The sequence below is a fragment of the Megalops cyprinoides genome, chromosome 5 (assembly GCF_013368585.1).
Source record: "Megalops cyprinoides isolate fMegCyp1 chromosome 5, fMegCyp1.pri, whole genome shotgun sequence".
In the NCBI taxonomy this organism is placed as follows: Eukaryota; Metazoa; Chordata; class Actinopteri; order Elopiformes; family Megalopidae; genus Megalops; species Megalops cyprinoides.
Window position 1 is genome coordinate 16,239,268 of NC_050587.1, and position 72,089 is coordinate 16,311,356.

The 72,089-nt window shown below is 38.4% G+C and overlaps 2 protein-coding genes across 2 annotated transcripts; one reads left to right on the top strand and one right to left on the bottom strand.

Annotated features, from left to right (window-relative positions):
* Window positions 1–2,093: 2,093 nt before the first annotated feature.
* zmp:0000001301 (acyl-CoA-binding domain-containing protein 5) lies at window positions 2,094–18,115 on the bottom strand. The gene is made up of 19 exons (XM_036528766.1): window positions 18,059–18,115; window positions 17,800–17,870; window positions 17,521–17,602; window positions 17,086–17,119; window positions 16,817–16,895; window positions 15,095–15,183; window positions 14,341–14,487; window positions 13,984–14,035; window positions 12,509–12,609; window positions 12,169–12,254; window positions 10,331–10,412; window positions 8,582–8,667; window positions 8,073–8,160; window positions 7,290–7,338; window positions 6,699–6,786; window positions 6,281–6,381; window positions 5,596–5,680; window positions 4,045–4,149; window positions 2,094–2,241 (listed from the first exon to the last, which is right to left on the bottom strand). Exons 2-19 carry the CDS (start codon window positions 17,859–17,861, stop codon window positions 2,137–2,139), a joined length of 1,521 nt encoding a protein of 506 aa, XP_036384659.1. The 5' UTR covers window positions 17,862–17,870; window positions 18,059–18,115; the 3' UTR covers window positions 2,094–2,136.
* Window positions 18,116–19,602: 1,487 nt separating this feature from the next.
* Window positions 19,603–37,124, top strand: mfsd14ba (major facilitator superfamily domain containing 14Ba). The gene is made up of 12 exons (XM_036528611.1): window positions 19,603–19,935; window positions 24,891–24,986; window positions 25,405–25,467; window positions 26,548–26,675; window positions 27,079–27,193; window positions 27,484–27,702; window positions 29,501–29,614; window positions 31,175–31,246; window positions 31,558–31,670; window positions 33,384–33,481; window positions 35,537–35,682; window positions 35,988–37,124. The coding sequence occupies exons 1-12, from the start codon at window positions 19,861–19,863 to the stop codon at window positions 36,201–36,203; spliced, it is 1,455 nt and encodes a 484-aa protein (XP_036384504.1). The 5' UTR covers window positions 19,603–19,860; the 3' UTR covers window positions 36,204–37,124.
* Window positions 37,125–72,089: the final 34,965 nt, after the last annotated feature.

The window sequence follows — 72,089 nt, forward strand, 5'->3', positions numbered from 1 at the left end:
TATAGTTTTGTGACCCAGTCTCAACAAAAACTGTATGCTGAGGGCTTCACAAAGCTAATATTTATGGTAGTATTGCCATTTGGAAACTGCTCGTAACCAAGGCCAATGCGCAACAGCAGCAGTAGAAGAAAGTATTATGGTATGATGAGTCCCCCTTTACTCTTTTTTCCTACATCTGGATGGTTTATGTTTGGAGAAAGCCACAGGAAGCCTTCAACCCACATTGCCTGCCTCCAGCTATAAAGCATGGTAGTGGACCTGTTATGGCACGGGCAGCTATCTTGTGGGAGGAATTATTACTATTCTGCCTGGTAGAGGTACAGCCAAAGACTACAGAGCCATTTCAGGTAACCAGGAGCACCCTGTGGTGTGAACATTGTCTTGTCAAGATGTTTCCCATATTACATAAGGGTAACATGGTCCCTGCCCTCCACCCCCTGACATACACACACACACACACACACACACACACACACACACAGCTAAACAGATTCAAGACTGGTTTCATCAACACCATGATAAAGTCCACCTTCATTGATCTATCAACACCAGGATAAAGTCCACCTTCATCGATCTATCAAAGAACTCATGCTTTTCTTCTTCAAGAATGGTCCTACATCCCAGTAGAAACAGTTCAAAACCTGTATAACAGCATTCCAAGAACGACCAAAACATTCTGAATTCTGCAAAGGACAGCCCAACTTGTTATTAGTTAGCAAATATCCACATATTTTTTAGTGTGTCTTCATGACTTCATGTATATCTTTGCCAATGGTAATGATACCTGGGATTTCTCTGATGTGCACTGGCTTGACCTTTAACCCTCCTTGACCTTTGCATAAATTATATTATTTATATTGTTAAATATTATACAGTACACATGCATAACCATTTGTTATAAACTGATTGGAAAACTACAATACATTGTTTGGAAAGAAAAAAAAAACAAAAACAAAAGAACAACAAACAACAGAAATGTAGCCTTAGGTGCTATTACACAAATACACACAGCAGCGGCAGAGGCATGGAATATGCAAGATAACATTTGTTGATCACATCATGTATGAACATGGAGCTGTATTACAATATTTGCCAAGCAGATGCCCTCATCCAGACAATTTACACATCTGACATAATATCCATTTATATAGATGACTTATTACTGAAGTAATTTGTTAACAAGTTTTAATCTCACATCTGAAGCAATTTGTAAACAGGTAGCAATGTCACCTTTTAAATCATGTTACAAATCACGGTGCAACAGGGACCATCATAAGTCAAACTGGATTATATTTTGATTTTTAAGAAATTCTTTGACCATTACCATCTATTTTAACATTTAAATTAAACTGAATAGTTAAGTAATCACGTCAGCATACATACATTGTCCAACATCCATTATCCAGCATCCATGCAACAGCCCTCTTAAAATGTGTGCAAAATCCACCACTGCTATCCATGGCTTGAACCTTATCATTGGTGAGAAGCAATATCCTGCAATGCCTTTAAGTTGAAGAAACAGTCAATTTCATTGAAAGACCCAGTTTTGTGTCAGCATAACCTGAATTATCTGATAAGCATTTTATTCTACATCTTCATTTTGAATCTTGTCCATTCTAGTTCCAGTCTAGTCCAGTCTAGTTCACAATTAGCTGAGAATGGGCTATGAGGACATTGAATGTTTTCTTTACTTTACTGATGAAACATGATAGTTGGCCAACATTGTTGACTTGCGTCCAAGTCAAACAACAGAGATGATATTCATTTTAGGGATTATACTACACTGATCAGTGCATTATACATATCAATGGAGCCATCCTGTCCAAGTCAGTTTGTTTGTGCAGAAGAATGTAATTAAAATATTGAATAAAATATTGTATAATTTGTTTATTTATCAGGGTCAAGCTATTGTGTTGTTTCTAGAATCCAGCAATGTTTTATAAGACTGTGCTGTGAATGGACAGAGTTGGTTAATCTCAGCTATGCAAAAAATGCTAACCATTCAAATATACCGGTGGACCAAAACAAACATCTGGTTTATCTAAGCTATGAGCTGACACCCCATTGAGTGTGGTAAAGCAAACTGCTCATAGAAACCCACACGTGTACAGTGACGATGAGGCCAAGACAGAGCCATCACATGCCTTTGAACTGCTGCATAATTGAGAGAAGCTGCTCATTTCGTTTCTGAAGGTTCCTCTGTTCCTCTTTGAGTCTCTCCTGTTCATGTAACACTTCTTCCTGTAGCAAATAAACAAACAGATAAATATAATATAACCAATTGCAAGTTGAGTCTTTTTCATATTCAGTTCAGAAGTAGTTTCATTTTCCCTCTGGCCACCATCAATTTTCAAGAGGCCATGACATTAATTCTATTAATGGTAGTGCTGCTGCCACATGAATGAAAATATAAATCAGGAAAACAAGACAGGTGTTCATAGGTAATGGACTACAGATTTGAACTGTAAAAACTCAATTAGCAAGTTCATATACAGGTACAGGGAAGTCTCGGGATCTGCAACTGGCAGTTAAGCAACATTGCATGACTTTGCCATGCAGTTTACTTTTGTATGAAGGTCTACAGTAAAAGATTATCACAACCCATTCCCAAACGGTTCTTTCATCGCTCCAGAGTTGTAGCACAACCTACTGCCTTGAATATGGCTGTTCGATTTTTCTACCATAACCACTATTTTCTACACTTTAAGCTCCCTAGTGCACCATCAGGGAGACGGCAAACAGACAACAGGTGCATCCTCCGTATGTTATCTGAGAAACTCACATGAGCCCAAACAAGCTGGAGGGTACCAAGAGAGGTGCACTGAGGGGACTGTGGTCAACCCACCCGCTCCTATCTCCAGTCAAACAAAACCAACCCACCCGCTCCTCTCTCCAGTCAAACAAAACCAACCCACCCGCTCCTATCTCCAGTCAAACAAAACCAACCCACCGGCTCCTCTCTCCAGTCAAACAAAACCAACCCACCGGCTCCTCTCTCCAGTCAAACAAAACCAACCCACCGGCTCCTCTCTCCAGTCAAACAAAACCAACCCACCCGCTCCTATCTCCAGTCAAACAAAACCAACCCACCGGCTCCTCTCTCCAGTCAAACAAAACCAATTCCTTCAGCTAATGTAGGTTCTGGTCATTGTTGACAAATGACACGGCTAGGCCCCAACTCTGGCCGAAGGGCTCAGGCGTAACACTTAAACTGAAGCTGACACAAGCGTCTTTTCTCTCTGAACCAGATTCCTTGGTTGGTACCGAGGTTTTGACTAGGAAATACAGTTAAAGGGAAAATCTTTCTGAACTTATATCTTTACACTGTTTATATGTCTGTTGTATGATTCAGCATGGGCTGTGACTTTTCATTTAAAAAACAATGTCATTGTATTTTACCTGGTGCTGTGCAGCACAATGAATATGGGAAAGGCACCAAACAGACAAAAAGTATCATTGTTATCATTTAAAAGAATACTGTGAGAAACAGTTCATCAGCTTAAAACCATAAAGCACTGCAGTGCTGCAGTGGAAATATTGTCCATACAGCTAATGATACATAATCTTAAGTATTGACAGCTCTGTTAACCCCTCCCAATTCTTCCTTTTTTTCACCTTCCCACTTTTACCTTGTTATGATTTAAAACTGCTGATCCTTCAAACTGCTGCACATTCAAGGAATACATTTAGCAAATTAAATCTGCACTCTGCCATAGGTCCCCTTCATCTCCTTTACATTTGAGCTTTTGGAAAGAAAAAAAAATCTAAATTTGACATGTACACCTGTACATGAACACTATACCTTCTTTCAATCGGGACAGACTCCATGTTACATTTAGCTCTGTGCCCAACAAAAATATATTTATATGTTGAGTTCAAATTTTACTCCTCTTAAAATGACATTTTAAAAATCTGGTAAGAGTGCTGTGGGTCTAGCAACTCATGGGTGGGGTGACAATTTGAAATTCAAATTTCCAGCCAATATGCGGTCTATGGTGTGCTGTTAATGGAAGTGTTGCTGCCACAGCATGCGCTGGTGCACACCCTCAGTTTGCACAGTTCCTTCCTCTCCTTGTCATTCTCCTCTGCCCGGGCTCGCAGCCAGGCCTCGTTCTGGGCCTTGTGTTTCTCCAGCATTTCCTGAAGTTCCTGCGCAACAAGAACCACAACTGTAAGCAGCTTCCTCTGAATTATTGTGAAAACCAAAATGGCCCATTAACAAAAGAAACGATAAAAAAGGAGTCCTGTGGACAGACTTGATTAGGCCTTTTGTGCTGAGCCTTGCTCCTGGTGTAATAAGTCCAGCTACATCTTTTTGCAGCAGCTTCAAGAGATGAGTTCTCATTAACTTCTGAGCATGGATGTACACACACACTCACACACACGCACACACGCATACACACACACTCGCACACACACACACACACACATATATATAGGTAAACTTACCCAGCCAAGATATTCACTCAGGCTAAACTGTTCTGGACGAAGTAGGCTCAGAAAAAGAAGTTATGATAGTTTTTCATAATAACCTCACAGAACTCGATGATGTAAAGATGTTCAATGTCGCCCATAGATGCATAAATCCAACTGATCTTATATAATGAGTGTTTGCATAGGGCTGGATTATACATTCAAGGCAACCCCACTTTGTCTTAATAGATCAATGTCCTGGTTAAAATTTGACTATATATTTTAATATGAATCAAGGGTGGGACATGCCACTAAAATGATGATGGATATTAAGCAAAACTAGGCTTTTATTGATCTTGTAGAGGGATTTGAGCTACTTCAAATAATTTATGGGCTTACAAGGTTTCAGGCACATGATGTTCTGATCTTTGAGCATTACACTATAATTCCACCTCACATACAGTCTACAAACAAATCTTTTGATCACATAAGCAGACACACTGTTGATCACTGTACTTTCTTAGCTCAGAGACACAACTTGATAGAAAACGATAAATACGAAATCAGGATAAACAATTTTATGTAGACTATAATGACTGGGGAATATAAGAGACTTTTTGGACTGATAGACAACTATACATATAAGAGTATTAAATCTGGCAAGGCTTGGGTCTGGCTGGCTTGAGTGCAGCTAAGGGAACCACCTATTTCACAGTGTTGTCCTACTGTTATCCTTAATACAAACAAGTTAAACACTGTGACATTTGAGTTTAGTGAGGCTGTAGAACCCAGCTTGATGCAAAGAGCAAAAGTTAAATTAGGCAGCGTTGGGCTGCATTATAACCCTACTGATGTGGTTTATATGGTGATCCAAGGCTAGCATATTGTGTGAATGGCCACATTGTTGATATCGTAACTTTAAGAGGCACACAGTAAGTCGCAAGAGTTTGGCTGTTTTTAATCCTTGCATTTTTGTCATATGATCATGTATAATGATCAAGATACATCAATCAGTAGAACAGCCTGTATTATACTATAATACCATATATAACTGACCTGAGCAGTAAGCAGTCAGTAAGTATAGTGCATAGACTATTCATTGAAATAAAATATATTAATAATTGCATGCACAGTAATACATGAATACAGTGGACACATGCAAGGATCAGTTGGAGCACATACCTGTTGCTGTTTTTGATGCTGAGCACTGTAGGCTTCTTTCTCATACTGAAGAGCAATAGCAGCTTGGGCAAGCTGTGACTTTTCACTGCAACAAAGTGAACAGGCCAAACAACAATCATGTAATTAGACTTTGACACTATACTTATATAAAATAATATGCATTCCATTTAAAGAAAGGTTGCTCACACACCAAAACTTAGATTCAATAACGAAGCTTATATTTAGTATGAATGATAGGATTTTATTATGATGGTACTAATTTAGGTAATAATTTACCTAAACAATTCTACAAAACACCATATGAATCGCTGCAAGGATGATATAAACATAATGTTTTAGCAATATTAGTAATATTAGTAATAGTTCACTGAAAAATTAAATGAGCCGTTAGCCACAGAAACATGACACAAATCTTATGCCTGCTGAACTGTGAGAGGTTTTGACACATCCAGCTTTTGATGACAGCAATTTAAATAATTTGATAATTGTCATCAGCAGACATACAATCACTACACATTAATTCACAGGGCACACAATAAGCCTGCTATATCTTCTTTGCCCTTCAGGCACCCAAGACAGCGTTTTGATCTTTCTGCCTTTTATTCACAACAATGTTTTAATTATTTAGGGATGCTATTGAGACCCCAAGGCCAGCATTGATTTTGTTAAAAGCAATATACTGCACCTGTCCAGCTTCTGGAATTCCACGTCCAGCATGGAGAAAGCTTTGTGGATCATATTCAAGGCTTCATTACGGACAACGCTAAAATCCCTGTGGCCAGTGGGCTAAAAATGAACAAGTGTTGTCACCAGCATTATCAACAACACATTTCACTCACTCTCTGATCTTAAGTGGCAAATATCATGATATCATATAAAAATAGCGTGCTTTCTGTTATAAGCATGAAGGCTACCAATTCTGATTCTGACTACTTTTTAAAATTTTAACCACTTTGTCACTTTGGATTCCCATAGAGTTTGCATATGCTCAAGAAACTGCGATACAGTCTAGATGGCCACTGAATAATGATTATAACTAACACAGCAGTAAACAATTATTTATATTCCTTTGGGGAAAGGGCTATTCTGACCTTTAAACTCACTTGGATATTTGGAAATGATTCCATTTTTGCAGGAAAGGGAGACTCACTCAGCTCATACTTGACATTGGGAACCTTTGTAGGTGCAAATCTTAGAAAAATATGCATACAACGGGATAAATGTAAACCGGGTAGGAACAGAGAAAAACATCTTGAATGAATCAGAGCAAAACACACAAAGTTATTAAGAAAACAACAATTTTACCACAGTAATGTTTCACAGCCATATTATTGGTGATATAACATGTAACTGTGATGACACCATAATGCAGCATACAGGAACATTTCCTGACTACAACTACATGTTACAAATTATTTATTTGTTGAGTAGGCACTCTTGGCAAGAGTTTATACATAATAATCCAATATCAAAGCTGAATTTAACAAAGCCCTCTGATACAACTGCAAGATCAGCCTGCAGATTTAAGGTTGCAACTCCACTTCCACAATCACCCATTCACACCAACCTTTTTGAAACTTAGAAACTTTTACAGTATGCATACTAATCTGACATCTTATCTATTTTGGGAGGGAAGCTGAAACTGTGCAGTGCCTCATTAAAATTGACAATATCACAGAGCGAAAGTCACTCACCCATTACTGACTCCCTGGATTCCAAATTCAGACAGGATCTCCTTCATTACTTTGACAATAGAATGAAAACATGACCTTGATCAGAATACATTTGAATAAAAAAATGTTTTTTGTTGTTTTAAAGTGGCACTTTTCATCTTTGAAATAATTTCAGCTGCTGTCAAATATTCTGTAGCGTTACCTGGAGCGATTATGGTATACTGCTCCAAAGAAATGGACCACACATATATATTCTCAATAACAACATTTGGGAGCAGTAGCTTGTGCATTACAAGAAACTTAATGCACTGCAGTTTCTAGAGTGGGTTTTTTTTCTGTCAGCTCTGTTATTTTTAGGCTTCAGGTGCTGATGTTGCTATGAGCTCTCCTGTTGCTTTAGCTCACATTATTGTTCTGCTGATGGTGATTTTTTTTTTTTGTTGCTCAATTTATACTTTAACATGGTAGCGCAACACCAAACAACACCAAAAACGAAACAAACCTACACTCTCCTTCATTTATTTCTCATTCTGGTTGCTCTAAGTGCAATTTTATTCCAACAATGTGGGGCCACAGTCAACGCAGTGGGAGGTAGCTCCTGTCAAAAAGCAAGCCAGCTCAGAATGCTTCCCCAGGACTACCTTCCAAGCTGTGCCTAGCTGGTGTGATCACTGGCATGGATGATGCTCATGCACCATTCACTGGAAGAGGCCACACAGAGCTGCACAGTACTCCATATGGGCACATGTGAAAGCACATAGTTATTTATATATATATATATATATATGAAAAGTATGTACATACCTGGCTGCCTTTCTGAGGGGTTGATCAGTTTCATCACATTCAAGTCATTGAATTCTTGATCTTCATTTTTGCCACCAAATACGTACAGCTAATAAGCAACAAATGCATAGATTTACATATACAAAGACATAGGTACTATAGTGTAAGAAATAAAGTAATGGACAATCAAAATATATAAGACTCTTTGTGAAATGAAAAGGTACTATAGAATTCTGCCTTCACACCTGCCCCAATATATACTGTGTACGTGATAGCATAGCATATTTACCTACAACATGATATTCAACAGCAGGTCTGTGAAGGTAGATAATAACAGGCCTCCTGAGATATTGATACAATCACTTAATCAATATTATGGCAACCCTCACCATTCCAGAGGCTATGAAATGTTAAATAGACACAGTATGCAGGATCTGCCATTTGTGAGAAAAGAGCAGTATAGCACTACTACCAGACATCAGAAGGCTGCACTAACCCCCCCCCCCCCCCCCCCCCCCCCCAACACGCACGTGGCTGTGGATGATGAATGCTGTGTGGCTGTGACGTGGGGCTGGAGGAATCCCTATGTACAGTGGCACCTTCCACTTCATCTTTGCTGAGAGAGAGAGAGAGAGAGAGAGAGAGAGAGAGAGATCATGTTAAGATCATCATGTTAAATAGCAGCGAAAGATAAGCACATCTGACATGCAAAATATTACTAGAATGTTTTTTTTCTTACAATTTAGACTTATGTATGTAATACCATGTAAGAATGCATGTATGTCTATGTATGTGTGCACTGCCTAACAGGAATCATCTCCATGTTAAAAGGGTACACTGAAAATAAATGACTAATTATTATTCGTCTTGGCTCAATCCTTACTGATAACTCGAATGTTTTTATGAGTCAGGCTGGGCACGTGCTGCTAAAAGATTTTGAGACTGAATTTGTTATACATGTTAATCTGAATCGAGACCGGCGGCAAATCCTGCCGAATCCTTCGATATTAGATCAAATTTCAGCCTCATCTGGTAGGAGATACTTCGGCAATATCATTGAGCAGGAAGTCCTATCAGGCTTGCAAATTACTGAGCTGTCTGCCAGAAACACAGAAATGCCACTGGCATATGAAAGCAGTCTGCAACTAACACAACGGCCACCCTCGCTGTGGCATGAACAAGCAAGCTAAGCAAATAGCAGACAGTCTCTGAATAAAACTGTTAACTTTCAGAAAAAAAAATGTTATTTACTTAGCGAGCCGTGATATTAAAGTATCAACAGGAACTGCTGGGTGTGAGGAGACGAAGACAATAATTGCCTGTTATTAATTGAAAATAAGGGGTGGAAATTAGGAAGCGTGTATGTTTTACTAAATAGGTAATTATAACGTATCACAGTGTTGTGAAAATGTTGTGATTTGGTCACAGCTCACTTTTTATGTGAGCATAAAATTTTTATGTGGCCATTTCAGAAGCTGTAATCATTAAAAAAAAAAAAACTATGAGAAAACAATACATTAAAAAAGAAGGGAAGAGGTACACTGTAGTTTACTGTAGAGTGTCCTCATGTAAAGGAATTCAGGGGGCTGATTGAGATGCTTGTGTTGAATTAATAAGAAGCATTGAAATTAGTAATCCTATGAATAATGTGTTTAATTTTAAATTAATCTAAAATAACATTTCACAGGCTACTGGGTGGCTCGGCCTACAAGGCAAGACGTTCTATGGCTTGGGCTGCAGCCCAGCTGTGTCATCAGCTAGCAATGACAAGAAACCCATAACGACGGAACAAATTGTCTTTGTTCCTTCAGGAGAGAAGTGGGTTTGTTGGCAGGGCTTCCTTGTTTCACCATTTTCAGGCACCCTGTGACTCACCAGACACCTATCAGTTGCCACTCCTGCAAACAGCACTTGCTTCGTTGTGGTGTATTGTGTGTAGTATGAAAAGTCGCTGCAGGTGTGAGTGTATTGGAGCACAGGAACTGCTTGCATAGGAAACAATCATTCAGTTATGTGCAATACACTGGACTGTCTATATTCTAGAGGGAATAAAAACAACCTACATGGGATAAGAACTAAATGAGGCTATTTTAAGGCTGGCACATTGATGACTAGATTTGATCATCTAGAGTTGAATGCCCTGAAACAAGGTAAGCCTGCAACTGCTTCATAGACAGGCATTAGTTACCATTAGGTGGAGCCCTCCACACAAGTATAATAGAATTCACTTCAGTTTGGAGAGCTTAGCAATGTTTTATTTTCAGTCCCATTTGACTTACCAATGCTTAGCTTTTGTATTTCATTCATTGAAGTCACAGTTCCATTTTTGTTGATGCATTTTCCTCCAAAGAAGTAAATATCCTGCATTGAGTGAGATCAAAAATAACCACAAAATGTTACATACTAATCATAATAAGTTCACCAGACCTTCAACATGATAAAATAATGCTTGCTACAGAAATAATCATTCAGTACAGAAATAAATTTTAGTTAGGCCAAACATTTTTCTATGTATTTTAATTTGTGTAAGATGCTTTCTAACACTACATTTATTGAAAGTTTGAAATATTATGAAGGTATATTAATAAGAATAATCACGATTAATGTTTAGCAATATATATTTTGGGCGGTTTGTATGTATTTTTCATTCAATGGACATATTCTGCGTGTATTCAGCCGATATTTAATGGGCCAAAATCTAATCTTCAGAAATATGTTGTCTGCTGTATGCCATATGGCTTTTATTTTTGAAACCGGGTTCAAAATGGCATACTACAGAATGTTTACAATAATTTCCTTTTTGATCCTGAGATTGTACACCGCAACAGCTCTGTCAGTGCATTGCAGTGCAGAAAGCTGCACTGCACTCTGTTGCTCAAATTCAATTTCAATGCAATATTATGTCAGCACTCTACAGTCAGTCAGTCCAGGTATTATCCCATTATAATGTTTTTAAATCTTATAGTCTAAGGCCTTACAGGATGAATGCCGATTGGTCAGCCGTGGAGAGCTGGAATGTGGGAAATTGTTTGCAGGATAAGAAAGCTGAGTCATAATCTCCTTATACTAACATTAGCATATGGAATAAATCCCTGTGTTCAAGGTTTTAGATTTCTATATTTGTAGAAGGAAAATATAAAAGTTGTGGGGAACATAAAAATTTACATTATAAAACTAGATTACTGTGCTCTATTCTTGCGCAGGACATGGGACTGAGACTGGAATGCATATTGTCTAAACCAGGTGTGTTCCAGGCTTACTCATTAAAAAGAAGCATTCCAGAGTATGCTCACCTCCCTTGTTTTTAGATGCTAAATATCTATACACTCAGGAAGCACATACAACTGAATGGATTACCATTTCCTATTCCTACAGCAATAAGTGCAGGAGACTTGATAAGATAATGGGAACAGGGCTTTTGATTGGGTCTGGGGTTCTAACCTTGGTGGGACACTGCTCTTTCTTTGCTGATTTGCTAAGAATCTTAAAGGGGAACACCACAGAAAATCATAACTGGATGTGCTAATCCTTACCTTTAAAACAGCTGGTATAGCTGATTTCAGGCCCAGATGAACCAAAGCACATTTCAAGTCAGATGGGCCGAACCAAAACACATTGCTAAAGTGCTTGCATCACACAGTCTCTGCATTAGTGCAGCAAAAGGTTTTCTACATTTTTGGAGATTTTGGCAAAAACAAGTATTTGTTTTCCTGGACATAGATAGCTTTTCTTCCCTACCTGGACTTGTAGACCTGTTATCAGTTTATATTCATTGTTGCAGCATTGCACATTTAGAGGCTCTTTCTGAAACCAATTGCACGTATCTGTCTCTTCCACTACAGGTTTAGGAGCATGCATTACTCAGAGGAGATCTCATAACGATCCTTCCAGGGTAACGCATGTACTCTGAGTAACATACAGACCTTAAAAATCATGCATGTGTTATGGAGTACAAGATTCATTTTGATACATGACAGAACACAAAGCAATTGTATTCAAGGTAAAAAAAAAACAACATATCATGTCAAGGTTTGCCAGCTGCAGGTAGTCAAGCCAGCTATGTGTCTGAATCCTTTGTGAGAGTAGGATGGGATTGTCTGTTTTATAATGTCTCTACCTTGTCATGATGTGGTGTGAGAGTTTGACCTTCACAGGCAAGGGGGAATTCTCCTTTCACTTCACATTTCTGCCACACGAGGGTATCTAGAGCAAAAATAAAAAAAATAATAATATCACAATTCTTGCATTTATCTTCACTCTTATGCTAATCCGTACCAGGAGAAGACATTTCCAGTGCTGAAAGAAGGACACATGTTTTGGTTCAGTCTCCACTCTCAAATGCTTTTACTTACGTATATAGTCAACCCAAGTAGTGTCAATCAGTTGCTAATAAACATTTATGTAATCTAAAACAAAAGTCATAATTTTTCTCCATTTTGCAGCAATCTCTCATTTACCTGCATTCAGCACATGGACATCCTTGTAGTAGTAGTCATATGCCGAGCAACCTCCAAACAAGTAGATCTGCTCATTGACCACAGCAAGCTTGTGGTTAAATCTGGGGAGAGGTTAACATTTCTTCATTTTATTCAATAACTGTAAAGGCATGCAGAGAGTGTCTGCATCTAAGTTCTAGAATATGCTGGCAAACTGACATCAATATTATGCATAGACTTCTGCAGAAGAATACTGAATAGTATATTCTGTAAATAGTCGAAAACTATTTGACACATATTCTGCTACATCAACAAGTCAGCTACTGAATGAAAACTTTTATAATGGTTTTACAGCAAAGTTTTTCTTCACTAAAAACAATAACACACCTGGATTCAAAGTTCTTGAATCAGAATTCTGTAACATGTCATCATCTTGTGTTTAAAAGAGTACTGCAACCTGTGATATAAGGCAATGCTCCTCTTCCTGCCAGTAGACAGGAAGGTAATGGTAGCTCCTTTTTGAATGTGTTGTGAATTTACTCTAATTCCACGAAAGAGATAACGGATACCTCCTCAGGGTTCCTGGAAGGGTGATATACAGCAGTATGCCAAGTGCAGTGAGAGTCACAATAAGAGACAGATGGCCATCAGATTAATTTTCACAGGCCCATGACAGCATGGGCTGCTGCAACTGCACCTCGGCAATACATTGCACACAATGTGCAGTGAGCAACAAATACAACTGCTGAAGCTAACCCTCTGAGAGAACTATGGCAAGACACATGAACACAATACCTTACCATCGACACATAAGGTGTCCTTTGTAATATACCTTGATATGGTTTGTCATTGTAATAACTTGCTAAAGGATGCAGAAGAAAAATGCCTGGTTGAAGGCTGAAGGTGAAGTCACAATGTGTCTGTGTGGGCTTCGTAAAATTAAATTTTCATTTAAAATTTCGATGAGTTGAGACATTGTACTTGAAATGCATTTAATGGTGAGTGTCTATAACTCAACCCCACTCAAGCTGGTGACCTAAACTTTAATTAAAAACTCAATTTAATATTCACATTGTTTCTGAAAATAAGCCTTTATCTCTCCTGCATTCCATATGTAGTAGTGCCAGTTTATATACTTAAAATAACTTAAAGGAAAATAGAAAATATTCTGAAAATGTATTTTATAAAATATTTCAACTCTCACTTTAACATGCACTGCCCAAATAACTACTATTACAGTTTTTTACATTACGTTACATTATTGGTATTTTTAAGTGCTCTTATCCAGAACACCTTACATAGGAAACATAGCTTACAATTTTTTACATGTCACCCATTTATACAGCTGGATATTTACTGTAGCAATTCTGGGTTAAATATCTTAACCAAGAGTACAACAGCAGTGCCACAGCGGGGAATTGAACGGGCAACCTTTCGGCTATGAGCCCTGCTCCTTACCATTATGCTACACTGCCACACTGCACACAAGAAATTACCGTCCAGATGGAATAGTTCCTGTGGTCCTGATTGGAGTCCAGGTCATTGACACTGGAAAAGAGTAAAGAGTGTTACTTTCACTTAAATAATGTCATATTTCATTAGACATTTAAACAGCAGATTTGGATTCCATCCTTGACAAGTCACTAACACTAGGCTTGCAAATACCAATAACAACAGTTTTGAATTACTGATGTATACCCCAAAACTTTGCAAAAAAAGAAGGTCAAAAATCTTTAAAACTTGTCGAGTCCTCTTGGGCAAAACTCATACTGCTGTTCCTTGAAGTGCTTCTGTAAATCATGAGTCATTCATAGTATCCAGCAGCACTCCTCCAGAGAGCTGACTTCTCTTACCTGTGTTGAACATTAGAAGATCATCGCTGGCAATGCCATCCAGAGTCCCTCCAAAGACATAGATGTTGTCACCCACAACTGCAGAGCTGTGCTTCAGGGTCTTCGGGGGAAACCCTCCAATGTTCAGCTTCTCCCATGTAAGAGGCACTAAATAGTGCATTAAAGTGCTGTAGTGAGCAGGCACTGTGACAATATTTCTCCCCTCAAAGTCCACGCCTCAGTGGGACTGGAATGATCCACAAACAGGATCACAATAGCCTCACTTACCAGCCATGTACAGGGACTCCTGGCTAAGACAGTCATAAATGACACATAGCTGGTAATCAAGGCTAAGCTCTTCCAGGCAACTATGCTGAAATTTTCATTATCATTACTAGTAAATGACTAAGTGATTCATAAACCTCACAAGCCATGGTTTAATACAAATATGTATTTTCCTCTAAGCTCTCTTAAAGATGAATAAGTTACAATAAAATATTGTACAATACTATACAATTACATGTCCATAACTATTCAGTAGAAATCCATTAGTAGCCAAATATTTTCAAACAAAAGCCTCATGGAAATTGTTCAGTTGTAGGAACGAAACAGACACCAAGCTGACAGCCTTTATCTGGCAGATTTATAAAAGCACAGAGCTGCTAACCAAATTTCTTGGTTTTATTTTCTCAAAGCATGACCTCTTGGGTGTCTCTTAAAACCTATCCCATTCATAAGACACTAGCATTTGCACACAACCGTAGTATTTTCTTACCAATGTGAAAGCAATAGACTCCTGGGAGGCATTCTCTGGCATCTGGAGTTGATGAACCACCAAACAAATAAATCTTGCCTTTAACCACACTGTAACAGAAAGTATATAGGTCATGTACATTTGGTCAAATACGTGTGTTAATATAATACAGATTTTCTTGCTTCTGAAACATACATTGTACATACTGTACGGTGCATGTAGAGTACAGAGCGATATTCTGTAAGGAAGCCAGATAGTCAGTTCTGATAAAACAGGGTCCGTACATTTTATTTTTCATAAGGTAAAAGCAAGTACAAAAAAATTTGCAACAAAATGTATCCATTGCCCATTTGTGTGTATGTGTATTTTGAAATTAAAATAAACAATAATGGTGACTTTATATGCATTTATTTTTAAAGTGCTGCTCATATTTGCTCCTCTCTTGTACTGTTGATGCACAGTTCAAACATAAATGATATATTATATACCAAAAGAGGCTTCCATATTGTGGGAATGTTAAAAATACCATGCACAGGATAGCCTGTTAGTTGGTGAGCTACTGTATGTGTCATGGCATTTATTCTGATTCAACTTAGCTGACTGCTTGCTGTCTAGGTGCCATAGTATTTTTAGGTAGCTGGCTTTCTAGCTAGTAAAATAACTGCGACATTTTCCAAAAAATGTCCACATGCACACAAACTTTGAACAAAATCCCCAAAGGACCATCAGTGATAACACAACTGTGCAGAGAAGCATGAAACGTTTACAGATTTAGTCACCACATATTGCTCTCCTCAAGTGCTCTTGTTCATCTCAAGTCGCCTGTGTAAGATAAATGATTATCTTATCTGTATTTCACTTTTCTCATTCTTCTTCATGACATCATTATTTGCTTTCTAAGTGTTCTTTAATGAATTAAGCCCATAAGGCTATTTTTATTTTTTATTTAATATTTCAGTTTTCATGTCATAGTTTTCATTTAATAGTCTCAAGCAAATTGATGTAAGGACATATAGACAGATCGATTCATCTCCTTTGTCAAAGCATATAATTTGATTGTAGACTTATTCATATATGCTTATTCTTTTACTTTTGTACCTTACCAAACAATAGCTGCAGTACAAGCGGTAAGCATATATGTTTATTTGCATGTGTATCCTCTTCCAAACGTCACCAGCAAAAATCATTACTTACCACTTCAATACTTAATTAGCCATTAGTTTCATTTAACCCTTCAAAACTTCAACGTTTCTGTTCACTGATAATACAAAATTCAGGCTAATCACTAAAGAATAAAAATATGTTTAATTTTAACACCTGAGTGTAGAATTTGATTGTTGTTCTCAGTCAATAGTGTTCATCAGGGTTATTGCCTGCAGGTACATGGATCCAAACAAACTGGTAAGGAGGCTTAACAGTTTTATTGCTCAGACATTACACAGCTGCCATCATTTCTGCACTGATGGAAAACGCATGTGGCTGACATGGTGGCCAGCCGTTGTATTAGAGCGTTTTTTGTTTTCACACCTTTCCACGGTGAGAGCAATAATGTTTTTGGTCCTTAGAAACTGTTTGCGTTAATACAGTGCTTTGACTTCACCTTTTTATCTCTTTATCTTTACAAAATCAGGACATTTTCCATTTAAAAAATGTATTCATCCCAAAAATGGTGGGGCTTACGTATGAATTTTACATTTGTACAATTGCTTGTAAGAACTTGCAACAGTGCTTTGTTTCATTTACCTAAGTGTATGTCCTTCTCTTGGAGGTGGTATTAGTTCATTCTGAGGCATCACTTCCCAGGTAACATCAGTATGTGTAACTACAAGCAGTAGAAGAAGGGGTTACATTGTTGTACAAATAAACAGCTTCATATTTTCACAATCTGTCACAATTATGTCTTAGAGTGCTTCAGTACATTATATCGAAGGTTGTTTGTAACCAGTGGTAAACTTGTTAAGTCTAAAGGACACCTAAAATCTAAATCGAGATCAGAAATATGGTTTTTTTACCTGTAAGCATGTAAAAATCATTCAAATATATTGGCTTATCCTCCTGAAGAAGAAGAAGAAGAAGAAGAAGAGAAAATATTTATATCTAGATTAAATGTTGCAGTTTAGATGAATTAAACATGTACTGTAGGGCACAATGTCTCATGTGTAGGGCTGTATACTCCACATTATAAAATGCTAAAATGTGCAAAGCTACAATTTTCTTGACTAATCAATGTTACATGTGCACCTATTTTAAATAATAACATAGAAAGTCATAAACTACTAGATAACCATCTTTTGGGTGATGTCCATAGTGTATGCAACTAGAGCCAAGATGAAAGCATTTTGGAGACCAAAGTTCTATTGTCTAAAAACTGGTTTGTTATGCTTTCAGCTCTGCAGGGACACTGTTCTCTGCTGAACTATAGAACAATATTGTGAAAAGGTACAAACTCTACTCACCAGGGAATTCATTGTGGACACACCTCCAAACAGGAAAACAACACTCCCTGCTACAGCAATAGCATGCCCATGTCTAGAAGAACAATTTTGTGTGATTTATACATATTAATTAAGCATGACATTGATAAACGACTTGTGGCAGAACAAATGGTTCATTTTTAGAGATGCTGACAATATCAATATGAAAGCGGTTAGTATTGTGTGTCATGCACAAAGTGGTATTTGAAAAGGCAGCCAAGACAATTCTGAGGAACATATTTTGTGATTTACCTGGGACTTGGCGGTTCTCCTTTCATCTCTTTGTCAATCCAATGTCCACTTGCTAAGGCCATTTTATATACCTAAGGAGCAAAAACAATGACATTACCTTTTTAACAACTTCTCCTGTTCAACCAGATCTAGCCCACAATCAGCATTGTTTTGATAGGATCAACTTCATACAACAATAGTGCTATGGTTAAAAGATCTGTATTCTCTACATTATTACAACAGCAAAGCATATATATGCCACATGTAGTAATACAAGTACCAAATATCAGTTCTGCTGGATTCAGTTGGTGGTATCTGTCTGTTCACATACGTGCTCTCTGTTTTCAGTTTGTAAAGTGGAGACAAACTGCACCATGGTCCTAGTGTTGCCTAGCTACGGTGATAAACAGTCATCATGCCTCAGCCAATAAAACAACGAGAACAGCTCCCACAGATACCTAGGGTAACCCCAGTACAGACAGGGGTAGTGTTACCCATTCAGGAGCAAATGTATCTCTTCACATACTCATACCTAGGAAATTATAACAAATGTTTGCAATGCTTAATATGGGAGATTCATTCACAACGGTCTTCCGTTAATAATTACTCGCCAGTGAGACCCCAAATATACAGCACTTTTTGACCTCCATGGAAAAAATAGAGCTTACACAGTTTAAGATCACATAATATTATGTTGTTGTTCATAATGTATGCTTCCTGTTATAAGCAAGCACAAAAGAGTTAAAATTTAATGCTATGTAATGTTATTTAATTATCATTTATTGTTATAATTGTTTTGGAATTAAATCATTATTTTTTGTCACTGCAAGCTCCTCAGTCCCATATAAACACACTTGCCTAAAGTTCTATTTAAAAAATGTTTTTGTGTGTAAACCTTTGCTAATGCCTATATAATACACACTTGACAACCACCAAATGCAGGGAAATGCAAGTCACAGCCCACAAAAGTTTTTTTTTGGTAGTAAATTTTGTCTCTGCCTACTGTCTTTGATGCACAACAAAACCCTCATCCAGTCTTCCCCACAATTTTAATGACATAACACTTCAGATGCACGTCATGATAAAATGTGCTGACAAGATCAGGTTTAACTAATATAAATATATTGTTATGAACAGCTTTCAGGAAGCCTACAATGTAATATGAAAGCATGGATAAATAATCATATTGTATATCCGTATGTACATCTATCTATGCTGCATAAGGCACAACAACTTGAAATTTGTGTGGCTAGATGTTAATCAATCAGCACACTGCAGATTCATAATCTTATGTTACACCCTTTTAATGTAGCATGGGGGAGTTAGGTTTGTTTAAGATCCTATATCAGACTCAATTAAGATAGAAGATAATATTAGCCAGTAGGCTACCCAGGGCCCAAACGCTGCAACGTCAGCTGGACAGGCGCGGCGGTAACGGATGTTTGCTATTGCATGTGCTGAGATAATGAACAGGAAACCGACAGGTGTGCTGCACATACGTCCTAATTTTACTAAAACTCTCGGCACAGGCAATATATCTATTACGATTATCTATCAGATATCAGATTATCCATCTATTCTCTTTTTCTTTTTTAATATATGCTAAACGGCTGAACTTATGTCCCCTAAAGTTGTACTTAACTGGTTTCTACGTCACCCTCGATTGACATGTGGTTTCCGCTACTGTGTCAAAGGCGGTGACGCGAATGACAGGGAGAGGCTCTAGGTCGGAAATCCTTAAGCACTGATTCAAGATCAGTTAACATAATCCGTTTATAGCCGCAACCATTTTATTCGATGAGCGGAAACTGATCCTGAGTTAGCGCCTAGCGCACTGGCGCTCTCTACCCAGGAAGAGAGTGCGTTGTGACGTTCAGCTGTATGCAAAACGACAGGAATTCACATTACGGAAAAGTGGCAAGACACATAGCTAGCTAGCTTGTAATCAATCTACAAAAATCTAGCTAGCTAGATTAACGAGGTGTAATTAAGGCAAAACCAAAAGGCAACCTGGAAGAAGCGGGTGTACCCAAAATATCCACGCAGCATGGATTTTATATAACTCCGGCAAGATGTGAGGAGATGACCCAGGAGAAAAAGAAAGAGACCAACCGCATTATGTTGGTCAAAAAAATAATAATGAAAGATGGGAGCACAGTAAGTGATCGCTATGCCTATGCGCGACATGCCTGGAAAAGACAGCTAATCTGTTTGCTGGCTATCTCGTTTGCTACAGTGTAGCCAATGGATGCCAAGTGGAAAAATCGCTTGACACTGTGTAACTAACTAGCGGATTATGTAGCTTGGTTAGTTGCTTGCTGGCAGGTAAACTGGACAGTTAGTTCTGCAAAATAACTGTTAATTGCTGTAGTCTACCTTCTTGTGGCGGTAGCTAACTATAACCATCCTTTGGTTACACTTACTTACTGGTGTAGTACATATAGCCTAGCTATCATAATCGCGTTTCTGATTGACGCGCCATTGTCGCTGCCCGGCAGTTTTCTTTTGGTGTTTTGTTTCAATTCCACATTAACTATGTGCACTAAAGAGAATTGAGAGGCCGGGTTGAATGTATAAGTCAAGTCTCTAAAACTGCGACTAAGGCGGTAGCTAGCTTGCTAGCAAGTCAGATGTCGGATAATTAGCTGGCTAACGTTAACCATTTTCTGTGTACACTTAGCTAGCTGGAAATCCTGCAGGATCCTCAGGAAAACGCCTAGTTAAATTAGCTAAAACTAGGTACATAAAACTGCCAAAAAACTGACAAATGATGCGCAGACACAACTACGCTAGCTTGTTGGCTAGCTATCTGGGTTGGAGTAGCAGTTTTTAGGGCTTAGTACCAAGCTAGCTAACTGGATAAGCTGTTATGTAATACTGGCTAAGTTCGCCTGTTGCCAAGCAAAGAGAGTTGGCTACCCGTCCGTGGCGGAGTGCCACCGATGCAGGTCTTAGCTAACAGTTAGCGAGCTATCAAAAGTTTCCATTACTAGCTGGCTTTCAAGAACAATGTCAAGTTTTGTCAGAGTCCTCTAATAATGCTAACTGGAGCTGCATGTTTTCATTGCAGCCAGCTAACACCTTTTTCGTAATATTGTATTACGATCAAACACCATTGTATTGTATCTAATGTTAGATAATTTTAGTCTAATGTCAGATTTGATTTAAAAACAATTAGCAATTCCATCTTGTAATTCCGATTTAAAATATAGATAAAAAGAATCCCCTTGCACAGCACGGCACAACACACCTGATGTTTTCGCGGTAACGTTACTCTATCAAAACATCCGGTTAATGCAGAGATAGTGGTTGGTTGAGATGTTAGCTGGGAGTGTCGGTCATTGTGTACATTGCTAACCACTTAGAAGTTGAAGGGAAATAATGTCTTCAAAAATAACATATAGTACGGTTTGTATGATATTCTCAAAATAGAAAATAAGTTCAGAATTGTTCTATTTAAAAATCTATTTGCATAAAATGGTTACACACCAGATAATCAAGAGCTCCTCAAAATTTGCATCATATGACTTTACATCTTTGTGGCCTGAATGCCTGGCAAATGAGTCTCTACAGGTGATGATAAAGTATGTGCAGCAAGGTATTTTCTGGCAAGTTCAGCAGGGGAAAGACATGTAGTCTGGTTGACTTTCCTGTATTGCAGTGACAATATCTGAAAGGCTTGGTATCAGAACCAACAATACCTTGTGAGATTAGTGTGGCTTGGTTGTCCATATGTGGAAAAAATAAATTGTGTGCATTTCTTTGATTAGGATGTTGTTCTCTTATAAGCATGGAAGCAGCTTCTGGATAGGCAAAAGCTTTTCAGTTATCAGCTCCCTGATGCTGTTCACTTCTTCACCCAAGCACCGCACTAGTTTAAATTCTGTTTCCTGAATGGCCGTAAACTGGAAGCGCCACATGTCCTCACACTCACCAATTGGGATTTTTCAGTGAAATGTCTGTGTGTCATCACCACCATCTCGGTGTTTCCCTGATGTTTGCCACAGCACTGTGTGGACTACAGTCATGTGCCATACCATAACTAGCCCTAACAACCTCCCTCTTGAGGTTGTCAGTAGACCATTAATTCAAGTAGTTGCCCAACAAGCTTGTTTGGTGTTGAGTGATGTGCATTCTGAAGCTGAGATTGAACTTCTGCATGGACAGGTGTGATAGGCGCTAATTAATGCTGTGCTGTGTTCCACCTGGTGGTACACTGTAGTTTAAATTACTTTCATAGGACTGGCCTGTTCTAGGACATTATGGGCAATGAGTCAGAGAGGAAAAAAGTAGGGGCTCTGTTCAGGTGTTAGTCTGAATGTTCTACTTCCTTACTGGTGTCTTCATGCATTCTGAAGGGTTTCCTGCACTTTGCACACTGACAAGCAAAATTGACACTTGAGAGCATAAGTTATGTAGGAGTAACCTTTGATCCCAGAAAATGACCCTGCTTGCTTGACCACATAAGTGGAGAGGCAGATGCCATGAGTTTGCTGCATTTGACTCTTCAGTTGTTCGTGGACACTGGCAGTATGCTGAGGGTTATATTTGTGGTTTATGTGTTTTGTATTACACAGGCATGATTCACTCAAGCTAAGAGTGATGTAAAAGTGCTCTTTACAGTAGGCGTTGGCTGGGGATCATTGTCTGTGACACTAACAATGCTTTTGGTCACCTTACTTGACCAGTGTCATTGGCATTTCACTTTACAGATTCAGGGCCAGGCATGAGGCTGCTACACACTTTAGTCCAGTCAAGATGGCTAGAGTTAACAGTTGGTTAACTTTGTTAAGATTTCAGAATGTCTCCTTTTGTTCATTTATTATTATTATTGTTGTTATTATTAATTACAATTTAATTTTTTCAAAACATGACTTATGAATTCTGACATGATGTGCTTGAAGATTTCTTTTGAAGTTGGAAGTTGCTTTAGTTAAACAGCATACCTTTATACTATAGAGCAAGACACTTAACTACTGTACCACTCAAAGTTCATCAAAGTGTCAGTGGTTGAAATCACGTGGTCACCCAAAGTAGGGTGAAGTCAGCCAAATGGATTCTTAAAATGGTCAGTTCTAATGCTCATACAGCACTGTCATACAGTAAGCGCACAATGAAGAGCACACTCACCCACAAAAAACACCAAAATCCTTCTGTTTCCTCTTTGAGTTAGGGGCTGTTAGTTCTCATTTTGTAGGATTGGAAATTTCTCTTATTGTAATGTATGCTGACACATTTTGGTTCCCTGTGCAGGATTGTGGGTAATGAAGTTTCCTGTAAAGAATTTTATGTAGCCTCTTCCTTGTTTTCATTTTCATTTATTGACTGTCCTCCTACAGAAAATCGTTTTCATGGTTCATTAGCAGCATAATGTGAAAAGTTACTTGTGCTGTAGTGTGTTGCTTTAAAATGACTGCACTAAATGTGATCATTTTATCTTTATGATGGGTTTGATGTTAATGGTTTGTAAATGTCAGTAAATTCAGTAAAGCAGTGAAGCTGTTGGAACTCGTTGTTTGAATGTTGAACTGTCATAGTAGCACTGTATGTATTTTATGACAAGAAGTGTCAGTCACTAAACATTGGTTTTAAAATTCATTTTGGTATTCAGGATATTCAGACATTACCTCAATTTATAAGCTAAGGTTGGTCACTAGTCTTTATACAGCCTGAAAGACTTACCCTCTGCTATAAATCTATTATGATACACTTTCCCTCACCCTCACAGCTGTTTTTAAGTCATACTGTTGCCTCAACTCATCCTATTCAAACAAAATTTGTATGAATGTATTCAAAATATGTGACTGTGGACTGCAGTACAGTTTCATGTTTGCTCTAACTACCCTCTGCACCTTGCTGTTCCTGTGTGTTTTGCTTATTTCACAATTTTTATCAACTGAAAGGCCAAACAAAATGCGTACAGTATGGACATATATCAGGGCTGCTGGGGAGTAGAATTCATTCCCACCTCTGCCATAGCTGGATGCTGGTGGGCCATTGTTGCCATTTTTAGCTCTGCTGACTTGATTGCGTGTAGCACGGCTGTGTATTAGGCCATACGTCAAAATAACAGGGAGAGCAACAGTGTTTCTCTTATTGTGTCTTTGGACGCTACAAGCATCCAGCTTTTGCTCATTGAAAAATACTGGAGACAGTCTGGCTTCCCTCCCAGCTCTCCTAATTCAGCATCCCTGTAATTAGCAGGGAAGAATAAACACAGTTATTAATTATTATTGTCAGATCACCAAAGGAATTTAGCTCCTCTCTGTGTTTTGTTTTCTTTGTTTTCAATGCTAACCAGTCATAGCTGTGGATGTAAGATAATGTCTGCAAAGAACAGCAAACCAAGTATGGCAGAAGGCATTAGGGCTGTATAACATTCTGAAATGCCCTGAAGACTTTCTGCATGCGCACCTGTGGTTCTGCTGTATTTTAACTGTGACAGGCCATGGGATACAGGCCTGAATAGATGGTGTAAAATTAACTGTCAGTGCCTTTACAAGATTTTTGCTTTCGTATTTAGACAGATTGCCTCTTGATAGTTATTCACTTGGTTATCATTGACCGACTTACAAGGCCACCATGGACAGACACTCATAAGGAGCTTCATGGATAAATGCCTGGCTGCAAGGTTGCAGTAGGAATGTGTGTTTGTCATTCAAATATTCATCTAGTCATGCAGGGGAGGGGAAAGAACTCTGAAGCAAAAAATGAAATAATGTTTACTTTCATTATGCAGTATCTTGTAATCATAATGGGTAACCATTTTCCTGAGCTACTGAAGTCCGCTTAGATAAAAAGGGTGTTGACCTTAGGAATGAATATTTCTCTCAGTGTGTTATTTTTAGTCAAGCCTGGACATTGAAAGAGCTTTACTGCCCTCCAGTTTTATGTTTGAACCAGTACAGACTTGATTCATTGCCTTTTGTGAAATTTTAAACCTTTATTATGGCTTCCTGTCATAACATTCTGGTGGTGGTGATGTAGTAGTTGCTGGTGGTATCCTAGCTGGTATTTTAACGCTGGATCTGTGAAACCTCATAGTGGTAAAGTGGTCAGTTCAACTCCGGACATGACTAAGTGTCCTCTCCCTCTTGTTTCCTTTTTAACAGCAGCAGGGTATTGGCAGTGCCAGCGTGACCCATGCTGTGGTGGTCATTTTTTTGGAGTTCTTTGCCTGGGGTTTGCTCACAACTCCAATGCTGACGGTAAGTCCTGTCAGGTTAGCAGTCTGTCAACCACTGGTGAAGTTCTCATCAGCAGTATCACATCTTATGTGTCATGCCAAGTCTTTTATGAGTTGTATTTTTTATGCTTTTATCTCAGAGATGAAAAATGTGATGTTTACTGCTGGGAAAAAAAAAACATGTAAAATTGCTCTGCACAGTGTCAGACATCTACAGCAGAGAGCTATCAACAGCACACGTTTTTGGACATCTGTTCAAATAGCAGAACAGTCTAATTTCTCCAACCAACCATTAATACTGAGGACAGGAAATGAAAGCTTTTAAGGAACTCAGATTATTCATGAAGATAAAGAGGGAACCTTGTGAAGAAATGGTTATGTTGTGCTTGTGGGACCTCAGCTTTTACAAAAGGTAGTAATAGATTTTCTTTTTTGTCCAGGTTCTACATGAAACGTTTCCACAACATACGTTTCTAATGAACGGTCTCATTCAGGGTGTAAAGGTAAGAAATTTTACTCATTGCATGAAAACATAAAACAAGAGGAACAAGAATCCAGGGGAGTATTGGAAATGTTTGTATTGCCATCTAGGTGTTGATATGTTTCTTAAAGCTTTCTTGCATGATCTGTTTTTAATATAAGATTTTTTATCTCTAATGTTTGTGGTCATTGAACTTACAAAGTTCACATAATGTAGAAAACAACAGTCTAAAAATGTGTTTGGCAGATATAAATTTGAATTACTATGTAAAAAGGGCTAAAAATCCCCCTTGCATTAGATTTGGCTTTCAGATTTGAGTGTGGATTTCATTCCAGAGTAGATCAATGTCTTATTTAGAATGAATCAAGATAAATGATCTTAAATGAGAACAGCCTGGATGAGTGCATTGGCTTTGCAGGCTACTCAATATTACAGGGTATTACTCTAAGGAAAGGGCTAAGGAAAATTACCACCCATGTTACACTAAAAGGAGCTAAGAACTGTTACTGACTGCAGAGAGGCACTAATAATGGCCTGTAACTTCCTCTTTCACACCACACCCACACATGCACTGTCCAGTGGTGCAATTGTATGTGCACATTTTTGGAAATCTCCTTTTTCATAGAAGTGCTTCCCACCAGCACAAAGGCACCTACTCCCACAGAGATAAATTGTGAGCGTCAGAGACTAGAGCAGTAGTCAAGGAAGGACTCCAGAGCACTGAAGTGCCATTTAACAAGTATTGTTTCACAGACCCTCATCAGAGGATGACTTTTCAGACCACTTGCAACAGGGTGATTGGCAGTCATTAAGAATAAGTTCCTGTGAGCCCCCAGAACAACTCAAAGGGGGCTGACACAAAAGAAAAAAAGATCATTTTGAAAGAAAATAATTGAATGATGCAGAAATTCAATATGGAGATCAATATGGAGTATTTATGCCTTGGCTCTGACTGAGTGAGTGGTTGCCACAGAGTTGTGGTTTTGTTTTTCCAGTATATTATGAATAGTTATTAAACCATGTTCTTATCTGCTGTCCCACACCGGTACTTCTGCATATGTGTCATCACTGATGTTTCCATCCTCTCTCTCCGCCCTTCCAGGGCCTGTTGTCCTTCATGAGCGCTCCTTTGATTGGAGCCCTCTCGGACGTGTGGGGCAGGAAGTCCTTCCTGCTTGTCACTGTGTTTTTCACCTGCGTCCCAATTCCCCTCATGAGGATAAGTCCCTGGTAAGAGATGATATTTGCCACTGTGCTCTCATTACTCCATGAATGACTCTTACTGTGGTTTACAACCCCGTTTAGATTAATTTAATTTCTACTTATATATTATATGTGCATAATCAAAATGATTTGTTTGTCTAACATTGTGGAGTTTGGCATGGCATATAATGGTTGTTGTAGCTGAAGTAAAAAATGTATGGCTTAACTTCCTCCAAATACACCCCTTTTCAAACCTGTTTATCTTTTGATATAACCGGAAATGTTTGAGCTGGATGACCATTTTTTGTGTTGTATGTTTTAAAGTGGGTTTATGCTGGCCGAGGTCCTTCTCTAGTTGTAGTCTTGGATATTTTACTGATATACCTTTAGCATGTTGAATATGTTCTCAGAGTTGTTTTTATCTCCCTAGGTGGTATTTTGCTATGATATCTGTATCTGGAATATTCTCCGTCACGTTCTCAGTAATATTTGCATATGTAGCAGATGTCACTGAGGAACACGAGAGAAGCACTGCCTATGGACTGGTAAGACAGCCTTGATTTGTCAGAGCCTCTCCCCCAGCCTACTCAAGTATTTATGAATTGCAAATTAACAGCCCCCAGAATACATCCTGCTGTCCCTCATCTTGACAGAATCTTAAGATGGAAATACAAACAACCACTAAAGTACATTTCAGTGTTCAAACATTTTGAGAACGTTCAGTAATATAACTTTGCTGATGCTATGTGCGTGTTAGCCTTAACATGTTCTGCCCATCCTGAGCTTGGTTGTATGTTGTATGGCAGCAAATTAAGCCCTTTAACTCTGCTTTCAGGTTTCTGCGACATTTGCTGCAAGCCTGGTAACGAGTCCAGCGATCGGTGCCTACCTCTCTACTACCTACGGGGATAACATGGTGGTGCTGGTGGCAACAATCATTGCCCTGATAGACATCTGCTTCATCCTCCTGGCCGTGCCTGAGTCACTGCCGGAGAAGATGAGGCTAGCATCATGGGGCGCCCCCATCTCCTGGGAGCAAGCTGATCCCTTCGCTGTGAGTGGATTTTTTTTTTTTTGTGTTTGTTTTTAACGAACTGACCATTGTAAATAGTAAATTGAGAATTTAAAAGAATGAGATCTATTCAAATTTACAGTGCCTCCCTGTGTTTTCCTGTGTTTTATTCAGATGGAAACCCTTTGTGCTGAATGAGTTCATTTAATCGACTCACTACGTGAAGAATAGTTTATTGAAGAGTGACATGGCTGATGTGGTGTTTTATTGTAACAGTATTGCTTGTAGTTGTTATGGACATTGCCAATATGGAACATTTTTTGCTTTAAATTCTTGAGGTTTTCCTGGGTTTCTGAGGAGACCTACGTGGTGAGTCTGTCATTGGGAAAGGAGATATCTATCTTGTTAAAAGATACTGTAATCAGTCATCTTAACAATACTATATATCTTATTCATCTACTGCCATTAATTGTGACTAGACTGTTCGTTTCTTTTTTCTTTTCTGCTGTAGAATAGAATAGAATAGAATAGAAAGCCTTTATTGTCATTATACAAGTACAATGAGATTTAAAGCTTCTCTATACAGTGCACACATAACTTAAACATAGAAATAAAATAGAAAAGAAAATAAAACTATAGTAGAATATAAAAACTATAAAAGTATAAAATATAAAATTACTAACAACTGTACATAAACTCTGCAAAGGTTGTGCTAAAGTGACTGAGTGGCTAGATATGCAGTTTGGAAGGAGACAACTAAAACAGCTCATACCTGTTCTCCATTTTAAAAGCTGCAAATATATTTCCATCATTTTGTATCAGTTGTTAGTCTAGTAGTTAGAGAGTGTGTGGTTCATGTCGCATGCTGATCAAGTTAAAATGAAAACTAAAGAGCAAGGATTAAATTATGAAGGTACTTTACCTTCATTTCAATGTGAGGAGCTGGGAGTACTCATTTATTTTCCTTATTTAGGGCAATATATAAATGTGTTTTAATCAAAAAATGATCTAACTGCAATTTGGTAATCTGTCATTTAGGTTATGAATGCAGGTCAAAATATTGATTGCATTTGCAAACTGGACTATCTAGATAGTGCTGAGGAAAAAAAGGCTCAAGGTTTTCCTTTTGTCTTTCCATAGGCGAACCATATTCATATGAATATTGAAAATGTTTGGACTGTGGCATATTGATGCACAGCTGTCGCACCTCATTGTAGTCCTTCAAATATAAATTTACATGAGGCAATGAATTGATTTACACAAAATAATGTTTATAGTGACAGCCTAGCACAGTGTTTCCATCTAATCCCAATCCATTGTAAGTGCAAGGCTTTCTTTTTGTGGCGTGATACATGTTCCCATCTCATTCTGTTTACTGTCTTTTAAAGTAAAGGCTTTGTTTTGAGAAGCTGCCTGTAATAGAGAGCTTCACCTCAAGCACATTGTTGTGTTAACACACGATCAGGCGTGTGCACTGCCCCCTCTGGTCATAAACATTACTGCAGAGAAAAACATCATTTATAAACTTGAAATAATGACCGAATTACAGGATCTAGGCAGCCTGTTTGGCTGTGTTCCCAGCGGGCCGTAAGAGAAATGGCCTAGGCAGGCTGCCAGGTATGGGGTGAGGCTAGGAAGAGCCTGAACAGGATCAAGATACTTCAACATCAAGGCAGCCTCTGGAACAGACATTTCAATTAAGGCCTCTTTTATGAATGGTACTGTAGGAGCTGTCAGTGGAGATTCGGCTGTTTCTTTTTTTTTTTTTGTGGGAATATGGCATAGTTTAACTAACTATGGAAGGCGCATATCAGTCTGTGCTTGTTATTCTTACCCACAGTCCCTGAGGAAAGTGGGGAAGGACTCCACAGTCTTGCTCATCTGCATCACCGTGTTCCTGTCCTATTTGCCAGAGGCAGGGCAATACTCGAGCTTCTTCCTCTACCTGCGACAGGTAGGTTTCCATCTCATCTATCGACATGCAGATGAACAGGTGATTTATTACTATAATGCTGAATGCTGGGTTTCAAAGAAAATGTTGATAACCATATTTCTCAAAAACCACTTCTGTATACAAAACTGATTAAGTCCCGGAACTATTTTTGTACTAATTCTTGCCTGTACTGCTCACAGATGTCTACTTGATATGCCATACCAATCTGAGCACTTCACTGTAGTGGTGGCCTGTGTGAAATAATTAGGGAAGGGCAAGAATTTAATTCCTAAGATAATAACTGTCCCGAACATTTAAATGTTTACAGTGATTAACATGCCACTTTTCATAGTGATGATATTTTTATTCACTGAAGTGCTAAATTAGGACGAATAATATACAGAATGTTTCAGCACACATGAACTGTAATCTGAAATGGTGGGTGAATATTTTAAGTGCTTCGTGACCTTATAACACCCATTATGCCTCTGGAGAACATTTTTACCAGCTCAACAGTGGCGGGAGATGTACCATTTACAAGTAATTTTTTGTTGGGCCTTTTTTTTTTTTGAACTGTTGTAACTTACCTACTTTGTCTTAATAATAGCGATGTTGTAAAGGTTAACTGCAACGGACAGTTCCACGTTTTCCTACATTTAACGTTCCCATCCTGACAACTACATGCAAGGTTATTTTTGTAACATGTTGCTGTACTGCTACCCATTGTGCTCCTGCACATGAGATCCAAGCATTCTGTCATTACTCATAAGCATCATTAACACAGCCTTGGGGATGAAGCCATTTCTGTTCAGTGCTGCAGAACTTAGCTAATATTCCACTGACTCAATAAAGGCAGCTGCAACTGATGCATATGCTGTTGCTTATATATTGGTCTGTTCTGATCTGAAAAGACAGTGCAATCTGTGTGCATCTGGCTACGTGGAAGTTCTGTGCATTAGGAGCCTTTTCTGGGTTATCTATACCTACAGGGAGGAATTATCAACTCAGCACTATCTGCAGGTTCTGTACCCCCTTGAATGGCCAAGATAATGTCCCCATTGCATATCGGTAGCCTTTTTTTCAACGTTCAAGTTTAAACTGATCTTGTGACTGGAACTGACACCTGTGAATGCAAAATCCTTTAGATAAATTTAATTGGAAAGCATATACACTCATTTAAAACCCAATATACTAGACTGCTTGCAGTAGTTCCAGGTCAAGCAAATGAGGCAAAACACAGCCCTAGGCCAAATCGGCAAAAATGTTTAAAATAATCCATGAACATTAAAATAAAACACAAAGTGCTAATGTGAATGTAATGCTTCTGGAAGTATGCAAAATCATTTTGAGTCATGTTGTTTGAACGGTAGCCAGTGGAAATCTGAAACTATGCGTACAGTGTGCTTTTCAGACAGCCTTTGTCCAGTTTGTGTTGCCAGCTCTTCAATAACCCCCACTGACAAACCCATCATTCAGCACAACAGCTTTAACACGAGACGTGCCCTGACAAACAAAATTCAGCCGGGGGACGAGCAGAGCGAGTAATGTGCTCTGATGTTTTTTTTTCTGTCTCTCTTTCAGGTCATTAACTTCTCATCCACAGCAATTGCGGCATTTATAGCGGTTGTGGGTGTCCTTTCTATCTTAGCACAGGTATTTATCTGTAATATTGCTCTCTATATCCTCTCCCCTACAGCTTCTAATCAAATCCTCGCAAGGCTGTGCAGCTCATTGCGCTTGCCAGATGTATGTGTTCATCAGTCATACGAGACTCTGATGTGTTTTGCTCTGTAACATTGCTCTTCCTTAAATATAATATAGACCTTTAGTGACTCCCCTGAACGAGCGCATGAAGACTGTGGTATTTAAGTATTTAGTAGACAGGAAACCATGAAGCCTGTTTTCTGACTAGTTTTGCAACAAGGTTATAGTGAGGGAGTATCTCTACCTCTCTCTCCTGACAGACGGCGTTCCTCAGCGTTTTAATGAGGTCGATTGGGAATAAGAACACAGTGCTGCTTGGGCTCGGCTTTCAGATGCTCCAGCTGGCTTGGTACGGTTTTGGATCAGAACCATGGTAAGCGCTCACCTTGGAGTCTCCTCTCCAGAGCAGATACTGTTGTGCAGCCTGAGATCTCCCGAGAAAACAAATGTCGGCCCTCATTCAGCATCGAACTACAGATGACTCAGATGTGGAAATGGCAGATTTCAACTCTGCCTCGGTATAGAATACTTTACAGTTGTTTCTTGTTACAAAAACTGTGGTATTGCTGAACTAATTTCAGTGTTTTCCTCCAGGAATTTTTATTCTGAAAAGTTTGTCATTTTTTTTTTATAGAAACATGCATTCATACATAGTTCCATATGTCCATGAGACTACATAGCACACTTCATTTCTTCCAGAAATGTGGCAGTTCTTCATTTATTTTCCATCCCTTCTTTTGAGGAGCGGGCTGTTTACATGCTCTCTTTATGTATTCTTCCTCGAGTCCAACTCTATGAAAATGCATGTGTCTGCTTGGAGTAATGAGTTCAGTCATGCTGAAAGAGGGAGTTGAAGGAATCACAGGAGGGAGTTGAGGAAGCTTCAGAGAGCATAAGGATGAGTTTAAAAAAGGCCACATTACATAACTTCTCTTACATTCAGGGACAAACTGAATCAATAAACACAAGCAGGTCTAAAGCTTAGATGTTCCTGTTGTATTTTTTCTCCATATTTTCTGATCTCACATTGAATTGTATTGTGTGGATGATAAGACGATGATATTTCATTAGGATCTGGCGAAATTTGGAAATTGATCATTGTAATTTCATTAATTCATCTTCCCCAATGAATAAAATATGAACTCTATTAATTTATTCTTTGATGTTACACATTAGGGCAGTCAGGGGTTTCAATTTTCAGCATACACATGGTAAACAGCTCTCATGGGAGGGACTGTAATGAGTGAATGTGTGCATTAGCGAGTGTCCTTCTGTAGTGAATATTTTCAGTGTAATAAAATAATAATGAGAACTAGAGCAAATTAGTTTCAGTTAATTTCAGATGACCAATTTAAGGCAGAGAGTGAGAGTGGGAGCTGTGCGCTATTCTCACTGCCGTGTGCGCTCGCGGATTCACTTAGTGAATTCCTTTTACGGGAGGGAGGACACGGACTGCACTGCCAGGGTCTGGAAGTGTGAAAGGTCACAGTTGTTTGTCAAAATGCGAATGGAGTGTACATTTGCTGTGATCTTTGCACTTGCGTAACTAACTTGCACTTTAAGTCAGCTCCCTTGAAAGAGATCAGTAATCATTAATCAAAATCCAGCCTTCCATTCTTCAGGGAATATAATCTCAAAATGGTGCAAAAATTATTATTCTTATGAGTTTCTGTGGTAGACCCAAGGTCTAAACATTCTTGTCATATTTGCTGTTTTGTCATACACAGTGTAGACAAACAAGCATGCAAGTGTGTTTTTTGCTACTGTTCAGATCTTCATGTGTCTTGGCCCTTTTTAGTTAGAAAGACGGAGCAGGTCTGGACATGGCCCTGGTCTTATTCTCTGAATAGATGAGGGTAGTCACTGGGGGAGGGGTATGGTATGGTGGCAAGGAGCAGGGCTTGGCTGCTTCCCAGGTGGGGCACTGCTGTTGCTGCCCAGAGCAAGGTGCTTAACCTGAGCTGCTTGAATGAATACCCAGCTGTATTAATGTAAACTATGCCACTCAATGCTAATTATGTTAAAATGTTATGTAATGTAAAAGGGTGGAGTAACAGGGAAATACTCTGTCGGGGGTGTCTTTCAGGATGATGTGGGCAGCGGGCGCCGTGGCAGCGATGTCCAGTATCACTTTCCCAGCGGTCAGTGCCCTGGTGTCCCGCAGCGCAGAGGCAGACCAGCAGGGTAAGACGACACCCCGTCCAGCCTGTCGGCTCTCCCCCCAGCACTACAGCACACTGCACCGACCGGTTGTCTCTTAGGACTCCACTCTTCCGCGGGTGCAGCCAGGCATTATTACACTAATGACATTTTCACAGGGCCGGGTTAGCATTAATCCCGGATTTCCCCGTGCTCGTGTAAGTGAAAACCATAGCTAAGCCCTGGATGATTTTGAGCCCAAAGTGGTCACTTGGAAAGAAGCTTAGGCCTTGGTTTCTTTGTTGCCGGGGAAACATTTTGCTCTGAGGGAGAACTTTTTGAGACGAAGCAGCTCTACTCGGCACTGGGTTATTCTTAGTCTGTCTGTGCATCATGTAAGAAAATAAAACGTGGTCATTCAAAATCATGTCATGAGCGATCATGTCCCCTTGGCCTTGGCAGTACTGGTTGGAACAAGCAATTACTGACTGTATTACAGTCAATTCTGCCACCCAGTAATAGTTTCACATGCAGAGCTAATATACAGGACATGCTTTGGTCCCTCAGTATTGACATTAGATTGAACCTCCCCTGTAATACTGTGTGTCTGCCATTTGTTCTGTAATCATGGTGGCTACATGTGCGCTTGATGGTAGCGGTTGATAGTGAGTATTGTTCTCTTGCAAGCACAGGAAGTCTTTCAGATCTTTGATAAGGTCTACTGGCCTATCAGAAAACCTTGCTAGAGCATTGCAATTGCATAGTTTCCACATTGTCCATTCATACACAGTCGTCCGGGTAGGGTCCCTTTCTCGTCTGTGCAATAATGCTGTTTCACACAGGCTTTAGACCCATTACTTCCTGGTCACAAGCCCGGTTTCTTTACTTGCCTTGTGTGAGAACGAATGTGGTGTTCAGAATATGGCAGAACACAAACTAAGGGAGTTCCAAATATCACAGTACCATCCAGCTTTATAATGAAGGGACACTAATGAGACATCTAATTAAGAAGTATTGGGAATATTTGACAACATGTTTGGCACATACGTTTGGCTATAGCAGTAAACTATGGGAAGGCATAGCACTTCGTTAATCATGATGGATGGTGGGCAGCAGAAGCGCATACTTGTAAGGAGACGAGGTAAGGATGTTACTGTTAGATTTATCTGAAAAACATTACATCACATTAATTCCTAACTTGTACAGAACTGAATGAAATAACTGAGTGGGATTATCTATATTAACTACTCCGGCAAGGATGCAAGAAATCAATCCTCTTTATGTTTGCTGAATCTTAACACCCATCTTGGAGAGTCAAGAAGGAAAACAGGGTTCCTTAAAAGTGTGTGAGCTAGGCTATGTGATGCCTTCTTGAGAATCATGGTGGAGTATCACTCCTCTTAGTATAAAGGTAACTATGCCTGGAAAAACACACATTCAGTCTTTGATGTTTTAAACAGGCTATTGGGAATGATCATTTGAAAGTCTATTGGTCAGAATAATCAAGTATTCTGGTATTTTGGTATTCTAAAATGTGGCTACAAATATAGCAGTTGTCACAGTCAACAGTCTGTAAAAAGTCAGAGAAAACAGACAGCAAACAGAGTAGGAATGTTCTGGTTTAGTGGCTTACTGATGTCACAATGCCTTAGAGCTGTGAAAGGAATCATTGTGAATAATGTTAGGCTGACCTGCGCTGGTATTAGCTGAAATCTTGGAATATTTTCTGCATGCATCATAATCTTCGTGACGCAGAATTGTCATGTAAACAGCACTGTAAGAAAGGCAGTCTGAGTTATTGTAATATATGCTCATTACTTTGTATGGTTGTGTACCTTTCAGTTTGCATACTTGTTATCACTGGGGTTTCTGGTTTGGTACATAGGGGTACACAGTAGCATAGAAAAGAATAATCTTTGATGGCAGTACCATCTAGTGGTGGCCATTTCAATTGAGCTATAGAATTTCATTGTCTTTTTGTCTCTCTTAGTAGTCTTACCGGTGAAAATGTTGCTGTTTTCAAGCGTATTTTCAATGTGTGTTATTAGGAAAACTGTGTCCAGCTGATGTGCTGAAATGTTTGTGTTTTTGTCCACGCAGGAGTGGTGCAGGGTATGATAACAGGGATACGAGGCTTGTGCAATGGGCTGGGCCCTGCACTGTTCGGGTTCATCTTCTTCCTCTTCAACGTGGAGATCGACCCAGTCCAGAGTGACAAGACTACTCCTTTACACCCCACTGATGAGGTATTTCAGAGACTTAGTTTTTGAAAGTGTCACTGGTTGTGGGCAGACAAAATGCTGATGGAGCCAGTACTCCCTGGTGAGAGCTTGCTTACAAGCCAGGTGTCCTGAGAACACGTCCAGTAATGCAGAGAATGATATGGACAGGTTGGACCTCGTTGAGGATTTGATTTCAGACACCAGTACATTCCAGTGTGATCCATTGCCACGGCAGGCAGGCTGTGGTGTCTTCTAGAGGGGGTGAGCGTCATAATGGTAGGGACACGGCTGCAAAGTGTGATCCATTAACCAGCATTTCCTGTCTGCAGAGCTCAATGATCCCAGGCCCGCCCTTCCTGTTTGGAGCCTTCTCGGTGCTCGTGGCTTTCCTCGTGGCCTTATTCATCCCCGAACACCGCAGCGTGGCCGTGAAGACCTGCAACGCCCGCAAACACAGCGGCAGCGCCGGCGCGGGCCAGAGCAACACTCCCCTGCCGGGCAGTGACGAGGACATCGAGCCCCTGCTGCAGGACAGCAGCGTGTGACGGGGGGGAGGGGTCGGGAAGGGAAACGTGCAGACCAGGGCCTGCCCCGGCCCTCAGCACAGAGGAGCCTCGGTGGAGATGGGACAAGGAGAGCGAGGAGGGGGAAAACCTAACGCCCCCACCTACCCATCTCATCTCCACTGCAAAAGAGCAAGCCCTCGCAGGGAACAAAGTATTTGTGAAAGGTGTATTTTACTTTTGCAACTAATATGAACCGTTTAGGTATGTCGTTATCAATGTGGAGCTTTGAATCCATTCTCTGTATGGTTTGGAGCAGGTCAAGGGAGACTGGGGATCTGTTGGTTGGCAGTGTTGGGCCTAGTTTGTCCTCACTGGCATTGTGTTTTAGAGATAAAGCGGTTAACATCATCTGATGTTTTCTGCTTCAAGAAGATATGGTCCTGATCAAGGTATATGGCATTCCAAGAAGCTGTCATTGATTCTGGACACCCTGGTTTTTGTTAACAATTTGTCTAATTAGACAGTGCATGGAGGTGGGATATCATAAATAGGCTGAAGATAAATTGGTCTTCAAGTTACATTTCAAAAGTTACATTCATATCCTCCATTAGCTTTGATTTAATAAGCCTTACAACAAATATTAAGTTGTATTTACATCCAACAACTTATGTAGGTCAGAAATGTAAGTGGCTGGTCACCCACATACCCTTCAAGGCCAGTCATAATTGCATCACAACTACAGGTCCACAAACTACCGCTTAGTTACTCTGTTAAAAGCATTTTCACTGAAGCATATCACAAGGAACCATTGGTTTCCTGGCTTCATGCTCTTTTCTTTACCTAGAGGGGCTGAGCAGCAGTGGAAAGCTTGAGGTGAAAGTATAGATGTTTACTAAATGGTCAATTCTATGCATCACTCTATATTTTCAGCTCAATCTGTGATACTAAGTATCCCACTACAGTTACTGTGTTTTTTGTTTGTACTATCTTATCTTGTAATATAGAATAGGATAAAAACTATATATATATATATATATTATTTAACAAGGAATTTTCTCCAAAGTATCATAAGAAATGCTATGCTAAATGGTAGAATTATCAAGGCATGCCTTTAGGAGGCAATGTGATTTTGGCATTTTGTTATTTTTATTTCTTTTGATTAATTTTTTTGATAGTCTTTTTTGGATTATGTGAGAAAAACATTTTATACTCTTAATCCAGTGATTTTAATGAATAGTATTTCTAAGGTGGAAACAACTTTGTTTAAATGGCGACCTGAAGCTTATATTTCCACCTGTCCTATCACGGCTCTTTTCCAGTTTATCACCAGCTACCTCAGCTTTGAGCGGTTTTACTTTCAGTTCCACGCTTTACTTTTGCTTTGCACTTTGTAAAGATCTCTCTCACGAAGTAACAAATATTGGTTTTCCACAAGCACTTTTTTTCCTTTCACATAGAAGTTTTCCTTCCTGGAATCGGAGCACCCAGGGAAGGAAAAAGCATGAATAAACAGCAAACAAACTGAGCTATCAGTGTCAGTTTGTTCCCTTCTTTCATCCATTATTTAAGATGCTTCGCGATACAGGTTTACTATGAGGTTTTTGTACATTTTCGGTTTAGTGAAATGTATAGTGCTTCTTGTAGTGGCTAATTGCTGTCTGTGCTGGATGTTCTTGTGAGCCTTTGCATATAGATATAAGACATTCAGACCAGATTGCTTACCCAAAATGATGTCCTCAGAGCAAGATCAGCGGTGTGTTAAGGCCGCTTGCCTAATCTGCCTGTACTAGCCACAGGATAAAAACAAAACAAAACAAAAAAAAAAAACACATTGACCATCGGGAGCTGTATTATACCAGTATTGTTCAGGCTTCAGGTCCTAGGGTGTTCAGAATGCATTGTGTCTAATGTTCTGTTATCGTGTGTTTCTTAAACATGCTCTCAGTGAAAGCCTGGCATGCCACTGTATCACAGGACTATGTCCAGACATATTGTTCTGCTTCTAAAGTTACTGTTCTTGTTGAGAATACTGCATATTGGCCTTGAGGCACTGTAAATTTTGCAACTTGTGTTACGGATACTCTAGAGTTATATGTACCCTGACGTTAGGCAAGTCACTCCCATGTTCACCAAAGGCTAGGATTGCCTATAAATACAGCATATTGAATTACTGAGTCAAGAAAACAGACATCTGACATCCCATACCCAGGTCTTGTTGTTAAGACTTTTGCAAAGATTATGCATTCACCAAAATTGATGTCAAATAATAAAATACAACTGGTTTCAGGTAACAGTTGATATTTTTATGATATTATTGTACCTAATCTGTAACTGTAGGTAGATGTTTATTTTTTCCACTGACTGTATTGGATTGTAATGTACTGTATATCTTCTGAAAAGTATTTCAAACCTAATTTGTTACACATTTCCTGAAAGCTATATTTTTGGAACAGTTCAGAAAAAAAAATCAGCCCATTTAAGATTAAGTCTTTTGAAGGTTTTTATGGGGCACTTTGCATATTTGAAGATTGCTATTGCTTTTTTTCCAGCCTCATCTTCAGATATACAATCTGTGCATGGCATTCGTTCTGAAGACCATCAGATATTGCATCTGATCATTTATTCTGCACTTGCAGATTACTTGATGCATTTGCATTCTGTACATTGCATCTTTTTGAATTTATATTCAAATGTGCCTAAAGTGTAAACATTTTAAATGCAAAAAAGCATATTGAATTGTACATGGAGCAGTTGTTACCAAAATGATTTTTATATAACACTGCAGATGATGTGTACATCTATATGTTTGTAATTGCTATCTTTTGTCTTTTAACAGTCACTCATAAATAGCTGCAATAACAATAAACATGTATATGTAACATGTAATTTGTTTAAAATGTTTTGTTACTACATTGTATGTCCACTGGGGGGCAGTGTGACATTGCACAGTAAAAACTACCCTGTCAGTTCAACTTCTGGATCTGAAGGCAGTATGTTCTCTTCAGCATTACTTAGGCAGTCTTAGTTCTGTTGTTCCAGACACAGCAGGAAAGCTGAGAGCCTCACTTTCTGTTTCAAAAATCACACAAAAGCTGCCAGACATGAGCTCAGAGACTATGATTGAGGTGGGAAAAGAAGGGACAAGAATCCTGGTTAATTACATATTAACATACCAGCTTTTTCTGCATTCACCAAGTAGCTGTCTCACTGTCTCAAAATTTTTACAGCTGTCTCACTTTCATAGTGGTTCTATATTTGTGAAAACTGTACTGTCACAACCAAACCAAAAAGAATTAAACCATAAATGGACTAGACTGGAAAAAACAGCATGCACATGATAACTCTCATGCGCTTTAAAACCTACTTTTTTGTTTCCCTCCACTTTTGCTTTTTGTAGCATTTAAAGTTATCCAGCAAAGTATGACAAAGGATACATACTGAAGCATATGCAGACATTGTCAAAGTGCTCTTGTATTGCATATTTAATTAGTATTACTCATCTAAATTCACAATCACATTCTTGCAAACAAAATTTTGGTTTACTAGTCATCTCAACAACATTGTCAGTAACAATTACTAAAGAAAATATTGAAAAGTACTCCGAGCCTACAGGTGCATGGTATTTTCAAATTCATGACCAATGTGATGATTTGGTTCTCCTGTCAAGATCTAATTTACTCTGTTTTTTGTATTATATAATTATTTGGCCAATTGGCACAATCTGACTTCAAATCTTCTTTTTGCCGGTGATGCTGAAGTGCAGATCTCTTACTCATTTCTGAGGTTGTGATGCATGACATGTTTTAGTGTATAGTTAGTGTAACTGCAGCCTTGGCTCATAAATGGAACCTAAGAGCTCACCATTCATTCTTTGGAGAGAGTGCTTAGATTATGAGCAAATCGTTCAGAAAACGACCACTTTTACATGATTTGACAGCTGAGAAAAGAGAGAGTAGTTGTATATGTTTGCATTACTACAAAATCAAAATGGCACACAATAATACAGGCAGAGACACTTGCCTTACCTATAATTTCAGTTTTTGCAAATGGCATTTTATTTATTTTTTTTGAAGCATAGATGTATTTCCTCTAATTCTTTGAAACACTGCAAAGAGACCATGTACAGGAATTTCCCACATAAATAGAAATGTAAACAAAATCACTGTTTACCTGCAATGAATTTTCTGTGCCTCTGAGTATATGTTCTCATGTTCAAGTAAAATAATATGAATATATTGACGCCAGCCTGGAGACTTCAGCCTTGAAAATCAATCCAGTCAATCGATGTTTGGGTGTTTTATTCTGTCAGTACAGTCAATAACATTTTGGTAGCTCAAATTAAAATATAGCCCTATTTACCATTAATGAGGTCTGTTCGATGTTCGGTTTTACTGGAACAGGAAGCATTGCTGTCACATGTCAAAAACCTGTGTGTGCTTCATCCTGAAATTCAGGTAACACAAGATAAAAGAATTCCAGAAGTTCTCATCTTTTTGCTGACAATGGATTGAGCTGCCAGCAAGAGTCAACCATGTAATTTAACCAGGTGACAGCGCACAGATACAGATGAATTCTACATATCTCTTTATGACTGTGAGCCTAAAACAGTTCATTTCAATATACTGTCTGCATTTTAAAAAATGTTAGCAAATATACTGCAGCTGTGCAAACATCTAAACAAGCAAGCGAGGATATAGCCATTGGCTGATGGCCCACAGCCTTTTTCCAAGGCTTAGTAGGATCACAACTGTGACTTAAAGCCTTCCTCAAGCTTGCCCAAGAGGTGATATCCACTACCCATTTTGAGAGTCTTCATAACTTGTAATACTTTGTCTGCTAAAAAATACGCAATCGGTTGAACTACAGTGAAGCTGTAAACATTATGGTGAAGCAGCTTTCAGCTCCTGTGATTTGTGCTGAAGCCAGATGCATTTGTTGAGGTCAGTCCAATGCAGCTATTTCCCTCACCTCTCCATTGTCATTTTGTCATGAGTAGTCCGTGTTCTGATGGCTAGGATCAAGTGTGACATCAGCAGGAGCTGCACGATGTTGCAGACAACAATAGCTGCAGTCCGAGCGTGACCTTCGGTAAGCAACATGGAAGTACAGCTACAACGGCGAGCTGCTGTAGAAAACTACAGAATAAACACAAAACCCATCAGCAATTAAATGCATTCCCAATGTGTGTGCTTCACTCTGTAAGAACAAGCACACCAGGGAGGAGCAACTGCTTCAAAGTAGTGAGAGTTCTCACTTTCATTTCTGTCAACATCTTCGTCTTGACCTATCATTATCCAAATCACTTCTTTCCTTATCTGAGGAATATTCCCACAGGTAACATTCCAGCCATTGTTGTGTTCAATTCCTTTAGCAGAAGGAAGTATTTGCTTAACTTATGCAACCGAATATAGCTTATTGGTGAATATGAGATTGCTGGCAAATGCACAGCATATAAGGAAGGGGAAAGAAGTACAAATAATTTAGTTTAAAAACTGAAACAAACAAAAAACAGGAAGTCAGCCTAAGCTGGGCCACATAGCAACTCAAAAAGTAACCTCTTATCAGATACCTGTATTTAATAGACCTACTGAGTACATATCTGAGGCTTGTTAACCCATAGTTGGTCCTCATATACAATTACAGACACGTGATGACAATGACAATTATCCCGTTTTAAATGAAGCTGATTGAAGAGCACTAGTATTGTTAATTGTGGAGAGGTGGAAAACAGGATCCTCAATTAAAATCATTTACACAAATATTAAATCAGTTTAAAATACAATTAGACACTATTAACAAACAAGTTTAGTTTCTGAGGCACAGGTGAAGGTTCACCTTTACAGTGAAAGCACAAAGTCAAGAACAGACACTAAATACTTAATAGTTTTGATTGTGTTACATGAAAAAGTAGTCAACACCAGACAGAAATATTTAAAAATGTGAGAAAAGTGTACTACATCATTCCACAGATCTCTCCAGATAGATTTCGCTCCCCCACTAAAAAAAAAAAACATCCATAACTCTGAGGACTCTATTCATAATATTATTTCATGGTTGTAGTACAAGGGTGAATTTTGGCACTGAATGCAGACAGGATTCTCTTCTCTATTTGTTCTGCAAAATCTCTTGTTGATGCCACCTGGGATTTGGCAGAAAATGAAGCAAAGCTCAGTCGCAAAAGTCTCTGTTAAACAGTGTGAGCCCAACAGCGCTGACAGATTCGGAGTACTTTCATCTAAACAAACTTAAATGGAGCTTTAGTGAAAGCAATCTGACGCTATAGAGCCACACAGCTTGAACAGATTTAATATGGATATTAGGGGAATGTTGCCACAGGGATACGTGTAGCAGAGCAAAGTGATAGTTAGAGGACAGAGCTTAAAACCCGACAGTTGCAGGTTCAAATTATGGATGGAACTCTGCTGCTAAATATGGGCACGATAACGAACCTGAATTGCAAATAATCCAGCTGTAAAGAACATGCCCTGAATTAGGGTGCGAGCAAGTAACAAGGCTGTAACATTTATCACTGTGGTTCTTCCACATAACTGTTTGAGATGCACACATCTCAAAACTTCTGTGTTAGTGCTGGACTGTCCACAAGAGCACAACAACAGCTCCCTGGTGTGGTACCTATGGCAACCGATGATGTTGGAGAGGCACAGTGAGGATAGGATCAGTGATTTCATTGCTGTATAACACCTAGATGGCAGTGTGGGGTTATGGCTCCCAGATGCTTCACTGAGGTATGTGAACAGAAATCCCAAAGGGGACATTGTTTTTGAATCCTGAAGCGTGGAAGGCAACCCAACTAGATTGCTCTAGTGAATTCAGTCCTTTAAATGGGCCACAAAATGCCAGGACGAAATTGTTTGGGTGCCGTGCTGGATAAACACGGTATCCACACGAATATCTAATTGTTTAATTACCGGTGTAGTGTATCGAATTTAAACGGTGTGATAGATTTACTTCTGTTACGCACAGAGATATGGTTTATTTGAAAGTGGAATTTTAATGATTGCCATTCATGCACAATTACTTTTTAGTAAATGTTTCAATTACTATGATTATATTCCATAAATTGTCTGTGTGTTGAGCTGCCCGTATTCAATAGGGTTCAGATGGATGACATTGTCAATACACATAGAAACACATACACACACACACAAACATGCACACACGCACACACACACACACACACACACACACACACACGCCTGCATGCAAACACTCTAGCATGCACACTCACACAGGCACACACCCCTACATGCACCCACACATTCATAAATCCACAAATGGAGCACTCTAAAGCTTGGTCAACTGATGCCCTGGTGTGCTGAGTAAACCTCAACAGTACAGAAGTGATCTGCTTTCCTTATCATATGCATGACAAATCAAGCAGACAAAATCATGATCTTTCATTACAAAACACACTATACACCTTTTCGGAGAGGCGAAGGAATGTTGTTTAAGTGAGTGTCAATAAATGTCTTGGATATTTTTAAGAGGTCCTCATTTCCTTCTCTTTGAAAATATCAGCAGCAGAACTCTAAGCAAAAGCCTGAAATGTGCCATTCACATTTTAATTCATTGAAGAAATTGCCTGCTGTGTTACCATGCTATCTGGGGTTATTCTTATCCTCCATGGATCTGGCTTGTTTTGACAGCGTGCAACTTTACAGGGGTGTGAATATGAGTCTCTATCAAAGTTGTGTACATTTTCTCCCGGACTCATAAATATTAATAGGTGGAATTTTGCATAGCCAGTGCACATCTCAGAGGAGCAAAATGGATTAAAGCATGGCGCATGAACAGATTTTTTATGCATCAAAGTGTCTGGCGGGTGTCTCGATTGCAGAGGTCAGATCAATTTGTTACTGTGGTAAGTGTTGAGAGCGATTTTTCACCTTACTGCTCCGGAACGTTTAGTAGCTGCACACAATGTTGGGCTTAAAGCCTTTTTTTGATGGCGCAATTAATATGCCACTGTGGCACCTGCGTGAGGTGAACTCAGCGGCGCGGCGGCGGCACATCTTAAGGTCCGCGTGGGATGCACAAAAGTGAACCAATCCTCTTTCTCTGTCCAGTTCCGCCCATCAAGCCTGTCTCAGATGAGGAAAGCCTGTTGTGCCTGTTGGTTTTTAAGGAAGCTCAGCGTGACGCGTCGTTTGTTCACCGCTGGGTCTCGCGTCGGAAGGCAGCCGCGGCTTTCACCTGCCCTCCGGTGCTAAAGTGTGAATGCTGCGCGAGCTGTGAATGGAAGCAAGAATGTCAGTAGCGCACTCTGCGAACGTTGACATCTGAGGAAATTATATTATCACTCCTGCACTGGTGCTTATGTGCCAGAAATCACAGGCCACGTGCAACTGCAATGTTCTAGCGTGACATTTTATTCCCGAGTTGAGCTGCTAGCCAGTCAGGGGTTTGCTTTCCAAGCATCAGACGGCAGAATGGTGTTTCACTGTATCAAAAGCTTTGAACAAACAAGTTCAGCTTGCCTCAGATCAATTGGTTATGATATCCTTAAACAGCTTTGAATTTAAAGCTTAATTTTCTGTAAAAAAAATATCAGTATTAAAATGAGATGCAAACAAAGATTTCTAAAAACTTACTATGATTATTCAATTCATCACACCATTTCCTCGGTTAATCTAATTAATTCCCATGAAGTCATGCAGCAGAAGCTTTCCTTGAATTTGAAATGGCAAAAGTTTTGTTTCTGTGGCATATTTTGTGCTGTCTGTCGAAAGGTCGAACTCAAACATCCCTTGATATTCAGTCCAGTCCTTCCTTATCTGACATAATTTGACAGCTAATGGTCAACTAATTGATGCTATGACACATAGATCGGAAAGGTTTAAATTTCCCAATTTGCTAACAGAGGGAGAGTTTAAAAAGCCTCATATACCCCTCTGAGAAAAGTGTCTGATTTATATAAAGCATGAGTCATAGGCTGAAAGGCTTCCTAAAACAGGCACCTCAATGTACAGCATATAGCATGGGTATTAATTTATTATTTATTAAAGAAACAGAGAGAGCCAGGAATAAAATTGGTCTAAGGCATCAGAGTTGACGTTCTATGATATGAATTTATATTGCAGCTGTACTGCATTAAAGCAAGATAAGAAATGTTAAAGCACCATACAGCAACATGCCAATTTTCAGCAAGAATGCACTCAAGTGATGCATTTCTACAGGAAGAAAACTAAACTGATTAAATTTTCCATACAAACCCAGATTCTATCTGCTTTTATCTTTGAAGGGACATTCAATTTTATATTAGTTTTAGTTTTATATTAATATTTTTTCATTTTTCTTATTCTTTATACTCATCAACTCACATCATACAAAATCCAGAAAAAAACTCTTTATTTATGGGATTCCATAATGAAAGGAAGTAGCAGTGAATGTTATATTTTACATATTTCTGGCCAGGACAAACACAATTAAATGATCTTGATTCCTTGTATTTTATTTATTTTATTTTTTAGTCTTTATTTAACCAGGAAGTCCCTTGAGATATAAAACTCTTTTTTGAGGGACACCTGGCCAAGAAAGCAGTTTAACAGTAAACACTGAGAGATAAGAACAGAACGACACAATACAATACAGTACGAAACAATGCAATGCAGTTATAATGTAAAAAAAAAAAATCAGGATCAAAAAATACTCATTTGAAACAATTCTTCAAACACTCTTCCAACAATAATTTTCTGCATAAGGCTTTTGAAACTCATTTAGCGATTATGACTTCCAATTTCAAATTTTTCCTATTTCTGTGTATGCCTCTACTATGCGTTCTGTTTTCTTATTGCATTGAGCTCCATTCTTCCAAATTGTTATAAAAATGAAAAGCCGAGGAGAAATTGTCCATAAATACATGAAATATCTCAACTGGATATGTAGACCGGGTGTGGAAGGTTTATCCCCCTTAAGTAATACGAACACATAGCGTGAGTGTCATGGCAATGCAATCTGAATATTATTAAAAACCCTTGACCATCATTCACCCAAGCATCATACAGAAACTGTACCCCCTGCTACTGCAATATCTTCAAAAGTTGGAGCTGTTGATCTCATCATATACTTAGCCTGCCAGTTTTTGCAGCTTCAAAACAAATATTGAAGGGATAATGCTAGTACTATTGATCAAGCACCTCTGCTGTTATGAGTTAGTGGTGAGAAAGAGCTTGAGTCTTCAGATGATGTAAGGAATGAATTTCCCTGTCGAATGTATGCTCACAGCAAAGGCCAGGGTACTGTTAAGTGTCATCCAAAGGGTCTTAGTGGGCTTGCATGCATACACCACAGATCTGGCCAGAGGTATGAAGAGGTTTTCCAAGGACAAAGGACTTGGCTGGGATGTAGACCAGGACTAGCCTTAGGTAACTTATCATCCAGTTTGAGATGTCAGTGATGCCAAATGCAATGTTTGGTAAGACCTGTGGTAGAGGCAGGGAAAGGGCAGAAGCAGTTTAATGTTATCAGCATAACAATAAAGGATAAGGCCTTGTGAAAGAAAAACATAGCCAATAGATTTAATGTGAAGGGAAAATAAGAAGGGGCAAGCAGAGAGCCCAGGGGGACTCCAGTTAAAAACCTATAAGAAGTTGATACAAAGCCTCTCCAGATTACTTTTTAGGAGGGGTAGGATGTTACCCTGATGAGAGCAATGCCTCTGATGCCCCTTGCTGCCAGTTTTGAAAAAAGGATCTTATGGTCAACTGTGTGAAAGGCAGAATATAATCCCAGAAGGATCAGGGGGGAGGAGAGGGAGGCTGCTTTTGAAGAGTAAAGTGAGGGCGAGAGGAGTAGTCCGAATAGAGAGAGAATGTGGAGAGAGGGGGTAGGCTGAGGTGGACATCAGTGAGCAGGAGGCTGGGAGACCGAGTCAGAGGTTGTTCACAGGGGCAGTGGATGTCAGCCACTTCTTTTTGAAAGAAGGTTGTAAACTTATCTGCAGACAGAATAAAGGGGATTGCATGTGGGTTGAGGATTGAAGAGAAGGTATGGAATGGGTTAAATGGATCAGAGGAGTTTTGTTCTGGTAAAAGGAAACATTGAAAGTTGAGACAGTAGATGAAAAGACAAAGAAGAAAGACTATTATGTGAATGGGTCAGCGGGTGGATTGGATATCCTCCACTTTCCACTAATAGTTTGATTTGCTGGCACTGAGTTTGTCAGAAAGCAACTGCAATGACACATAATTAACACAAATCTTTCTCTCTGTGTGTAAGGAAGTGGAATATAAGGTCTGAGCTGCTGTGATTTACATAATGTACTGTTAGTCTTTATTTTCCTCGGACCTTTCAAGTGTTGCTAAACTAATTTCTCGGCATAACTGAACAAATGTAAGTCTAAATGTATCTTCAGAATGCTGATATCTTGTTTTACCAGATTAAAATCTCTAAAAATATTTTGATTCAGTAAACAGTATTTGCAGTTCATATGAACACCATGGAATTGAGAAAATACCCCTACACTCTTGAAAGGAGCATCTTGAGAATATTGGAGGGTTGCATTTTGTCTGAGGTGGTAATAGTATACTCCCAAAGCATGAAATGCCAGAGGAAAAAAAGGGAGATTTAGTTTATCATTTTGTTAGATCATGGATGTCCCTATAGGTTCACTTGTGTTGCATAGTCTTTTGTCTTCTACCATACTCACTGTGTTTATAATAGACCATAAAATTAATATATTCAGTGCCCTAAAAAGTTAATTATCTAACAAAGACCCTAATTTTCTTTTTTACCAATTTGGGCTTTGTAAAGAAAGTAATTTGGAGCCCAATCTTGGTGTCCTTCCAGGAAATTAAGACAGGTATTACGGGCAAGATGTGACCTTTGTGGAACTGAATACAACCCTCTTCTCTGAATATCTATGTGTAAGTGAACTCTGTCTGTCAGAAGGGCAGTGCTTCCTTGGGTGCTATACTAAACCTGCAGAGCCTTGATCCACAAAATACTTTCTTAACTCCAAATCTTTCCCCCCCTAAATTAAAGTCTGTTCATAGCTGAAGGCTTTTCTTTTCTATTTGATTTTTTTTTCTTCCGTGCTCAGTGTATTATGGAGCTGAGTCATACTGATGGGACTGTGAGCCGTCCTCACCGCTGATCTGCTCAAAGCACTAATTGCTTTCTTTGGCGAAAAGAAAAACATCCTCTTCCTGATGTTAATGAGCATGCAGGGAATTTGTCACCTGATGTCCCCTACGAAATCCAACTTTTGAAACAGGCAGAGACCGCTTTAAGAAACGAAGGAGAAAATGGGAGCGAGGGAAATGATCTTACCGGATAAATTACTGTGCTGAATGCAGAGTAAATTACAGCATCAACAGTCAACTCATTTCAGCCTCTACAAAAACATTGCACTCACCTGAACAACACAAGGCACAGAATTTTCACACCAGAGCGCACATTGGTTGCAGTAGAGAGGCAAGGATTTATTTCTTCAGTTAAACTGAGGGAGGATTAAATGGCCAATTTGATGGAGCCAGATTGAGAATTTCATCAGGACCATGGTTAACACCCTCCACTCCTGGCAATAAAAGCCAAGGGACCTTTAATGACCGTAGTGAGCGAGGACCTCGGTTTAACATTTCATTCTAAAGATCGTTCCATGTCTCCTAGAGTGCAGTGTCCCCATTACAGCCCCGGAGCACTGGGATTTAAAAGCTCTGAAAGGAAGAGGGGCCCCCTGCTGGCTCTTCAACTCCACATCGTACAGAAACGTGGTTTTCCAAGTGGCTTAGTATCCTAGTTTTTTCCATGCTCAGCCCTGTTAAGCTTCAGCAATTTGATGAGAAAAGGCATGGCTGCTCACTCTGGACTTAGATCATTGTTTTGAAATGTATTGAATGAATCAAGAAGTGGAACAACGTATTTATTGTCTGAAATCTCATATTGTGTTTCATCAGAAATTTATCCATTAGAGTGGAATCTTTTCATTCATGTGTATAATCAGGTAAATTCTAAATAAACATACACATTTCTTGACAAATTTTAGTCAGCATGTGGGAAGATTTAATGTACAAAGGATTAATGTGCAACATTAAAGTCATTTGTAGGAGAGAAACACTGAAGTTACTGAAACTGAGTACTTTTTAGTTAGGATTCATGATGAGGTGTCACCTCCTGACTTCATGTGCCAGCAAGAACACAATTACCCAGGAATGATCACTAAAATGAAGAAAACTGGCTGCAATAATCAGTAAATCAATTCAGGTATGTTCAACTGTAACAAAGAAGTGTGAGATGCAGAAACACATTTAGAGGCCATAAAGTAGCAGATGATGGTGTTTCAAGAAAATGCAAAGAATAGAAAAAGTTATGTTTGTAAACTCCGGGTAACCAGCAAAATGACATGTTCATTGCATGCTTGGTGCATCATACCCCAGTGTTAGCTAGATCATTAGCTTTAATAGGGACCACGATTTATATTTCTTTCATGGATGTTTGAGCTCAAGAGAGGACTTTCTACAGCGTACTGGAGAGTGCTCCATGCTGCAGGGCAAGGCCTTTCAACATGTCTCTCCAATAGCAATCTGCATGGTTAAGTACAGAGTACAGGGTCTACTTTTTAATCGCCATTAGCTAAACCTAGTGAGCTAACTTAGATTGCAATGCTGTCTTCTTGTCATATATCTAACTATTCTCTCTCTCTCTCTCTCTCTCTCTCTCTCTCGCTGTAATGCCTCTTGGAATTGACATGGCCCTGTCAAGAGTCTTATTTGTGTGATGCCACAGCCTTGTTCTCACTTACGCACAGAGCTGCCATAAACTACCAAATTCCAGCCAAATCTGGGCCCAAAGGGTACTCCAAACCAGCTCTGAAATAAACCAAACATGACTAAAACCAATAGTGTATTTTTCCTTGTTCTGTACATATTGTTATCTGATAATGTGCTAAAATAATTCCAATAAATAGCAATTGTTTTACAGTATTTTAAAACAAAGATCATCCTATCTACACCCCATCTACACCCCATCTACCCTACAGCGTGTACCTTGTGCCCAGATCCAGTGACATGGGATATTTATGACTAGGTGTAGACGCAACAAAAGATGAACTGTGATCAGATAGTGAGTGGCTGTCACTTACCTCCTTTGGAGGTGGACATGGACATGTTTAGTCCATCTTGTCATCCAGTGTAGATACAAATAGCAAGAAAAAACACTTGCAATTGAACAATGTAATATATAGTTTCCTTTCCCCACCCAGATATTAGAGTGCATAAATGCATATGGTTCAATGTGAGGTCATATAGCAGCTGCTGTCAAATATGTTCAGCCACGTGCTTCCTCATATGGAAATTGACAGGCCAGTCTTGATTATTGGATGACAGCACAGTATTCTCCCATGATTCCTGGTTTTTATCCCACACAGTTCTGCACTGTGAGCTGCAGCTGTGTTGGTCATGTGTTGCTGCAAACATCACAGACACTGCTGTTGCTATGCATGTAATATGGTTCTTCCCATGATATGCCATATGCGGTATTAGGAGACATATGCTGACATATGCCAGATATTAGGAGAATGACCAAAATCTCTTGAGCATCCATGATCGCCATCTTCCCTTTATGCTACCTCATTTGCATTTAGCAAAGGAAAGTAATGTGGATACTGGGGACAGATATAATACACACATTAGTACCAGATGTAGACACACAGGGTCGTGATCAGATAGCGATCTGATTAGCCTGACTGGATCTGAAAAATGGTTTTTAATACCAGGTGTAGATGGGGCCTTAAAAACGAACTTCTGTTTGGTTGTCTTGGCAATCACCCAGCAACAGTGTGGGAATGTTGTGATGAGAACCATCTCCTGTCATCACATGGGGAAATATGTTCTTACGAATCCTAAAACACTAAGTTAGGCATAGTATGGAAAAAGTACATGAGTCAAGTAAAAGTACAGAAGGATTTTTTCTGGATATGAATAATCCTGAGAGATAACAATAGTTATGGCATGTTTCACGGGCAGACTAATAATATTTAAAGCATGCAGTATATTACTTGGGATGATCAAATGATCATGAGTATATTCTTAACATTTCTTACATTTTTTCAGAAACATCTGCATGCAGACCTTATACCACACATCTGCTCAAATGTTTGAACATGTGACAATAAATTGTACTTCATCTTGAAGTAAATGCTCACCAATGCACTTTACCATTGAATTTTTGCATACAGTTAGTTCATAAAGGAGGCCTTTTACATCAGTGTTATGCCTCCTGTTACACATTTTCCATATTCATGATTCAAACGGTAGAGTGCATTTTTCACTCTATAGCTGTAGACAAAATAATTATGTACTTGTGTACTTGCAATACATTTCAGCTGTATGACTATCTAAGGTTTGATTTCCACCCCATAAAAAGGCTGTAGCTCTTTTTTAACTAGTGGATGAAAACATTCATTCTCTAAACGGCTGCTGCTAGCATGACAAGCCCGTCTCAGCTACTAACTCATTTTTCATTTTCAAGACTAAAAAGCACTGAAACATTTGAAGTTCTATATTTATTTTCTATTTTCTCACATGGTGCAGGGCTACGTCCATTCTCATCCACATAAGCTAGCAGGAGGACTGGATTTAAGCCCAGGGCTGATACTGTGGATGTGTTCTTTCCTGGGGATTTCTTTCATTCACACTTTGTCTTCTGGCTGACCTACTTCCTCATTGCTAAGTGACTTTGCTAGGCCTCTCACTGCGTTGCCTTGTAGATGCTCCCCATACTTCATCAGACGGGGAACTTAAGAAATTCATTTGCAGAGGCAGTGACACAGAATGAAGCGTGCTGACTTCCAGGTAGCCTGTAGAGAAGTGGCAAAGTTAAAAGGTTAAGGCAATGACATTGGTCTACATTTGTCAAGCTAATTTGTGGAGGTATTAGCAACTTTTCATGTTAAGTGGAGACATCACAACGGAAGCAAAGTCAAAGGGGTCAAAATTAATCTCTCTCCAAACCCCCTGTTCAAACAAAGAGCAAAATACATTAAAACTCCTTCAAGAAAATACTTTCCACTTTTTTTCTAATTACATGAAATCAGCAATTAAAAGACAAGCAGTAATTCTGCATTGAGACAATGACTGCAATAAAAAAAAATTTGGAAAGCAACTGCAATGTATGGAAATGTGAACCTTTTTTGGACGTATGTGAGTAATCTTTGTATTTGCAGTCATAGTTTATCAGTATTTAAGGGTCATTTCTTATCTTGTAGGATTCGATATGCACTGCACCACAAGGGCATATTGAGGACAACTGGACTCTCGCTGACAGTTCAATAATTCAAACAAGCTTCCTGATATATGTGACGATGAAAGATCTGTTTTATTACATTAGGTGGAGATATGGACACAACATGCTTTGCTTAAGATCTAGTCTTCAAGTTCACACAACCGAAAGGGGCTATACTTACCCATCATATTTGCTGTGATAAAATGTGAATGCAAAATGTATTACTTATTAGAGCTATAGATCATTTGCTTTGTGTTATCAATAGGAATAACTACAATTAAAATTCTTCAGAATCGCTAAAATCTGAAAACAAAGAATGTGATTTAGAAACATCAGTGGATTATATGTATGCTTTGTTGATATGTTGGGAACCTTAATTTATACAGGAACACTGTAAGTCTCTATAATATTACTGAACTCTACTCTCTTCTGCTGTGGAGCTCTATGCCACTAATATTCAGGTACCTAAATAATTCACAGACTGGATGGACTTTCTGCATTGCTTCACCTCTCACAGTTTGTTGTGGCCTTCATCATTTCAGGTGTGAGGCATGATCATCCATGGGCTTCATACAGGTGAGAGGTATTACAGGAAATGGGGGGGGGGGGGGGTTGCAGCATGGTGTGGCTGCAATAAGTAACTGATGGGATACACAAAATGTTGGTCAAATGTTAAATTAACTATGTTGTAAGACTTAAAAAAGCTTTAACTTCCCTCTCAGCTGTATCTGTATTTCTGCAATTGCGCTTGTCTCCACAGGCTTGTATATCAGTTGTGTATCATCAAGGCTGTAGATGATCTAATTTTGCTATGCCATAGTATAATTATGATTTGAAAACTAATTTTTAATTTCCGATCACACAATGTGCAATATTGGTAAAACATACATTTGCCATGTGTGACAGTCCTGTAACAAACATTTCTTCAGCAAAGTAAAACATATGTTATTACTATTTTACTAAACATAGTAAAATGTCTATGTAAAACTCCACAAATATGTGATTTTGTTAGATTGTTAGTTTCATGACATTTATTACTTGAAAATGCACCGGCATAATTTTGTCAGCTGGGTATCTTTTTGATTTACTGCACTTAATTGCCTGGAGCTAAACATTTTCAAAGGTGTTCTAAATCTCTGTTAGGAATTTGAGTGCGTGCTAAAATGTAAAGATGATAATACAGACCGACAGAAACAAATTCTAGAGTTGCTCTGACAAGACAATGACTTTGATACCATATTTCTCAAAAGACACCCAAAAGAAACACTCTGTGCAGACACGGCATACTGGTTTGCCTCAGGGAAGAGATGGAGTGACGCTTTAGGCTAGAAGAGCTAAGTGATAAGATTGACCCCATGGGATGCACCCAGTCTGCAGAATCAGAATCCCGCTTTCAGTCAGACAAAACGGGAAAGTTGGTAGACAGCTTATGCTGTCCACAGAATATCCACTGGGTTCTATTCTGAGCAAAACTCTTTGAGGTTGATTCTATGTAAGTATATGAGGAACAATCTATGAGCGCATACACTGTGAAGTGAATTTAATTTCCCCTCTGGGTCACTTCTTATTTTTCTGCCCACAAGAATTCATATTTTCATATTGCTTTTGAAGTCCTTTTTTAATAAAATAAATACATGAATGAAATCACCCACTATATGTTCTGCATCTCCCCTTTCCTCTAAACTGAGCTTACTTTTGTGTCCACCCACTGAAGTGCCAGTGGATATTTAAACATTTAAAAGATGCTTGTTAAAATGCAAATTTATATGGCTGTTTTTGGAGGAGCGAGGCTGTGAAAAATGAACATTAGGTCTTATTTGGAGATAAAGATCTAAAAATGATTGACTCCTGAAAGGAATTTGCTGGGATTCTTTAAAAACTGACATTGTGATATTCCTGACATTACCTCCAGGGAGTGGGCCATAACAGCTGTACACCCAGTTGCCCACCAATCCATGCTTGTGTCTGCATGCCAGATAAATGGAATTTTGTGTGACCAAAATGCTTCATGATAAATCGTCACACCAGAGGTAATAATTTTTAACCCTTAGGATATACACTATCTTGTGTTCTCGAGAACCTTGTCTGCATTCCTATCTTTCTTTGTCTGTCTGTGGGTCTCTCTATTCAAAGCAAAACAAAGTAAATAAGAATAAATTAAATAACAGGCTTTTGCAAGCTATAATCCCACACTATTTCCCTTCTCTATGATTTTGGAGCAATGTAGAAATGTAAAAATGTAAAAAAGCTGAATGCGCTACCGTGATGCACACCCAGCAGCAAACATTTAGTTTGGAATTTAACTGATGGCTCTTGTGTCTGCCATCTCCTGAGTGATGAAATTACTTGAGAATATATTGTTTTTAAATATCAATTATTAAGCATTGCAGGAACTCATTCAAAATGTGTAGGGTACAAAGAGTGGGAACAAAGAAAATATGGACTTTTATACATATCAGTCATATGACCATGCAGAAAGTACATTCCTCACAGAGAGAATAAATATCAGCATGCTACCCTCTGTGTCCCTTAAAATAAATAACCAAATAAACAAAAAATATTTCCACAGTGTGCTTCTTGAGAAATAAACATACATAATAAATAATGCAAGCATTTGGACAAGCATACAGTGAAAGAAAACAAATAAAGATGTAGTTGCATGAATGTTTAATTTTTTTTTCCAGAGAATTAGTTTGGCAAAAACACAGTGCAAAGTATATGACACAGAATATATCTCAGTGAGGTTATTGGTTCACGAGAAGAGCATTTGGGTCTAAAGCTGTACGTACTCTCCATATGTATTGAAAAAGGTGAAGCTGTGTGATTGGAGAGATCCTGTTGAGGCTTTCAGACAAGAAAACGGCCTCAGTCTTGCTGTTGTCTTCCATGGGCAGCGTCATGTGACTCAGATTTGACTTGACATATGTCACTTTGTGCCCCTCAGGAGAGTGAATATTCTCTGGTGAGCACCTCTGTGTTGAGGAGTCAGCCTTTTAGAAGGAGAAGGAAATGTAAATGCACAGTGTTAGTGACGGCACTCAGCATCTTACCTATCATGCTCTATATTCGGACACAGCTTATCATTTTTGTCATATTACATGCACTACGTATTCGTTTGCATAAGTTGTAAAGTCCAAATCAGCATATACCCCGTTCAACCCAAATGTTACTATTAAACTTATGATATAATCCAATGTTGTAAAAAAACAGTGCTTTGCTGCTCTCTTGAATTCACAGAACATTTTGCACTTAGAAGGACATATCAGAAAACCATCTTAATGAATGCTGGGCCTGCCACCACTAAAGAGAGTGTAGTTTTGTACACATAATGCAAATGCTTGCAGAATTGATTAAACAAACACTGGAAAGCTCTGCTGAGATACCAGCCTCCACTGGGAACTGGTAATGAGTGTAAAATTGACAGATAAGGAGGGTAATCATCACATCTGATCTGTGTCATTTACCCCGAGAGAAACAATGTGCAGGAATACAAGCTTGCAATTAAGTCAATTTATATTTTTTTTTAACTCATGCCATTAAAAATAACAAGCAAAGTTTTAATAAGAAAACCTTTTGCCATTTTACAAGTCTGGTGAATCATTTATTTATTTCAGCTGACCTGTTCAGATTAATAATGAGATATGCTACATTTAAGTAGAAATTATACATCTTAATTAAACATAATAATCTCAAATAAATATTTGGTTGATATTCACATACACCTTTGGAGTTGTGCATACATTTTATGAAATATGTATACATGTAATCCAAACTCTGTACCATACGTATGTTTCAAATCTAAATAGAAATAACAATTACATACATTAGATGTACATTAGATGACCTAATGATTGCATTAACATTGAAAGACTTTGCTTTAAATGGTTTAATTTCCTCACTTGATTAGTCTAATTACAATGTGAGACCTGTGTCAGGTTTTTGTCTGACAGCAATTTTAGGGCTCAAGCTATCAAGATGTCTAAAATGGGTGAATGTTTATTATTTGGTTCGGTAGTGTGTTGTTACACAACATAAAAAGAAAACCTGAAAATTCAACCTGAAATGAGACAATAGCACTAAATGTGTGCATGATACAATATACATGAACTAACCTTTTCCTGCAAATGAGTCAAGTTTTCAAATCCTATTTGCCGTTGATTGCCAAGAAAATACTGACTGACAGCCTTTTGTCTCTTCAACAACCATGATATTGATTGACACATACTCTGTCCAATTGCCATGCAGAACTACCATGCAAGGAAGGAATACCGCAGAAAGGTTTTCTTCATCTGATATCGATTTGGTTCAGTGATGGGTTGATGTAATAAATTCAAGTTTAAAGGGCACATGTTTTGATTCAGCTTGAACTCATAAAATTCAGATCCATTGCAAACTACTTGACACGCCATAGGCAAGTAAAGGCACAGAAACTGAGAAGCTCTGGGCTGTGTTTTCAGAGAACCAAAATGTGCTTAAACTGACAATTATATGCCATACAAAATTAAACCCTTTTCAATATGGTAAAAATACAGGAAAAGTTCACAGTACTATATATATAACAGAGAATCATCCTCAGTACTACATTTTAGGGGTGCTAACTTAAAAAAAAGTTTCCTTTTGCAGCTTCCTTGAAATTAAAAAGGTATTTTGTAGGTATGTCATGAATTTGGAGTGCAATTTCTATATTCAAAAGTACTTTGGTAATACCATTGATCAGAACTAGAAGCTAAAAAAGGTCGATAGAACTTTCATACAAGGTATTTTAATGGGTAGTCCCCATGTTCTGTAAAGGGAAAATGGCTGCATAAATAGTTTGCAGGTAGAAGGTAAGACAGATTTCTATGATATTTATTTGGCATGCCTGCACAACAAATGCAGTTATAAAAATAGATCTCCTCTGACAAGCTACATTGCACTAATATCATTTGAAAATTAATTAAACAGTATGTCCTACCAATTACCATAAAGTCCCACAAACAACCACAAAGTACCACAAAATAAGTGCCACAATAACCACAAAGTACCACAATGTACCACAAGCAACCACAAAGTACTATCACAAAGAGGTATCTATGTGAGCAGAATAAAAGCAACATATTCAGACCTTCCTATCATGCCCTGCTTTGACATTGGTCACATCAAAAATGATGGAATAATACGAATAGAGACATGCTGCTGAAATGATGAGGCCCCTTCTCAAATTTCATTATGCTGTACCTTGTGTAATGACTGGTGCCACCAATTTAAATCACAAGCCGGGACACTGTAACTGTATGGCTGTTATTCAGGTTCAGCAGGCCTACAGTTGCTGCTTATCATTTATTATCAGACTGTAATAACAGTCATAACTGATTTTACACTGGAGAAATTAAAAAATGAACTGTTTCTGATGGTGAGGAGGATGCCTCACCAGTCCTTCCCATAAATTACTTCTGTGAAAGGTAAACACAATTCAGCACTGGAGAGCCAATGTCAGAGAGGACCAATGTGTTCTCATTCTGAACGTTTGCATTGCTTGCTGGTATGGTCTCTAGTATGTGTGGAGACAACTTCACCTAACAAAACTAATGACTGAAGGTTCTGTCTTTAATATGTGCTGTGATACATAATTACATTATTTTCACGGCGCAGACATTTGCAAATAAATATGCATGTATCTTGTATGAAGATTTCCTTGCCTAGAAATAAAAACTCAAGAGGGGCAAATTGACCCTTATACTGTGCTTTAACAAGTCACAGAGGATATGGCTCCTTGGAAAGAAAGAAAATCTCTGATGCTTGTGCATTCATTTAAAATGTAGTTTATAAAAATACTGGTTCAGCTGTTTTGACAGTTGCTTAATTATGGAACAGTACATCTTCCCTCATTACACATTCCCCGTGGAACATATTTTCTGTACTGAAAAGTGAAAGATTGAAAGACACATTCTCAGCCGTTTGCAAGGAGCTCTGAAGTACAGAAGATAAACTGGCAAAGGCATTCAAGGCAAACTATAATAGCACCGTAGCAAACTGATTGCCATCTGTGATCAGACGCAGTGTTGTTTGCAGAATGTTCACAACTAGGAAGTAGTTCTGGTGAATTGAAATAGTTAGATAGACACCATCGTGATTAGGAGCTAAATAACAACAAAAAAAAGAAATAATCAATGCTATTACCTAAACAGTTATGGTAAGCAATATGTTGCCATTTTTTTGAAGGATGCTGTAAATAGTCAAAACTTTGCATCTCAAGGAGAGAAGGGTGTTGGATTCATCATCTCAAACTAATAAAAATTCAATTGACAGCAAAATAGCCTGACATTTATACCAAGTACTTATCTGCAAAATAAACACCCTTTGTTGTCATAGCATTTTTGTAAAACAAAGGAAATGGCAAATCCAACCTATTGACAGGGCAGTTTTACTATGCCCTATAACCATTGTAGAAAAATAATCCTTTGCTTTGAGTGACGGTTAGCTGATGTAATCAACTTCCAGCATATTACGACATCATTGCCAAACAGATCACTTGTTTTCTCAGTCTGAATTATTTCTGACTCCATTTTTTCTGACAAGTGACAAATTTTGATTGACCAAAAGTATTTCACATCTACAGCAGCTTTATGCGGAGAAATGCTGTGTCACACCTCTGAAGGCAGACAAATACAAAGGCTAATCCAAACTGGTCAGATGACTTAAATCACCATGACACTGACATACACTCATTGGGACCTTTATCTCCTCCAGAATCCCAATGTAACCGCTGACTGTATCCATAATTACTTTTTTTGTCACAAGGACAGCTGTGGTTTCGTTTTTTGCCTGTGAGTGGAGAAATTAACCATAGAAATAGTAGTATCTCCCACTCACTCTCTGATTCGGTGGATGGCTCCTGCAGTAATGGTTTTTGCCACTAGGGGGATAAAAAGGCCAGGAGGGTACAGTAGGACAGATGTTGCACAGTGCGTTTTCAGCTCTACTTATAATTCATTATGTTCTGTTCAGATCAACTAGCATTCAGCAAATTCTTCACTGGGGAAAATGAGAGTCAAGCAAACATTGTGCTGTTGAAAAAACATACTTAGATCAGTCCAGCAATATTTCTCAGCCAGAATGCCCTTTCTGCTCAATTTGTTAAAAGCGGCTTTAAATAATTTAATTGACTTATTCAAAATCAATTTAATAATTGAGTTCCTTAGTGCTGCAGCCAGGAGAGTGAGTCAATTGGAAGTCTTCTTTATGGGGAGGTGGGCCTTTGGGAAACAACATTGCTCAGTTCTAAGAATTTGACATGTTTTTGTGAATCCCAAAAAATGAATCTCTGGATGGTCTTAAAATTATTAATAATTCTCAGTGTTTGTCTAAAGATAGTGTTGCTTTGAAAACCAGTCTTACACTGTGCTGTGCACCACATTCATTCTGATCAAAACCTTTACCTTGTTTGATTATTTTAGATAACTAGCCTTCAGTAACTACTACATAATTTCTGTTGTGCACTTAGATTGGTTCTTCACCATAAACCTGTTGTCTAGACAGGGATCTTGTGCACAGATAGATTTGTTCATAGGCTTTTGAGCACAAAGACCATCATGCAGTTTTCAAAGTAAATCTGGGATTTATCATTGAAATTGCTTTCCTGCTGGTCACCCGGTATATCATATAAATGGAATTCTGGGTTGCAGCCATCATCAAATATACCAGTAGCGTCGATACCAGCAACCTGACAGCATACGTTTCCCACCCCAACCATAATGACGATACTGTCAACGAACTACTACCTGCCTTACTCTTCTTATTACAGGGCTATGTATAGGACCTATAACAAGGTGTCTGTCATACTATGGCAACATATTGAGCGGTGGCTTCAAACTGAACACAGCAGATGCATACGTCTCTATCGAGTGAACCACTTTTTCATTTGAGGAATATAGGTAATCCCCGTTACATCCTGTTTCCAATAATCTGGATTTATGGTAGTTATAAACATGCTGCAATGACTTGTTTTGCAACTCAAAATCCTAATTTGCAGTGAGGCAGAGGCTGTGGAGGAAGAATAAGAATGAGTGAAAGAGCCAGCACAAGTAATGAACTGAAAAATCTCTGATATGGCAAAAAGATTTTTATTTTCCTTTCTTTTGTCTGCCTTATTTAATTATCTGTTTGATTAGATTTATTTATGTCATTCTCATTTATTTTAATCAATTTTAATTTTCATTCAAAAACTATGTAGAATGAATTGGTATTTTAAGATATACCATTTCATACATATTACTGTATATTAGTTGTTCATAAAATTATAGCACAGCCACCTTCTCAGATGCAGAAGAAACCTGCTCACCTGGGAAGGTAATTCACCCTGCTATAAGAAAACTTTAGTATCTACAGTGAGGGACTCTGGACAAGAGCAAGAGAGAGCAAATGAGTGAGCAAGTGGAGCGGGCAGTAGGAACTGAAGGAAGGCTTGCAGTGCAAGGCACCCTGAATAGATTCCCTCAATTGTTTACTTTCCCTTTGTCATATAAACTTGTGATTTTTCTGCTGGCAGACTGTGAGGGTGTCTCATCTCTGAAATACAATAAATGAATGTCCGCAGACCAGACCACTCCTAGTTGCAATTATAATGAAAGGTCAAAAGTGTGACAGTGTGACATGCATTTATTTAATAATAATTCTTTATTTTAATACATATCACATTTTACAGTATTTACAAGGAGAATTCTATGTGATTTGCACATAAATTCTGCGAATGTAATATTTCAGTATCATCTTATTTTTAGTGACTGTAAACCTGCCTCGGTAGCGTATATTACAAAACTCATGGACATGGACTCATGGACATGGACTTTACAGCTTGCTGCTGCTAGTAACCTATTTCTTACCATTTTAAGCATTGTAGTATGAAAAGAAATAATGTGTTGGGTGACAAAGTATAAATCCACTATAGCTCAAGATGTCTTCACCCCAATTAGCACTGGAAAATTATTTTTCTAAAATGCAACATTTGCATTAAAAAGAGTGTAAGGAATTACCTTGACCTGCAGTGACAGTGAATATTCAGTGTTCTCTTTTGTAATGGGTACAGTGCTGTTCACACTGCTAATGCAGAATTTTGTAATAACTGTATATAACTAATAGTGATCTGAACAGCATTTCTTAAAGTCATGGGGCAGGTGGGCTCAGCCAGACAGAAAATGACTACAATGATTATGGATGATTTTGAACTGAGGGAGTTTTGGAACCCTAATTTTACAGAACAAACATAAAATAATAGACGTGCCACTGGTTTATTATTCATTGTTGTTTCATGAACTAAAAACTGTACCATTCACTACAAAGCATACAGTACCTTAATGTAATCAACACAATATTTGGAACAGCTTCAAGTAGGTCAAGTAGGTGAAACATGTCCAATTTACATTGTAAATAATACCAAATCTAATCTCTAAGCTGTCACATCAATTCCCTTTGGAGTAAATATGGCTTCATAATAACATAGGTCACATAATGTGCACAATACATTGCAGAAGAATGCACCCTATGAAACTGATTGAGCTTTCTAAACAAGAGAGTAACCATTGCTGTTAATTAAATTCTGGTCCATTGTTGAATCATAGTGCATTTGGAATTCTTCAGATCTTTGATTACTGCACCAGCAGAGAAGATTTGTCTACAGCGGAAACAGTTCAGTCATCACTCAGAACCTCAAGAACAATGTATTTGCTCAGATGTACAACCCCCCTGCCTTGAGACAGTCTCTATTCTGAGAACATCTCCACACTGAACAATAAAGAGTCATAAATGTATTTACTGTGAACTTTTCAAATGCTCTGAATAGAGATAAAGTTATTTGTAAATGGCAAAATTAATTAAGCTTTTAATTAAACCTACATGCCTGTCATCTCTGCGGAATGGAATAAAAACAAAGTTATACACAAATACAAATCCATGAAACAAAAGAGCCATTATGCTCCTCTTTGAGAAAGTAATCAGCAGTTTGAGTGTTGTCCTGTCACATTTTCAATCAATGATAACTGTGTGAACAATGAATAATAACATGAAGGCAGAATTACATACAGACAGGCAGGCAGTGCAACTTTCCTATTTTTATTTTAATAAACCAGAAGTCACAAAGGCCATGTTTTTCCTGTGCATATCTCACTTGATATTGATATTTTTTGTTGATATTTTTAGCATGCAAGCCCTGTATGCGTCTATGGCACCCATTATTTTTGCTCAAGTGCACACACATACACCCACTTCAAGACATTGCTTTTTAGCCTTATATAGAGTTATTTCGCAATGCAACAAATCATAATGAACCAAAATCACAAAAAATTAACAATCAATTGTTAATTAACAAACAAAAATAACTTTTAATGTTTCACATTGTGTGAAACATTAGAACATAATTTGCTTCTGAAGTGTTCCTCCTGGGCCCTTTGACTCTAGCTTCATATAAAGCGGTATACTGTACATGATCCTTGGAGAGTATTGACTCCGAGAAATAAATCAAGATAACGAAATTTCCATAACTGCTTACTCAAATTGTATTCTTTAGGAAATGAAATACTATGTTTTAGTACCTTGTGCCATCTAATCCAAGCTGCTGAGGACTTCTGAGACTAGGGCTAGGCATAATGCTTTGGAAAAATGAAAAGAAAAAAAAAAACCTTACTAAATATGGTTAGCCATATAGCGTTGCGAAATAGAAATTAGCGTTGACTGCTGGACCCTAAAGACACTAAAGACGAGATGCATTATCCAAGGAAAGAAGATTAAGATCATGCTTAGCAGCTATTTGTTCAAGATACCCAGGACTACAGCCTGGAGACCCTTTAAAGGTCAATTCTGATGTACCCCATATGACATTAAGGACTATGCTGGAAAGAAAGGGAAATAAAATGACTGCCTTTGGAATTAGGCCTCATATAATTTCTGCTCATAAATATCTAAAAAAAAACAAATGTAATAAAGAAGAGTACCTGTGAGTGAATTTTGATATAATATCAAATATTTAATTTAAATGATGTGCACTGATACCGTTCTTTATTGGATTACACTGATATTCCAACTGTAGCAAAAATTGTTGGCATAGTGGGAATGTTAAGTAATCTGTCATGTAGATCTGCCCACCTACTATTTCCTTCTGAACCGCTCAGGCACCCTGGATAGTTTCATGAATTTTTCTGCTGCTGTTCGTAAATCATCAGTAATGTCTCAGTACATCTTTACTACAGTTTGAATGCATTATCGTGAACTATTTCCATTAAAAGGATAGTAATCACTGCGAATGAAAAGAGTGCTCAAATCTTTTGAAGACATACCATATGAAGAGAGATACCCCTAGTTGAGCACACTGACTGGGAAAAGGCTACTTAACCTTCCACCACCTTTCTCATGGCATAGGAACCCTTGGTGAATAAGGATGACAAGGTTGTATTACATGATCAACCATACTGAATCACAATCCTGTAGTTAAGGACATACATGTAGGTCATTGTGAACCCTCTAAAAACATGATTGTCATGTCTTTAATGTCTACAAGTTTCATAACACATTTAGGGATACATCAATAAAAAAGATCACTTATGAAATCGGATGTAAATTATACAATGTACTTCTGTCAATTTACATTTATCTGAATTTGTCATTTTTGGGTATTTTTCTATTTCTTGTATCTGTATTATTTTCACCCATGTCACATTATGGCAATATTATTGTTTGTCATTGATTTAAATAAAACAGCTTTGGAAAGTGTCATGAATCAACGGCACCAAAAGATAATTACTTAAAACAGACAGAGGGGTTAATCGTAACAGAAAAGTGCTTGCAGTAATACAGGTGCAGAAGCACTCCATTTACCTCAGTAGCAGCAATAAATACTGAAAGTGTCCAGTTCAAATTTTGATGCTGGAATATTGCTCCTTATGCTTTGTAAACCCATGTCTGTCTTGATTTTGATGAGGTCCTGACCTCAGTTTTGTAAGACTTGCCATCCGAATTCAGTCCTTAGAAGGGTGCACTTATGCTCCATAACAATGAAGCGAAAAGAGAAACTTTGAGTGACTTATTGTCTTGGCCCGCACAACATGCTGACGACCTACAGAAGATGCTGCTGTGGAGCAGGTGACGGACAAAACAGAGGCACTGGAGGGATGGGTCGAGAGGTCACCGGAAGACGTGCAGCTATCAATGTCAAAAACGCTTCTGTAGGCTGTACTTGCTTTTTTTTTTTTTCGGAAATCCCCTCAGTGTCACCGGCGATGGTGCTGCTTTGAAAACCCTCCACGTAGCTGTAAAAAAGGAACTGGCTGCACTGAAACAGGCTTGCCCTGGGGGTCAGAGAAGTAGCTGATGGCTTGTTTCAATCACAGTTGCACGCCGTTCACCCATTCTCTGTGAGTTGCCATCTTTACCTCAAGCATACTTTGGAAATACAACCCTCTTTCCTATCAAAACTTAAATTTTCTACTCACGTCTTTATATTGGCCATGCGCAGAAATAAACCTGTTACATTTTGATTTTTTATTCATAGAAATCTTCCATTTTACACACGCAGTGTTCATAGGTCATGTGACACAAGACTTTCCAACTGCTTTGTATGAATGAGAAAGCACACGTGGGACAGTAAAAATTGTTAAACTGAGCTTTATGTAACATGAGACTAGTGTAATACCATACTAGTCACTTAAAATGAAAAATAAAGCTGTGTGCATAGATGGTATATGACTGAACATCCTGAAAGCCAAAATCAGACCTGTAGTCAACACAGAGTACATCTAAGGCAGCCTTATTTGTCCTTCATTCTGTCATGATATGAGACCAATGTCTCATATAAGATTTCACCCACTAATACCTGTGTGAAATGTATCAGTACTATTGTAAATGCTGTACAGAACAGTACTTGTTGCAGTCAATCTACAGCACACTGTGGGTGCAGGTAAAGTTTTTTTATCTGCCATTCTCAAAGCCATGTCACCTCCAGCAGAACTGTACATTTTTGATACTGCAGTTATGATTTACCTGGGAACCTGGGGCGAGTCCAGTAGGCAAAACATTTGACAATATTTCAGAAAGGCGTTAACAGCAGTTGAAATGCACAGCTGGTGCAAATGTACTCTGCGATAACTTCTAGCGGACTTCTCCCCCTGTCAGCACCACTGCAAAACATTAACTGTATAAAATGCGATGAATACAATGTATTATACTGTATTTAGTTTATGCTCAGTAAGGTACATTTTGTGTGTCTTGTGCTTGATTCATTGCATAGTGTGTCTGCGGAAAGCTTTGCAACCCACAGTTGTGGTCCTCAATGTGCTCCCCAGTGACTTCTGGTGGGCCTCTCCTCCTGTCAGCACCATTGCAAAACATTGTTCAATAATCGCTAATTGAGCAAACACTTGATTTGTCCCTAAAAGTGTAGGAGAATTAGCCTAGGGCCTCAGACTGCTAGGAAAAAGTGCCATTAGGGACAGTGTCTGCACTACTTTAAGCAAGACTTGGCCCAGTGCCCAATTAAACTGTCGGCCATAATCATGAGACATGCCTCTAGGTTTTCCACTGGAGACCACAAGGTCCCACTTTCGGTGCTATATGGGCAGGAACAATCTCTCTGGTACATTGCTTACTGCATGAGTTCAACATTTGGCAGGAGAACAAATATTCTCCCTGCGGAACTGTGAAGCATAACCATGAGATCTTAAAGTTCCACTAGAGAGAAATGTCTCTGTTGCACTGTCAGCACTAGAGAAGTTTTTTTCAATTTATAAGACATTATGGGCCCAATTTTAATGGCACAGACACAAACCTCTAATACAGTGTGCAGTAGTGATGCGCTAGATTAAAGGTGGGGCTGACGCAATTGTGGTATTTTGACAAGCAAAAGTGTGCCAGCACTGTTATTATACGAAAAGTGATTCAGACACACCTCATTAACAAAAAAACTTGCAACTAAATCGTTGTTTCAACTGCACTTCCAACTGCCTAAATTGGACCCTAAGTATTTATCACATGAATAACTTAAAATGTTGCTGTCAAAATGTTGAACACTTATGTGCTGGCTCTTTTTGCACAAACACTTTGGAAAACAAGCCAAAACCAATTACTACCTATAAATCTTGTCACTTTAGCAAATGGGAGAAAGAAATTTTTAATTTTAACTTGAAATTTTATAGCTATAAAAGAAAAAAAGTTGGCAAGTTCATTGAGACATATGTTCCTTCTAACATTGGCAAACATGGGCTCAAACCCAGAGAGTCAGCTGTGATGTCATTTAAAACATGCCCTTGCCAACAGTTCCCGACAATCACTCAGTAGATTTGGAAAGTCTGCTTGGTCTATTCCATCAGATATGATAATGACATGGGTGTTTTGATGTAAGAATAGTTTGATCTTGTTTTCATCCAGATTTTCAATTAAAATACAACATGGAAATGAACATTTTTCACCCTATTTACATTCTGAATGACAGTCAGAAAAGAGGACCTGGCATGTGAATCCCATGCCTGGTGCTAACTTCAAGGATGTTCCCACTTATGTTTTAGGGCCTATGGTTGGTGTTTCCACAGTTTTTAAAATTTATGCCTGAGATAGTTTGCATAGCACACACAACCTTGTTAAAACATTATTCAAAAATTCTCACTGCAAAGGGTGTTCTTGTATTTACAACAAAATTAATATGTGTTGTCAGTAGCTTCTCCAACTTCACACTTGTCAAAATCAATAACAAGCCTGGATGTAAGACAAAAACAAATAAAAATTATGTGCATTTCCACTTCCAGTTATGGAAAAAAAACAAGGGTCAGTTGGTCATTTTTTGTCAAAATGTATACTATTAACTTTATTTTACATCAGGAAACTGAATTGATAACAACAGCAGCAAAAATGCTCCATCATCAGTTGTAAAAATATGTTATGGTTACTCTGGCTTGCTATTTGTGTGTAGCTGTGAGGCTGCTGGTCAGGGCTCCAGTGCAGGTGTTGCTAGAAGTAGTGGGTTCTACAGAAGTGAGTTGTGTTGCCGCATTAAAGTATCACAAAGGATAAGAGACTAGGACACAATCTCTCTCTCTTGCACCATCCTGTTAATCTCACACATTTCAGATTTCACAAAGCTAGTACAATATTCAATGGCAAACATTTAATATTTACTCAAGGTAAGATATCATAACTCACTAAAAGATCAGCAGTGTAAGATATCATATTAGATGGCAAACAACTTGTGTTGTTTAATGTCAATTTGTTTTATTTTACATTTCATTTCACTTTATATTGCAGAATTTTTATTTTTATAGATCAAAAATATTCCATTAATCCAAAGTTATACCATTAAAATACCAGAAACCAAAAAGATTACTTGATTCAAGGGTTGTCTTTTCTATCACATTGACCATTTTCTGTGATTTCAATGAAATAAGTGTAAGGACCTGAGCTTTTCTTTTTGATGCATATACTTGTCTCATGTCCCATTCTATTTTGTCAAAGAAAGTCACATAGCTATACTTGTTAATTGTTAATATAATTATCATAACTGTATATCATATATTATCGGTTCATCAGTATGTTTGTATGGATGCTCCATATCCACAGACATCTACTTCTGATTTGAAGTCTTCATTACCACCTGCAGACAATTTAAACATTCAAATGAGAAGCACAGATTTTGTTTCTTCCTGTTGTTGGGTACAGTTTTGGAGTTCTCTGCAAAAGTAGCACTTTGTATTTAAAAACTTGGATGCAGTTTTCCCTTGTTGCTCCTAAGTAAAGAACAGGATAAAACTAATCTGAGAAGGATCTAATTCTGCAGACTCCAGTAATATGTTGAGGGTTGCCAACCTACAACCCTTCAGAGCTTCATGTGTAATTCCTACAGTGTTAAAGGAACCACAACAAAAAAATAATAACATCCATTACAAATTGGTTTAATGGTAGGATTAAAAGAAATATTTTGTTACAGTGATAAACCAAAACTGCAAGAAAATTAGACATATTAACTTTTTTGATTGACTTTAATAGTGTATCTAGAATACACAGACAGTAGTAGACCATTAACATTCTGTAACAAGTGAGCATTGACATGTAAACTTGTGTAAAACTTGTATTAAAAATAATTTAATGATTGAGAGATTGAGCTTTATTGTGAAATGTTTTTCACAATAAAATATGCTGACAGTGCAGACCATGTGAGGGAGCTATTTATGATTGTGCCCTTGATACATGTATCCTTTCATGTCAAGTCAATACAGTGCTTTTGAACTGTATAAAACCACAAATCCCCCAAGTCCCCCACACTACTTAGGGAGCCTTACCAATTTGGGAGCATAGTTGTAGGCATGTAGGCAGCTTTATGGGAAGTGGCCTCATGCCAACAGGCCTATGGGATTTTGACTGGCAGGTTTTTATCCCAGCAGTACCCCGAAAGTCTCCTATGGGGGAAGAAGGAAGCACTTGGATGCATTGGAACAAAATTCTGGATTGTGGCCAGGTGACTGAGATCAGGGAATGAGGATTTGATCTTGTATTGATATTCTATCATAGTAAGCAGTCCAAGGGTCTTGGATAGAGTCACGTTCCTACTAAAGGCTTTGGCTGTCAGGAATTGAAGGCTGATTACTCTCGCAGGTATTGACATCATTTAAAAACACAACTTCCACACACACTGCTAAGAGTCCCCTCAACAACTGTATTTGACAGGGTTTTGTGGGGTTGGAGTAAGCTTAGGTTTAATTGTTCCTATTGTAAGTGAAACACCCACATGTCATTTCAGGGGATTGGTACAGAGAAATTTATTTTGGTCTTGCAATTTCAGCTGGTTTTCTGTGAGCTGCTGCAGAGGAACCCAGGCTCTGTAACTATCTGTACCCATGGCATGCACTCACATGTTTGTCCATCCATCCATTTCAATAACTGTGTCGTCCTATAGAGGGTAATGGTAAGCCAGATCTGAACTCAGCAGGCACAGAGCACAAGGTGGGACTACACTATGGACATATCCCCAGTCCATTACAGCACCCACTCACAGACACAGGAAACAATTTGAAGCCACCAATTCAACCGCGTCAGCATGCCTATGAACTCATCTTGCGCCAGACTTTGTACCATCAATGTCTTTGACATCAATCACTTTGTGGCACTCTTCAGTGTCTGCAGAGTTCAGGCCTCACATTTTCATGTGTTGCAGCTTCAGATTCACCCCTTGCTCTTACATTTCTCTGGGGCCTTGGAGACAGTTGGATTGTCTGAAAGATGGAAAAGATTTTCTTGATCATTTCAAATTTCTCACAGCTACTCTAATAGGGTAGAAGTGGTTAATTCAGTGACAAAAGCCCAAATGTCTAGAGCCAATAGATTGTCAAATCCACATCCAATTTGGATCACACACTGTAATGTTCAGCTCCAGTGGACATCATTCTTGAATCAAACAGTTTGAGCAGGAGTGACCTGCTATGCAGGTTTTGTATTTAACATTTGGACCCCAGGGACACTCATTTTCTATTTTTTAAAAGTCCACATGTTTTATAAATATGGCCAGTTATTTTTTCCTCAATTTTTGTCACATCAGTATATACAGCCAGTGAGGAAGCTGGCTGACACTTCTCACAAAACAAGAGAACAGAAAGAGCAAATAGATAAAAACCAATAATCTATTATCAAAAAAACAAAAACAAAAAAACAAAACCACAACACAAGAACCGCCTGAGCACACATCCAAGTGAATCAAAAAGTGAGCTCCTCCAGCCACACCTATATGTAAGTTCTGTTGATTGGGCATGTGGGGCCAATTAAGCAGTTGCTGGTACAACATACAAAGATAGACAATTACAAATTGACAGTTAAGGATGAAATTGACTGACATGAGCTCACTTATTGCATGGTGCTTCCTTTACACCTGTATTGGTGAAAAAGTACAAAAACATATATGTTGCCATGCTCTTAACATTTTTTTTAATACATTATAATACATGGTATGGAAATCACTCCATTCTATTTTAAAATGTCTGATTTTCCAGATTTTACAGATTCCTTTCTCAGATGCCAATTCTATAATTTGTTCTGTGATTCTATGAAAACGGAGAGGCATGACGTATCAGGGCAAAAATTACCCTCAATTACTCAATTACCCAAAACCCACGCACTAATAAAACCACTTTTCTGGTCATAATATCTTCACTGCCAGGCACAGAAAGTATTTAGAGGCACTGATCTTCATCAGTATTAAAAGTTACATTGTTTATTCAAGTCTCCACATAAAACAAACACCAAATAAATGTGATACAAAATAACATATATGTTTAGAATCCTTGAAAAAATTAATTGGCCTACCATTTCCTGTGACAACATAGTAATCTGTGGGTGTGGAATGTGGGATTATCTGAATCAGACTGGCTCCAGTATGTAATAAGTATATAATAAATTAACAGCATATTAAGTTGTCCTGCATATCATTTTCTTTTAAAAACATACAGTATAAAGAAAGGATTAACATTTATTATATTTTAATAGATGGCATTGAAGCCAGTGTTACACTCTACAGTAAGTATGTAGTCCTAAAGCCTTCATCAAGCATGTACAATGCATTCATTACCAATGCATGACATCTATATAACTCATTCATAATCTCATTTTCAGGGACTTTGGCCTTAATACATTAACAGCAAAGTATTTAGGTAGCATTCTACCTAACATGTATTGTCATTTTAACAATGTATTGTCATGCTTTGTACAGCATTGCAATTGCTTATGAATGATTCACAATGATGTTGCACAATGTTAATAAAGGCATGTGTATAGTGGCAGTAGACTCCCTGCTGCTGTTTTTGGTATCACAAAAGTGAAACAGTCCAGGCTTTCGACATGTGTAGTCCTACTTTTTTATTAGCTACTTGCTAAAAATGTAACTCAAAGTACATAAAACTGCTTGGCAACCAGTTGAGTGACACTTACACTTGTGGCACGCAGTAAGCAGACATTGAATCACACAACATACGCCAGATATCAATGACACTGAAATTCATCATCAATCACGTACATGACAAATCCTATCTGCTTAAATAGCGTGACATTTTGATAGCATTTAACAATTATAAATATTCAATGTTATACCAAAATGTTTCTGGGGACACTATGGGGTAGCTATAGCATTTTTAGAGGTAGCTATAGCATCCCCCTTGTGCCTCATACCTGCTTCCTCTGCGTATACATGCTTCATGAAGGCTGTCAAAAGCACATACTTCGATAAAATGTTACCGAAGCAAGCTTTGAGTTTGACACAAAGAGCTAATTTTCAGATTTTCTAACAAAAAAATCAATAAAATGAAATGGAAGAATAATGTTTAAATATCTTCATTTTGTCAGCATTGCAAAACGTATACATTGTTCAAATATGATCTGGGAATTATGTGAACTGAATTTTTAACCCATGTTACTGTTGTCCTAGACATTTAATCAACATCCAGAGCTGATAAACTTGGCATGAAGGATAAATCAATACCTTTATTTCTTTTTTTACTCTGTGAATATATGAGAATTATCGCATGAATAAATAACACTGGCATTAAATCTATAGCATTTTGATATGTCAAACTATATTTCCGCACTGTTGCAAACTGTACAGACGTGCAAAAGCAAACACAATAAACATAATAGAATTCAGAGTGTTGTAACATGAATATGAATGTTATGCATAGCATTAGAGAAAGCAGG

What these genes read in the sequence shown, in the direction of transcription:
- zmp:0000001301 (XM_036528766.1), bottom strand. Translation starts at nt 17,861, where the DNA reads ATGGCCTTAGCAAGTGGACATTGGATTGACAAAGAGATGAAAGGAGAA. An exon ending in CCCCTCAGAAAGGCAGCCAG is followed by an intron (nt 7,339 to 8,072) that starts GTATGTACATAC and finishes CTATTGTCAAAG; the next exon opens with TAATGAAGGAGATCCTGTCT. An exon ending in GAATTCCAGAAGCTGGACAG is followed by an intron (nt 5,681 to 6,280) that starts GTGCAGTATATT and finishes ACTTTGTTGCAG; the next exon opens with TGAAAAGTCACAGCTTGCCC.
- mfsd14ba (XM_036528611.1), top strand. Translation starts at nt 19,861, where the DNA reads ATGACCCAGGAGAAAAAGAAAGAGACCAACCGCATTATGTTGGTCAAA. An exon ending in GAAGCACTGCCTATGGACTG is followed by an intron (nt 27,194 to 27,483) that starts GTAAGACAGCCT and finishes CTCTGCTTTCAG; the next exon opens with GTTTCTGCGACATTTGCTGC. An exon ending in GGTTTTGGATCAGAACCATG is followed by an intron (nt 31,671 to 33,383) that starts GTAAGCGCTCAC and finishes GGTGTCTTTCAG; the next exon opens with GATGATGTGGGCAGCGGGCG.